Below are 67,049 nucleotides of genomic sequence, written 5' to 3'. Positions count from 1 at the left end.
GGTGCAGGGACCTCAAAGCTGAGAGCTATGCTTTTGTTGTATAATATAAAAGATTGAATTACCGGTGGTCGCCTCAGTGTTAAATTATTTACGTGATTACAAAAATGAAAGCCGAATCCATTTCATCAAAGTAGTATTTTATACTTGTAGGCTCTACTCGCTGTTCACAACTTGTACATCATGCTGTTTGGCTTGTCCTGTCCTAGTTCCATTGCTCATTCATAAACTAAAGCCTGACTAATGGGGTTTGGACAATACAAATTGATTCTGTGCCAGAAAGCCCTTTTGATCAGGGTTCTGGTATCCGAAAAGATCTTTGAAAAGGACACTGAATGTGTTTCCCCCCTTTTTTTTTTTTTTTTTTTTTTTTTTTTGGTGTGATTGTTTTTCAACGTAATTTCATGCACCTACAAATAGCAACAAAAATAAACAAAACAAAATGAAAAAGAAGAGTGGAGCGACTTGATTTTTTTTTTTTTAAGTTCAAACTTCTCAATATAGGCCCCTAGTTAAAGTGATGATTCTCAAAATCGACTAGAACCCCGGAAAATGTAGAAAGTACAAAAAAAAAAATAAAAAAAAGGAAAGAAAGAGAAAGAAATAATAATTAAGCAGAAAAGAGAGAGGGAGAGATGGGGAGAATATAATATGTCTGTTCATTCTTTAAATTCTGTAACAGTTGTTCACACTGACGGTTTAGAAACAACAATTAAAAACTGGCATACATGATGGTGTAATTTTTGTTCGAAATTTCATCCTCTGATTAGTCCTACGCCTACGGAATTCAGGGCAACAAAAAATAATACAATAAAATAAATCCGGTAATACATGCATAAACCATCGTACAAAGTACGACTCGGGAGCAACATAACAGGCAGGCAAAAACTCAATAAAAAATGATACATAAATGAATGAAAAAAGGCTTCATTTTGGCTTTCATTATTTGCCTTTGGCATAGATAAGCGTCCCTTCCGAGTGTAATGAGTGATACACTAGGTGTTGGTGGACACACGTGTAATGCGAGTGCTAGTGTAGTGGTACATACAGTCGGTGGCAGATGTGACGTGTCGCATGGAGCAGTCGAGCCCATAGTCGCGAAACGAAGCCGGTGTTACAGTATCTGTATTGACAGTGGAAGAAAAGCTGTAGGACCTGACCCGCTTACAACACAAATATGCCCCCTAAGCAAGACGATGTGGACGAATTGTTCGAAATTCGGAACTCATTTTACATTGGGAATTTCCAACAGTGTATCAATGAAGCACAGAAGCTAAAAGTAAGTCGGTTTGTTAGCGCAAGTAGGCCGTAGCCGTAGGCTTTGTTTATCGTTGTCCCATCTACTAGAATTGGTGTGAGTAAATAATTGGCCACGTCGGCGAGGCCTTCATTTGTTCCACAGTACATGTAGCAAAGCAAATACTTTCTGTCTGCCTTTATCACAATAGCCAGCTAATTTATTACTAACTTAATAGAGCTAAATGTAAGCCAAGTCGGTGACATGTCTGATCGTGAGTCTGAATGTACATGTCGTTATGACCCGCCTTGCCCTGCCCGGGCCTGGCCCTGAGGCTGAGGCTAAGCTGAGCGGCTGAGCCGAGGCCTGGGTAGACGCTAGGGTTCTATAACTTCTAGTAAATTTAGATTTAAAATATTGTAATGTCATGCATGAGCCAGGATCGAGTGAACAATGCGGTGTCAATGGTAAAACACAATTTTGACCTTCCCACATAGAATCCTCATTGCTGAATGAAGAAGAAAAGAAGAAGGAATAACTTAATAAGAGGAGGAGGAGGAGGAGGATGATAAAAAGAAGAAGATCGAAAAAGAACAGAAGAAGACATTACCACTGGCCATTTTACACACACATTACTAGTGACTGTACCAATGTCAATGATCTACCAATTTCAGTCCAATCATGTATTCTATTTCTATTTAAATTTCCTCTTTTTTTTAGGTCTAGTAGTCAACTTGATTCTCGTTTCTACAAAAATTTAATTACACTGCAACTAGAGGTCGTAATCATAGAGATAAGAAGAAGTAGAAGAACAAGAAGAAGAAGACTGCTCCACATCACGTATATCCAGCTAGGGATTAGCATGATTAGATAAGATAGTTCTTTTGATGTATAGTCTGTTCACCCACACGCATGTACACCAAGTTTTAGGTAGGATCATGTACAACCAGAAGGAACGACCGGAAGTCTCGACAGGACTACATGATGATGATGATGTGGTGTAATACTTTGTGATTTCTGTAATTTTACTAGTGGAGGGTATACGGCCCAACAGGAACTGTACGCTTGATAACAGTAATGACAGTATGAAAACCTGCACCAAGGTTCGACCTCCGATGTCAAAATTTGACTGTACGCAAAAGCATGCATAGGTTTCTACACATGTAGCCAGCGGTCAAACTTTGGAGTCCAGATGGTGTTATGGTCAACTTACAAACTAAGCTGTATGGGTTGCTGCTTACACTGTCAGTACAGTGTTGACACTTTTCTGTACACATTGTCATTGATAAACATGAAAAAGGAAAAGAAAAAGAAAATCACCTATTTGACTGGTATGTGTACCATGTCATTTTTGCATTAGTATCTGTATCAGTTTGATGTTGATATCTCCATAGTAACATTACTTTGCTCTACCTGTGAGAAGAAGTTTTATTGAAACGTCTAAAAATCTTAGTATTACTACATTGTACTAACTTCGCCCAAAATGTGTTGATATTGCTTTTGACAGCCATCAAACTCAGAGCTTGCTCTCACCAGAGATGTCTTCATGTACCGGGCCTATGCTGCAGGGGTAAGAGTAATCAGAGCCTTGCAATATTTAAGACTATATAATACTAGCACTGAGATATTGTGCATTTATACCAACACATTGTATGCCTCTTCTTTCAGAGTCTGGAAGTATATACAACATTGAAAGCATTGTTGTCTGCCATTTTACTGTGTTGATGGCAAGAAGTTTACAGAGATATATAACCATGCAGATTTTTTTTTCCTGTACTTCTATAGAACTCACAGCTGTTCAATGACAGATAAGTGCAAAACATTCAAAGGGAAGATTCTAAGATAATCGCTGGATAGGTATAGTGTACAATTGATTGAGCCAATCTAATAAGGACATTATGAGGAGTGAGAATTTTTCTTTTTAATTATTATTTTGTGTACATTGCTCATTTTCCAGTGTGGTACCAACTTCTGTAGAGTTATTCTTCACTTATTTATTTGTTCATTTATTTCTAGTTTCATTGTTTGTGTGCTTTTTTGTGTTGTGAAGGGTCGCTATGGAGTTGTGCTGGATGAGGTGTCAAACTCATCCTCCTCTGAGCTGAGTGCGGTTAGGATGTTTGCAGACTACCTCGCCAACCCAGACAAGAGGTACAGTAGAGACTGCCTTCCGATGACTTATGAATTTTGTAGGTTTCAGTCATGTAGACGTACAGTAGGAAACGATCCTCTCAAATCTTGTCAGGAAGAAGTTGAATCTGAGCAACAAAATCTTCTTACCAAAATCAATCCTGGAGATGTTTCAGTGATGTTGAATTGTAATTGTACCCTCAAAATATTGTCCGTCACTTTCATGGCAATTGTTCATAAAATCGTTTTTCTTTTTCAGGGAGGATGGGGGCATTGGTATTTACCTTGCATATCCTGTGTTGGAGATTTATGCAAGAAAATTACAGCCTTGTATGAAGCTGGAAATAAAAATCAATTATGATTAATTTATTATTGAAATCTGGTCGTAAGTTGTGCCCTTACTCAAGCTGTATGGAACCCTGATCATCATGATTGCATAATGATATTATCAGTCTCAGTCCCATACACATCAAGACTTGCAGTCTGATTTACAAGTGTGAGTGAGAAATGTATTACTAAGTTTTGGGATGTATGGCAAGGTCTGAAAGTGCATCTCTTGCATGGTAGCACTGGGATTCACATCACAATGATGTTATGGTATTTTAGAGGAGTAGCACTGAAAAGTATTGTTGTCTCCATTCTTCACACTCCTGTGTAGAGAGAAGCTTGTGGCTGAGCTTGACTCTAAGATGAGCAGCAGCGTCGACGCCAGCAACGACACATTCCTCCTCATGGCAGCCTCTATCTACTACCATGAACAGGTAAATTCGACGTGACATTTGCGTGTACACGTGCAGGTCGAGCACTGCAGAGAAAGTGTCTGTACTCTCAATGCATTTATGAATGGATGTTCGTTCCTTAAAAAAAAAAAAAGAAGAATAAAAAGAAGATGGGTCTATGGTAATGGTGAATGAGATAATCACGTCTTTAGTCAAGCTATCCACATGTATTGAGTAAATATTACTTAAATTGCATTTCAGAGTCAGGTTTTGATTTCTTGCTTTGGTCATTTGTTTGCAAGTGTATGTCTCATTGCCTTTTGCGAGTGTATGTGGTGGTGGTGCCAATTTTCAGTGTAATGTATGTCAGAGCTGATTTCTTCTTCCAATGAATGAATCTTGGGAGAAAAATGTGAAAAAACCCCCCAGTAATTTAGTAGTCACCTGAACCCCAAAGTGAAATGCAGAATTTCAAGTATTCAGCATGTCGCACAGTCATTCATCCATGATTATCCTCAAAGCAGATTTTTAATGCATGTACTCAAGGAGCACCAACTTTGAAACAGCTATTTCAAACAAAATGGATTCTGATGAGCATGAACATATCTTTGGCAAACATTACTTCAAGAAAGTCAATCAAATGTCTTTGATTTATATATGTAGACTCACAGCAAACTTTAACTTTGTATTGTATATTTCCACTCTCTCCTCAGAACTTTGATTCTGCTCTGAGGTGTTTACGGCAGTCAGAGTCATTAGAATGGTAAGTGGACGTGCGAATTTCGCAGGACGTCATGCCACTTGTTTCTCTTTGCTGTAATCATTCCAATTAACCTGATCAAATCTGTGTTAGATATTTTACTTACCTGTTACAAAGTGAGACGTTCTCATTAAAGTTACATTTCGTCTTCTTTTCTATTTGATTGCAAACAGCAGCATAAGAAGGTACTTTGCTTTACCTTCATTATGCAAGGAACATGTAAACTGTCAAACAGTAAGACTCATCATAGGTTGTAATAATACATATTGTGTAATTTGTTTGTAAGCTAGTCAGTACTACATTTATTAATGACTGGTATTCAATGTTTTCTTTTTTGTAGGCTGGTAGGTGCAGTAAAACCTCAAAACCAGATAGAGAATCCTGGAAATTTTGATGTTCTATCCCAGAACTAGTTGGCAGATTGATTAAAGATTTGACGCAAACTATGTTATTATCCCACCATCAACCGAATAAATCTTGCAGTTCGCAATTAGGATTATCAATGCATGCCAACTAGTATACCTACACTATGTACAATATCTTCATCAAGCATGGTCGGAGTCAGTTTGCATCACACCAGGCTTTTTTCTTTTGTTCACCTCTGTCTGAGATGCCTCACTTTGTGTTTTTAATCCGCAGTATCGCTATGTCTGTACAGTGCTATTTATCTCTGGACAAGGTGGATTTGGCAAAGTGAGTACCAGTACATGTATTTTGCCGTTGAGTGTATGCTATGTGCATCTGGTGGAATTAGCATTGTGGCATTAATGAGGGGCAGATTTGGCAAAGTAAGTGTGTATGTATTTTTAAATGTTTTTGTGCTGCATGTGTCTTGTACAACTGGAATTGAATATGGGATAGTGGTTGCCATATTCTGGTATAATTCACTCAGGTTGCTTATGGGAACATGTCTGCAGTGTCAATTGCTGTACATTGCATCAGTGAACAGTTACAGTATCTGGATAAATTGCTGATATACTGTATACGCCATATATTTCGCGAGTCTAAATTTTTGCAAATCGGGAATTCCTGACGATTTCGCGAGTGGTTAAATTCGCGATCGTGGAGTCCTGTACTGAACGGAGAAATGTACATGCGTACGTCACATTCACATTGGGATCAGAGTCAATATTTTCGCATGTCTTTAATTTTGCGAATAGCACCCATTTCGCGAAATTCGCAAAAATAAAAACCTTGCGAAATATTCAGCGTATACAGTAGATTTTATTTTTCTATACTCGGTTGTCACATGTTTCTCTTTCAAACTTTCTATATACCTATCTGTCTGTTTATCTTTCTGTCTGTTCACTTGTTTGTTTTCTGCATCAAGTTAAGTGAAAGTCAATTTCTCTCTCTCTATTTCTCTCTGTATTGATTAATCTTTCTATCTATTCATCTATCTATCTACAGTATATACCAAAAGAAACTTTGCGTTAAATTTACGTGTAATGCAAGCGCCGATCGGTACTGCGTTAATCTTTCTGCGTTACAAAATTAACGATCACCGTGCGTGAATGATCGTTACAGATCGTTACAGATCGTTACTGTGCGTTACAGATCGTTACTGTGCGTTAATTTTTAGATCTTGCGTTAGCGGACTTGTCATGTGGACTGGCAAGAAATCTCGGAAATTGCGAGACTCGGAGATGCCTCGGTTAAGTAACTGTCGTTCGTAATATTTACTACGGACAATTCCTGCCGGCGGAAGGCATTTAAATAGCGATATCAAATGCCGAAAAGATTTTGTAGTTGAGCAGAACTCCCCTGGCAATGTCGTGTTGTCATGGTCATCAAATTTGTACTCATGGGCGCAGTCAATGGAATCGGGCAAGCAAAAATTTCGAAGCCACATTTTCCCCCACAGCCAGCATATTCCATCGAACATTGAACCCATGAAATCACGCATACGCAAGCCTAAAACTAACGCCGACTGTCTAACGTTAGCGATGTCACGATTTCAACAACTGTCAGACACTTACTCAATTCAGGAAGGTGCAAAAGTCCATTTATATTCCAATACACAAAGTCACAACGTGTGTCTCGCCGAATAACTGGTGGTAGTGTGTGGTGACAAAGCCGAGTATTTCGGCAGTAAAAGTAGCTGCAGCAGAAGAAAATGTCTACCACTTTCTGCTCTCATTATTACACTGCCAGCAGGTGAGTCAAGTGGTGACTTGATAGGCACGCTTCACATGAAAGTTTACCCAGAAACATGAAAAATCCCACGATGCCAACAGTGGGGAATGGGGAGGGGTGGAGAGAGAGAGAGACCAATCAACAGAAGAAACCGCGCGTACTGGCGCATTCTCGGAGGTTTTAGGAAGAACTGGTATTGTTGTAATTGTGTGAGTGCTTGTTATTGTTTTGCTTAAATTGCAAGCGCAAGGGTCAATAACCAATTCCCCTATTTTTTTTTTATTGTTTACGAGACAACGAGGTTAAAGCAAACACATGTGAGACAGTTCAGTTTACATTTGCAATGGCCTTCTCAATTGAACGGACTTTATTTACAATCGATCAGGATCATACTTAATTGTATCGACACGCTGTCATGTATAGCGTTGTAGTGACAGACAAAAATCTTATATTATTCTGGCGTTCAGAATAATGCTTACAACTAGGTATAAATTGAACAGATGTACATTACCCCTCTTGACTTGTTCAAAATCAAGCTCAATAATGTGGATCCACAGATATTATCCGAATTAGGAAATTCCAAATATTGATATAAACATTCACCACCAATAATCTAACACGGTGTATCAGGGCGCGAAATCTCCAGTTTATGTTAAGTCCAGGAATGTTCCGCGAAAATCCACTGAATGGCGTGCGTCACTTCGCGAGGACGGCGTCGTCGAAGATGAGCGTGAAGGACGAAATCGGGGCGAAAAACTCGAACACGACGGGTCCAGAGCGAGATGAAACGGGAACGGGATGACGGTTGACTGGATGCTCGGCATGAATGAGGCAAGGAGCAAGGAGTCAGATTTGCCTGAAATGATGTAGATGCCGCATTGTGACAGTCATCGGCAGAGATTGAGCGGACATTATCCTCTTATACACGTGTATACAGAGTCAACAGTTTCTAATTGCCGGTTGTAATAGACTGACTGTGGGCTGCGGTGCTGTTCTCCTCCCGGGGAAAGATGCTTATTTCCAGGCTGTCGAGGCATAGGCTGAAAAGCAAGGGCTGCCAGGCGTAGCAAAGTCCTCTCAAAATCTCCAGCCAAGTATTTGTGGAGAAACAAGGACTGCCTGACGAAACAAAGTCCTCACACAGTTTTCAGCCAAAAGTCATGAAGTTGAGGAGAAAAATCAGCTAGACGAGCTGATCTCGGGCAGCATAATCAGCAGTCAATGGCAATTTCAAAGTCCCTTCTAATTCCGAGTTTTCAGGGTTTTTATATGGCTCGATCATGGCAGCGAAGTGGAGGTCGTGGTCAAACTCACTTCCTCTTCAGGGGTCAAAGATGCACACGAAGTCTCCGTCCAGTCTGAGGTCAAATTTTGTTTTTAGCTGCCTGGCATTAGGACGCGTCAATCAGACAGCAACTGGTATATTTCCCTGTCATCTTATTTATGCACACAATGAGATCTATTTGCCCTGAACTTGGAAGAAAAACGACCCCGGAAACACTAAAGAGTGAGGGGTCAGTGGTGGTGTTCTTCCCTAAGAGGTGGTGATTTGTTATGGTCAGTGATAATGAGGCTTCGGGCCAAGGGGTACTTTATCAAAAGGTCAGGCAGAGCGGTCAACTGTCAGCTGTGGTGCCTGTGCTGCAGTGTGACATTTTGCAGTGCCCACTTCTACTGCCTATATCATAATAAGAAACTGTACAAATACAATATCAGGCACCCGTCCTAGTTTTAAACAGACTTTCCTTCTCTTTTCCTAAATCAATGTAAATACAAGATGCAAGAGGGTTTTGCACATTTTTCACTTTCAGGACAGAGCAGTGCACTGTGGTCACCATGGTAACGCAGTACAGCGCTGCTACATTCAATCCCCCCCTAGTAAGGAAGTCCTTGCCAAAGCACTTGCTTACGACAAACAAGAAACGCACTATATACTATGTACAGATCTCTAGCAAACAATGCAAGTACAGAAATGTAGGTTAAACATAGATGGTTAGCCAGTATAAAGTTGAATACATGCACTATTTACATGAAATGCTCTATCAAAGCGACTGGAATAAAACTAAGCTTCCCAGGACTAAGACCACAACACTGGCAGTGTAAAATATTATATTTACATATTTTCAGCCTCAACAATACGTTCAAGACAATGGAGCATGTATTCCAATCAGGAGAGCTGTATGGAATGTGGCAAATTTCCATAATTGAACAAAAAATAATAAATACAATATCCATATTATTAGTTAGACGTCCCGGAAAACCTTGTCTTATTCTAACAAAATTTGATTTGGCCAACAGACATTTTGTCCTATCCTATAGTAAGTACTATAGTCGAATGGGTGGAGCAGACACAACAATACGCTCTACTGAGACGTGTGGTAAAAATCCTCAAAAAAAAAACAACTCTATTTACTGTATAGGATTAGAAGCGCATTACAACAACCATGAGTCAATTGACTTTTGATTCTACCAATAATAGTAAAGCCACTGCAGACTTTATCAACGTGTTCGACAGAGCATTCACTCCACTATCGACACTAAATCCAGTTCAAGGAATAAACCTTGCCAAGAAAGAGATAGAAAGATACAGAGAAGAGAGAGGAAGAGAGAGATACATAACATAAAAGCATGCACAAATGCTCAACAGTCAGAATCTTAAACGTAAACTGTACACAACATTATTTACAATGTATGAAAAGGCTCCCATGCGGGAGCATTCACTCTTACATAACCTCGACTTTTGTGGTTCATCTTATCCATATAGTGAAGCGACGTGTAAACGCACGCTCGGACAGCACAAATTCAAACGACTGGATTTCTGCTGTCAGAAAAATCATTTTGAAACATAATTACAATGTCTTCACAGTATATGATGATTGGTAAAGGGTATTGGAATCTTTGAAGAAGAGCTTAAACTTCATAATCCAACAAATGTTTTGGCCATTTGACGTGACGCCCAGATTTGGTTTGCCTAGTTGCGGGTTGCGTCGGAGTGGCGGGAGAGTTAACTTCATTCGCCTTTTTTGCATTAGGTGGGGAAAGTTGTGATTCGTCGTCATGACCGTGCTGCAGGTCGTCCTGCACACTGCTCGGTTCGATATAAGCAACTTTAAGTCGATCGATACTAACTTGTTCTCGTTTGCCGTTGATGTCGAGGGTGTAATATTTGTCAGTGCGTTTTAGCACTTTGTAAGGGCCGGAGTAAGGCTGTTCTAGCGGTTTACGTACCCTATCTACGCGCACGAACACATGTGAACATGTACATAAATCCTTCGGCAGGTGGGTCGTTGTGCTCTGAGCACGGGGAGATGTGGGATGGATTTGACTCATGTGGTCGCGCAATCGGGAGACATAGTCGCTAGGGTCAACATCCGCACGCTTGGGGTCAACGAACTGTGCCGGTAATCGCAGCGTAGTCCCGAAGACTAACTCCACTGGGGAACATGAAAGGTCATCTTTAACAGTTGAGCGAATGCCCAACAAGATGACGGGGAGGTGTTCACACCAGCGTGTAGGGTCTGGTTTAGTTTTCATCGCCGCTTTCATCTGGTGATGAAAACGCTCTATCATGCCATTTGCCGCCGGATGCTAGGCTGTAGTGCGAATTCGCGAAGTGCCGAGCATGCGTGTTAAGTTGGTAAACAGCTGGGACTCGAACTGAGTTCCTCGGTCAGTAGTTACTGTTTCGGGCGCTCCGTAAACAGCAACCCAACGTTCAATGAATGCTCTAGCAACCGTCTCCGCTGTTATATCAGGCAGAGGAATAGCCTCTGGCCAGCGAGAGTAACGATCAATGCATGTCAACAAATATGTATATCCTCGGGATGGAGGAAGAGGACCTACTATATCTATGTGAACATGTGCGAATCGCGCATCTGGGATTGCGAATGTCCCAAGGGGTGATTTGACATGCCGATGCACTTTGGCTTTCTGACATGCAATGCATTGGCGTGCCCATGTGCGAACATCTTTATTTACTGAGGGCCACACAAATCGAGATGATACAGCTATCTGACTGGCTTTAATGCCTGGATGTGATAGGCCATGTATAGCATCAAATATCGCTTTTCTGTGCGACTGGGGGACAAATGGGCGTGGTTTGCCGGTGGACATGTCACAGACTAGAGCACTGTTGGTGTCGATAAGGGGCACGCGCTCTAACCGCAAGCTAGTTTGGGGGTTACGCAATTCTGCTTGTAGCTCGGCATCTAGTGCCTGGGCTTGCGCCATGACCTCATAATTGACAGTCTCGCCTGCCTGAATCAGGCTGACCTGGGTACGCGAAAGTAGGTCGGCCACGACGTTGTCCGTCCCTCGAATGTGTCGTATGTCTGTTGTGAATTGGGAGATGTAATCCAAATGTCTAATCTCGCGCGGGCTGTGGCGATCTGGCTTTGCATTGAAAGCATGGATGATGGGCTTGTGATCGGTGAAAACGCAGAAGTCTCGACCATCTAGCATGTATCTGAAGTGTTTGATCGCGAGATATATAGCTAGGAGCTCCCGCCCAAAGGTGCTATAGCGTGTCTCTGCTTGGTTGAGCTTACGCGAAAAGAAAGCAATAGGCTGCCACTGTTCGTTAGTAAGCTGCTGCACTACACCTCCTACCGCCCTGTCGGATGCATCAACGGCGACGCTTAGGGGGAACTGGGAATTAGGGTAAGACAGCAGCGTGACTTCGGAGATTTTCGCTTTAATCTCGCTGAATGCCGCTTCGCACGCTGGTGACCACGGCAGTGGTTTGCGTGAGCGAGGTGGACGATTGCGGAGTAGGTCTGTCAGAGGTAGCAGAGTCTCGGCACAATTCGGCAGAAATCGACGGTAGAAGTTCACGAGGCCGAGGAAAGCGCGAAGTTGTTTGGCTGAGGTGGGCGTGGCGCACCGGCGTATCGCATCAACTTTGTCGGGCAAGGGGCACACGCCTTCGCAGTTAATGCGATGACCCAAGAAGTCGATCGTGTCCCGCCCAAATTCGCACTTGTTAGGATTGACGACAACGCCGAATTCTTGTAGCCTAGTGAACAACAAACGAAGATGGTGTTCGTGCTCCTCTTCGTTGTCACTGGCTACAAGCAAGTCGTCAATGTAAGCGTACACAAATGGTAACCCACGAAGCACGCGATCGATGAAACGCTGAAAAGTTTGCGCGGCGTTACGCAAGCCGAAGGGCATACGCAAAAATTCAAACAAACCAAAGGGCGTGCATATCGCCGTCTTACACACGTCTTCAGGTGCCACCGGAATTTGATGGTAAGCACGTACTAGGTCTATTTTAGAAAAGACCTGCTTACCATGCAAATTCGATGCAAAATCCTGAATGTGAGGTATTGGGTACCTATCTGGTATGGTGGATCTGTTGAGCCCACGATAGTCTCCGCACGGGCGCCAGTCCCCCTCAGTCTTCTTTGGCACCATGTGTAATGGTGACGACCATTGACTGTTGGAGGGCTGGATAATGCCGAGATCCATCATGTGCTCAAATTCGGCGCGGGCGATCTTAAGCCGGTCAGGAGCTAGTCGACGTGGTCTTGCATGCACCGATTGACCACGGGTCTCGATGTGGTGCAAAACATCGTGCTTGATATCTTGCGGCCGATACACCGGTTTGGTTATTTCGACAAATTCTTCGCAAAGCATCCTAGTATACCGATTGTCAGCTGCGATATTGTCAATCACTGGGCTGATAGCCTGACAATTAGCAGGTTGGCCGGTAATGGTAATGCTTGTTAGCGGGTCGATGAGGCGGTGCTTATTTACGTCAACCAAGAAATTGAAATGATACAGAAAATCGGCACCTATAATAGGCATTGACACATCGGCAATGACGAAGACCCAACGGCATACACGGCGTAAACCGAAATCAAGGGTGAGCGAGCGCTGGCCAAATGTTTTAATCCTAGTTTCATTCGCTGCACGCAGAAACATTGCACTTGGCTTACAGCAATCTTGTTTCGTCCTAGGAAAAACTGACACAGCGGCGCCAGTGTCGATGAGAAACTGTCTATTAGAGTTTCGATCCGTGACGTAAAATAAGCGACTGGGGTTGGCTTGACTGCCAGAGTGGTGTGTCGCGGCTACCCTCCGGCTCGCTAGTTTCCCGCTGGGAAATGCTTGCATCCCGCCTTGCATCGCTCTGCTTTGTCACCATATTTGTGATGGTACCAACACAAATCGGCTGGCTGTTGCTCCGTTTCAGCTGGTGCATTGCCTGCGTTGGCCTCCTCTTTCTTTCGGGCGCGACCACGGCTACGGCTGCGACTACGACTTCGATTTTCGGCTGCCTTCGCGCCTATTTCTAGCCGCTTGAGTCGGGTTTCAATGCCTTGGAGCAGACTTACGAGCTTGTCAAGCTGTGCGGTAGAGGGTGCCACCGCTGCGCTCGCGACGACGGGAGGGTCTACCATGTTCACAGTCGGAATATGTGCGTCGAGGATTCTGTCTGCGAGTTCGGCGAGCTCGGTCAGTGGCAGGGTTTCTTTAGTGGACGCCAAGATTAGACGCACGCTATTCGGCAGTCGTTGTAAAAACAACTGTCGCATTATGCCTTTCTCTAGCTGCTGCTCGCCGACCAGCTGATTCATTCGACGAAGCAGCTGGGAGGGCTTGCGGTCGCCGAGCTCCTCCTCCGTCAATAATTTCTGAACTCTGCGTTGTTCAGACTCTGACGTGCGCTCTGTCAATTGCCGCTTTAAGACGGTATATGGGGTGTCTTTTGGAGTGTTAATGATAATATCGCGCACCTCCATAGCAACATCCGGCGTTAGCGTAGCTATCACGTGGGAGTACTTGGTTTCCTCCCTCGTGATACCCTTGGTCGTGAACTGCGCCTCTGCCTGTGCAAACCAAACCTGTGGGTCAGCCCTCCAAAATCGAGGTAATTTGATGGTTCCCGCGGCATTGACTGCCGGGCTAGAGCTAGCACCTGAATCTGAACTAGGTGAACCACGAGTAGTCTCGACGTTAGACTCAGTCTCAACATTAGGCTCAGCCATAATTATCTGAGAAGTTACAGAACTAGGATATAAGACTCACAAAATTGAACACTAAAACCTTGACTCAGTTGTCTAATTAATGCGTCTATGCATACACTCCACTCATCCGACAAGTTAACCATTAGATAACTGAAAAACTGATCGATTTACAACTCATCAGAAGACATTATACTTTGAGAAACATATCAACATTTGCCGCAATTTGGTGTCAACAGTTATCAACTTAAGCAAGATGTGTATACTCGAACATCGCTGTCTCGGATCACTTCAAATCACGTCGATTTCGATCACGTCGGGGTCACCACTTTAGGAAGAACTGGTATTGTTGTAATTGTGTGAGTGCTTGTTATTGTTTTGCTTAAATTGCAAGCGCAAGGGTCAATAACCAATTCCCCTATTTTTTTTTTTATTGTTTACGAGACAACGAGGTTAAAGCAAACACATGTGAGACAGTTCAGTTTACATTTGCAATGGCCTTCTCAATTGAACGGACTTTATTTACAATCGATCAGGATCATACTTAATTGTATCGACACGCTGTCATGTATAGCGTTGTAGTGACAGACAAAAATCTTATATTATTCTGGCGTTCAGAATAATGCTTACAACTAGGTATAAATTGAACAGATGTACATTACCCCTCTTGACTTGTTCAAAATCAAGCTCAATAATGTGGATCCACAGATATTATCCGAATTAGGAAATTCCAAATATTGATATAAACATTCACCACCAATAATCTAACACGGTGTATCAGGGCGCGAAATCTCCAGTTTATGTTAAGTCCAGGAATGTTCCGCGAAAATCCACTGAATGGCGTGCGTCACTTCGCGAGGACGGCGTCGTCGAAGATGAGCGTGAAGGACGAAATCGGGGCGAAAAACTCGAACACGACGGGTCCAGAGCGAGATGAAACGGGAACGGGATGACGGTTGACTGGATGCTCGGCATGAATGAGGCAAGGAGCAAGGAGTCAGATTTGCCTGAAATGATGTAGATGCCGCATTGTGACAGTCATCGGCAGAGATTGAGCGGACATTATCCTCTTATACATGTGTATACAGAGTCAACAGTTTCTAATTGCCGGTTGTAATAGACTGACTGTGGGCTGCGGTGCTGTTCTCCTCCCGGGGAAAGATGCTTATTTCCAGGCTGTCGAGGCATAGGCTGAAAAGCAAGGGCTGCCAGGCGTAGCAAAGTCCTCTCAAAATCTCCAGCCAAGTATTTGTGGAGAAACAAGGACTGCCTGACGAAACAAAGTCCTCACACAGTTTTCAGCCAAAAGTCATGAAGTTGAGGAGAAAAATCAGCTAGACGAGCTGATCTCGGGCAGCATAATCAGCAGTCAATGGCAATTTCAAAGTCCCTTCTAATTCCGAGTTTTCAGGGTTTTTATATGGCTCGATCATGGCAGCGAAGTGGAGGTCATGGTCAAACTCACTTCCTCTTCAGGGGTCAAAGATGCACACGAAGTCTCCGTCCAGTCTGAGGTCAAATTTTGTTTTTAGCTGCCTGGCATTAGGACGCGTCAATCAGACAGCAACTGGTATATTTCCCTGTCATCTTATTTATGCACACAATGAGATCTATTTGCCCTGAACTTGGAAGAAAAACGACCCCGGAAACACTAAAGAGTGAGGGGTCAGTGACGGTGTTCTTCCCTAAGAGGTGGTGATTTGTTATGGTCAGTGATAATGAGGCTTCGGGCCAAGGGGTACTTTATCAAAAGGTCAGGCAGAGCGGTCAACTGTCAGCTGTGGTGCCTGTGCTGCAGTGTGACATTTTGCAGTGCCCACTTCTACTGCCTATATCATAATAAGAAACTGTACAAATACAATATCAGGCACCCGTCCTAGTTTTAAACAGACTTTCCTTCTCTTTTCCTAAATCAATGTAAATACAAGATGCAAGAGGGTTTTGCACATTTTTCACTTTCAGGACAGAGCAGTGCACTGTGGTCACCATGGTAACGCAGTACAGCGCTGCTACAAGGTCATGAACAGTCTGGGCTCTTGGAGATGAACAGAGAAGGAATGTTTAATTAAAGATAGCTCAAGTCGAAGACCCAGGATTACAAACGTTGATTCTTTTTTTCCCCTTTCATGAAACATGCCTTCACGTTTAGAAATGGTTGCACTCCTTTAAAAAAAAATCTCCTGCGATTTTTGTTAACTTAATATAGCCGTTTAAAACGTCAAACTTACCATGAAAGTGTTACTACTTGTAATACAATAGTTAATACTATACCTATTGCTTTAATCATATCTGTATAACACAAATTTGACTACCAATGACAATAAAAAATACTTGTATTTGTTTTGTGCGGAGATTTTTTTTTTTTTTTTTGGTCTTTATCCCGACTAGTTCCTATGAAATTTCTAATGTTTTTACGGCAGCATCAACAGCCTAAAATAAATTACTGACAGATTTATAGATTACGAAATTTTTGGCAACCATCCATTTGAACGTCAGGCATGAAAAGCTCCTGATATTCAGCAAAAACAACTCAACAGATCAGAGACAAAGTTCCTTCAAATTTTGAGAAATAGCACGCAGATTTGCTGGGCGTGGTAGGGTCCATGCTTTGAGATCGTCACAATCGTGTTGTCACCAGGGAGGTGGAGTGTCTCTCTTCCACCTCCCTGTTGTCACGGAGTATCGGGAAGTTCTCACAAACTCCAGGATCACCCCTCCCTGCCAACTCCATGTTGCTCCCAGGGAGGCGGGAAGAGTCTCTTCCCACCTCTCTGTTGCTCCCCAACGTGCATCGTGAATGCGTGGCGTTTCTTGTCACCGTCAGTACCCGAGGCTGCTTTGTATTTGTCTTGGAATATTGATTCTTCTTGTCAAGACTTGAGTGTAGTAATCGTTTTGCATGGCTATGTAAAAAATTGTGATACAACGTGTACTCAACTCGTCTTTGTGATTTTTTCTTCAGTCCAAAAGGAAGACAAAATAGTATCATGACGTTTGCAATTGTTCAAAAGGTCTGCTTTTGATAACTCAGACTACCATGGTACTCAGTAATCACCCTTGTTTTCCCGCTCCCAGGCCCTCCAATTTTATTGAGCAATCCACACGCGCGCGCAAATTCCTTTGCCATGTGGTTTTGCCAGCCAGCTGTCGGAATGTGCTTTGAAGTTACATTTTAGCCTGGCCTGGCTGGCATGAATGGGTGTCGAGTTTCAATCAATACCTACTGTTGTTTTATTCTTGTATTTGAACATGTCGTTTCACCTGACAACACACGGAGATCGGGAAGGTGTAGGGCTAGGGAAGAGGTTTTTGTTGTGTGTTGCAACCTAATCCGGGCAATTAACCCCAGAGGGCAATTACCCCCTCCCCCGAATACTGGTTAATGGTAAGGTTAGAGTAAAGATTAGGGTTAGGTTTAGGGTGAGGAGTTTGGGTTATGGTTAGGATTAGGGCCAGGGGAAGGGTCCGGGGTAATTGCCCAGGAAGAAAAGAGGGACGCGCTTTTGTTCTTGGTCAAATCAATTTTCCTAGGTGATGCTGTGGAGCTAGAAAGGAACAAAAAAGGCAATTATGATGTCTGGCGTACTTCCGGGACGTCTTATTTTTCTTGCACTCTAAAATTTCCTATTGTTTGGCGTTATCAATTTCATTAATTGTTGTTTAGTTACCCTCTTTCGCATTATAAACTTAAAGTCCATAGAACATTCATTCGCATTAAGATCACACTCGAAAAGCTATACTGGTGTATAGTTTGAACACAGCAAAATGAAATAACGAATATCCTGCAGATTTTCCAAAATTATGCGTCATGTGGGTCAATTCATTTTCTTTTCTTTCTTTTTTTTTCATTTGTCTTCTTGTCGATGTGGGGGGTAGATTCAGGATATATTACTTTTCCTTTTCCCCTTTCGGCCCGATGCGATTACTCCTGGTGCTGACATTCTTTCTGCTCGTCTTCCAATTACAAGTTATACTGTTGTTGTAAATAAATGCGCATGGAGCCCCAGCTGTATCGAAAAAAAAAAAAAAAAAGCTATCTAAAGTTGACCTTCAAATACAAGTAAAATCAGAATCAATTTAATGGTACGGGTTCGCGGTTTCAATCCCCTCGAAGCCCGCGATATTTGCCTTTCAGCAAGACACTTTATCCACAAAAGGCCAGGGCTCCACACTAACTTTTATTTCGGTGGCCCGATCGGGCCACCAAAATGATTGATTTTTATTTTGTGGTGGCCCGAAAAGAAAAACAAACAAGCAAAACTACCGGTCCTAAACATAGAAAAATAAATATCAAGTATTACTGAAGTGAGTGAAATGAGAAAGTGGGAGCATTTGCAGACATTGTAAACATCCGACATTTGTTTTAGCATCGTAAAGAGGGAAAAGTTACCGTTATTTATTTCTGATGGAAATTCAAGCAATCATCCAACATTTACAAGTATTTTAACACCTTCCGGACGTGAAAGCAAACATCCGCTCTTTATTTTATCATCTATGAGCCGATTGATACCGTTAATCATTTCCAAACGTACAAACAACAATCTGTTACTTATTTTAGCATCGTACGGAGCAGAATATTACCGTTATTCATCTCCAAATTCAAAAGCAAACACCCGACATTCATTTTATGATCGAAGGAGCCGAATGTCACTGCTGTCCACTTTCGAAAGTGAAATGAATCATCTGACATATTTCAGCATCGCACGGAGCCGAATGTTATACTGTTTTTCACATTCAAACGTCAAGGCAGACATCCGACATTTACTTTAACATCAAACGCAACTGAATGTTATTGTTATTCATTTCGAAATGTTAAATAGCAAATGTCTGATATTTATTTTAGCATCTTAATTATGGAGCAGAATGTCGATACTGTTTTTCACTTCCGAACGTTCAAGCAATCATCTGACATTTATTTTGGCATCTTCCGAAGCCGAATGTTATTGAGCACTATTTACTTTCGAACGTAAAAGCGAACATTCGGCATTTCATCGTCGTATATATACGGAGCTGAATATCATTGTTATTCATTTCCGAACGTCAAAGGGATCATTCGACATATATTTTAGTATCTTCCGGAGCTGAATATTATTGCCATTTACTTTCGAACGTAAAAGCGAACATCCAGCAATTATTTCATCATCGTACTGAGTTGAATACTATTGTTATTCATTTCCGAACGCCAAAGCAAACATTCAACATTTATTTTAGCATCTTCCGGAGCTGATCGTTATTGCTATTTACTTTCGAACATAAAAGCAAACATCCGACAGTTATTTAGCATCGTATGGAGCAAAATATTACTGTTATTCACTTCCGAGCGTAAAAACAATTATCTGACAATTATTTCAGCATCTTCTGGAGCCGAATGTTGTTGCTATTCACTTCCGAAAGTAAAAGCAAATATCCAACATTTATCTCATCGTTGTACGAAGTTGATTATTATTGTTATTCATTTCCGAACGCCAAAGGGATAATTCGACATTTACTTTAGCATCTTCCGGAGCTGAATATTATTGTTATTTCCTTTCGAACGTAAAGGTAAATTTCCGGCATTTATTCTATCATCGTACGTAGTTGAATATCATTATCATTTATATTCGACCGTCAAAGCAAACATTCGACATTTATTTCAGCATCTTCCGGAGCCGTATTTTATCCTTATTCATTTCCGAACGTAAAGGTAAATTTCCGGCATTTATTCTATCATCGTACGTAGTTGAATATCATTATCATTTATATTCGACCGTCAAAGCAAACATTCGACATTTATTTCAGCATCTTCCGGAGCCGTATTTTATTCTTATTCATTTCCGAACGCAAAATCAAATATCTGACATTAATTTCAGCACCGTACGGAGCTGAATCTTACCATTATTCATTTCCAAAAGTATAAGCAAACATCCGACATTTATTTTTGTATAATACGGAGTCGAATATTACCGTTATTCATTTCCAAAATTAAGAGCAAACATCTGACATTTATTCTAGCAGCTTACGGAGCCGATAGTTACCGCTGTTCATTTTCAAAACTAAAGGCAAACATCCGGCTTTTTTGGTGGCCCGGCGTGCGTTTTTGGTGACGCCGGTCGCAAATTAACAATGCGCGAAATCGTGATTCGATTCGCGAAAAGACTACGCTAAATCGCTACACTCGGCAGGGGCTACGTCGTCCTTTCACCAGGTCTCGTTACAAAACCAAAATCTCGCGTGAGTTCTTGCGTTACCTATCGTTAATTTTAACGAAACATCGTTAATTTGCGATACGGATCGTTACTCATCGTTACTACAAACGTTAATTTTCCCGATCGTTACTTTGCGTTACTAACGATTCAGGTGAAAGCGCTTGCGTTAATGAAACGTTAATGTTGATTAACGCAAAGTTTATTTTGGTATATACTGTATCTACCTACCTATTTAAATATCTATTCACATATGGCTTGTATACACCAATCATTTCATTCTCTTGCATAGTTTTTGTATTTGTTTTTGCATAATTTGTATTTGTGTTTTCTCTTGTTACCATGTCTGCAAGTTTGTTTTTTTTTTTTTTTAAAGATAGATAGATGAATAAATGTTAAATAAATGGCAAATGAATACATATCTATCTGCTTAATACCTATCTGTGTTTTCACTTGTTTGTTTTTCTGTACCCAGGAAAGAGGTAAAGAAGATGCAAGAGAAGGATGATGATGCCACCCTCACTCAGCTGGCTCAGGCTTGGTTCAACCTAGCTGTGGTGAGTGCTCAAAAATGCATCCTGTGCACCACTGGTCATCAGCCGAAGCTTTCTCACAGCTTCACACTTCGTGAACAAAATGTTTGAAAGGAAGATAGCTGCCTCCTTTGTGAAGTTGTTTTTTCTTTCTTGTTTCTGTGGGTTTTGTTTGTTGAACAATTACATTAAAATTACATAGGTGACAGGTGGCACATGAGTTAAATGTAGAATTATCTGTTCAGTTTGTTGTTTTTGTCTTGTTTGTTTTGTTTTTTGACAGGGATCTAGCTTGTCATAGATTTGCTACATGAGAATTTCAGGGTAAATGCTTGGCTCGGGAGAGGGTACTCTGGCAAGAACTGGATGGTGTGTTCTGAAGGTTGTGTTTTTAAAGAGAAATTGAGTGAGGACTCTTACCTTTATCCATACAAGACCCAGCATCAAAAAGGCATTTCATGACTGTTGGGATGTGAGAGGTTACAGTAGCCTAGAGGACCTTGTCCTAGCCCTGCTGTAAAGTAGGTGCTTTGGGCCAGACCTAGATCATAATGTACTGGAGCACATTAAATATTTGCTGGGTTGGAAGTCACACACTTTTGGGTCTTTCCTAAAAACATGCAAGTAAGTCAATTAATGTAAACTTGTTAAGCCAGTAGTATCCTCTTCTCAAAATGTTCATATTTCATTGCCCTTGATGGTGTAATGTCGCCCTCTCTTGTTGGCAGGGTGGAGAGAAGCTCCAGGATGCCTTCTACATCTTCCAGGAGTTGGCGGACAAGAACTCCTCCACCTCGCTCCTCCTCAACGGCCAGGCCTCGGCCTACATGCAGCAGAACAAGATGGAGGATGCAGAGGATGTACTGCAGGAGGCCATGAATAAGGTTCGTCCAGACTCTTGTACAGTAGAAAGTGTTTAAGCTCTTAAAGGACATATATTCCTTTTGCAGACGTCACAAAATTTTGCATTGTGGGAGAATGTCTCCCAATGTCATGTATGAAATCTTTTGGTAATACTCCTCAGAGCTTAAAAAAAAAAATGAAAAACTAATTCCATACCACCTGAGAATATGCACCCCTTTTGTACCAAGAATACATGTAACAGATTTTCTCACAGTCTGAATGAATTATAACTGGGAATTTGGAGTATTATTCCCCCGTCCATCATAAAGAAGTTTCTAGTTTTATCATTCTGAGTAAAGGTCTGACTTTCCTACATCTACAGTATACCAGCCTATGAAAGGAATCTAATCATCAGGGTTGCAAAAGGGACACAAAAAATTTAGAAGCGGGATCTTCCAATCCATGTTTATGGTGCTATTCCATGCCATGTTCAAATTGTCTGTAGACGAAAAGAGTAAAACCTGTAAAAATAAAATGATACAGTAGTTTCAATAAAATCAACAGCCATATTGGTTGCAACATCGTGTTGAAATTAGCTCAGCTGATGTTGTCATCACCTCACAGCACTCCCACTGGTTTGCACTCAAAATCATAATGAAAATCATGTTTGTGGTTGATAATTATCAACTGTAGCCCTTTCCTCGATGAAAGTCATAATTTCCAGGTTGTTGCAACATCAACAACAAACTGATGCAAGGAGTACAAGGTCATCCTTTCAATTTCATGTGAATGACAGAAATTTTTGAAGAGTTATTTAATAATAGGAATGATAATGTTAGTAAGTGATAAAAGTCCTGATGATCATAATTCAGTCACTGCACACAAATTCTTCTCGCCCGACCCTAAGACTAATTCCACGCAAGTGCTGCTAATGAAGTAATTATTATAATAGCTACGTTCGTGGTACTAATATGACATCATTATGTCAGCATGTGATCATTCTTTCAAACTTATTTTAGTGGATGCTTGGACATTATTATGTCCATACTGTTCATTTACCACTAGATTTCCTGTTTTTATTCAGTTGTATTAACCATTTTGCAAATAAAAAAATGAAACCAGTCAGTAAATACTGAGCAAGTTATAAAAGTCTACTCCATGATAATATTTACCTAAAAAGATAAAGACTGACATAACTCTGGAGTCAAACCAAGATTGCTTGCAATTTTTTCTCCATACAGGACAGCAATAACCCCGAGACTCTCATCAACATGATTGTCCTTTCACAACACCTCGGCAAGGCACCAGAGGTACGTATTCAGCCTAGTTTGAAAGCTGCTGCAGTGGGGGCTTACAACTTTTGAAAGCTGGTGAATTCTGTAATCAAAGATGTTAGAAATGTGTGACTGTTGATTGATTGTTGGCAGTCTCTGAAAATTGAAAATGCACCATTTTGTGTGTTTGTTGTTGTTTTTTTTTTTATATTGCAACAAACATGTGAGCATGTTATATACTTTAACATCCATTTTTTTTTTTCTCTAATGTAGATGCCATGATGGAAAAAAAAAATCACAATTGAATGTACCTACACATGATATACAAGGTTGTTGAGGTAGAAATTTTCATCGATATTCATGCTGTGATACCAGTGGATACATTTTGTGCTAAAACTCTGCCTCTCTATGTTGAGAAAAATAATTCTCTTCGTGTAATGGCACACGATATGTGTACCAGTACAAGTTGCTGTTCTTTTCCTTTTGTGCAATTCAGGTGACCAACAGGTACATCTCACAATTGAGGGACTCTCACGCAAGACATCCATTCATGAAAGACTACTCAGACAAGGTGAGAAACTTATAATTCTGGCAAATTCTCCCCAAATGTAATATGCTATGAAACCAGAAAATGTTCACATGCATGAAGCCAAGATTCACAAAAAACACAAATGCACACAAAAGTGTTTGTCTCTACAATGCATTGAATGGCAGTGGTATTTCACTATAGTTTCATGCCGCAAATGTTTTTGATTTTACAGTATACTGGACTTCACTGGACAAAACTGTTGATTTTGTGCACTGTATTAAGTTTGGCATTCATATTTTTGGTAAGATCTATCCTTGAGTAACACTCTGAAATGACCTGCGTTTCACTAGAAAGCTTTCAAAGTAGGCAAAAAGAGTGAAGTCTATGTACAAGATGATTATTTGTGTAGGTTTCTATAATCTACAGAGGACTTTGCATTGCATACTTTCACCATATAATGTGAAATCATTTGATTCTTAATAAAACCATATTACAAACAAGGGAGACTAAAATTTCATTGTAAATGTTTATCTCTCTGTTGTGCAGGAAGCCGAGTTTGAACGTCTAGCAACACAATACGTGTCCAGCTAGGATTCACCAATCAAAAGGACTCATTCCCGATGTGAAAAGTTAGAGATAGACAATTTCCTGTAAATACACATTGTAGTTTTACATCTGTTATAGCCTTTTATTTGTATCTCAGCAAAGAGAGTTATCTATGTTTAATCCATAGACATTGCGTCATGGGTCTACATACTATTTAACACGGGGAACCCCATGGCATAATGGCCTAATGTAGAAAACAGGCAAGTTGTGTATGCATCGCAATTAGCTTTGTGATTATTTGCCTTTTATCATGCAAGATTGTCATTACGTGGTTGAACTTAAGACAACGGTCTGCATCAAAGAAAAGAGCACAGTCTTTGATGAAAATGTGATCCCACTGTGATCATGAACCTGCAGAGCAGTGTCTGCGAAGCTCGAAAGTCGAAGAAATGTTTGGAATTATGATGGATTACAGTTCCAGATTTGCTGAGAAGTCTGTAATATAATCAAAGCAGATTGCTGGAAAATTTTGCATTTGTACAATGCACAAAGAAGACATAAGGAAATAGTGGTGCAAGTTTTTAATTCATTTGCGAATAGGCAAAAATCTCTCAATGTTGCAGCCTCTTTCATCTCAGCAGCAAATACCTTTGGAATATGGCAGACCAAATGTTAGCATTGTTCTGTTTCTGTGATTTGTGACAAGGATTGTATATGAACTCCATGAATAAGTCCTGTAGACTCACAATATAATAAACTCTTTAAAATTAAGAAATTTGTTATCACAAGAATTTATCATAGCAGGGTGGCAAGAACAGTGAAATGCATTGTACATTGTACTAAGAAATTTCAAATTTGGGACCAATGAACTTACAATATACCTTGTTAAAGCAGGATTTTTTTTTCTTTTCAAACTGTGTTCTTTACAACAAGAGTCTACTGTGCTAAAGACATGTGATCATTTGCAGCTCCGTTCAGAAACAAGCACTTTTGAAACAAGTATTTATGAACAACAAACAAGTATGTTTAGAATATCAATCCCTTAGGCGGGTCACTGCATTTGTTCCAAGAGTGTAAGCTGGATTCCATTGTTCCCGATGTATCTTGGATTCAAACTATTGTGAAAACTTCCAATTTTTCTGATCAAGTACTTAAAATCAGAAGGGGGAGGGGGCAGTGTCTTCATGCAATTGTTTTACATGTGTTAACTCAAGAAATAGTTGTGATATCTAATCACTCAAACTTTATTTCAAAGCTGTTGGGGTTTCTCTTTGGGCAGTTGTTCATTACCATATGTACAAGAACTGGCCATCGTGTAGACCTCATGTACTCATTTTTTTCACTCTAGATCTTCACACACACTCAAGACTTTTGTGTTAGCCCCTGTATAAAAGATTTAGGTTTAAATGACTTTCTAGGGTCAATGAAAGGGCTAGAGGACTTCATTTGGTATCTCTGTATGAATGCTTTCACATTTTTCTTTTGGAATAAATACCTAACTATGAAAGTTCTATAGTTGCGTATATACATGAAGGTTTAGAAAAGCAGAAAAGGTTTATCTGTGTGTCACGTGGAAACCTGAAGTGTATAACATGATTAATTTTCAGTGAATAAATTCTGTTATTTCATTAAAAAAAAAGAAGAAAACTTGTTTCAAGTTGATATTATGTCTGTTTCACCGTGGTGCACAGTACACATACGTACAAGGGACTGTGGAACTTTTTTTTTTTTGTTGTTGTTGAGGGGTAGGGTAGCTCCTACTAGGGTCAGAAAGCATATCGTTGGTGGTGTGACAAGACCTTGTATCACAAATTTTGGAGAAAATCATTTGTTTTAATTGTCAGATAATTGGTTAAGTGATGTCCTGACCAAATCCAAGCTGTCTTACCCCAAAATGAAGCCACCACAGCATGTCAAAGGAAAGGTGATCCCATTTGTTGTGGTTTGGCTGCCATGTTATTTCATTCTCCTGAACATGTGGCATTTTTTAGATACAGGGTTTTGTCGACCCAACAGCGATATCATGTATAAGGGCAGGCTATAAAGGTAGCTAGTAATGTAAGCTAGTTGTACACAGATTCATCTAATATGAAAAACACACCTGTATTGATAGAAATAACCTCCACAACACATCAAAATGGAAACACTACATGCTATATGCATTTTAATCAGTATTCAACTGATATACTGTATCTATTTATTTCAGAAAAGGGTACATGCCAGTGGCAAGTTCAACTACACAAGTAACACAAAAATAAATTACCAAGTATAGTGCTAATCTTATGCTCTAGTAAAGGTGTTGACTGCTACATAATGATGATCAATGCGATACCAACATGTAGATTAACATAACTGCAATTTGCATAACAAAAGTATAAAAAGTTAAGACAGCATGTCCCGCTTGCGAGTAAATGAAAGCACTCTTAAAAAGAACAAGAACTTTTTAAAACTTCTTGAAAGTGTAGAAACACTTCACACTTCTCCAGAAGACTGAAACCCATTGCTTGATTCCTGAAACCTGAGTAAGGATCTGAGAAGGAACAGAGCCCATTTGAGAAGCACTACACTGTAAAAGCTCCCAGCATACCATATTTCACACATCGAAGACTTGTTCATGACTGTTTTGAGAATGGTACATACTATTACAAGCTGCACACACATTCTGTACCATGTACTTAAAAATCTAGCAAAGCTTTGTGGATACTGTGAAATACAGTTTACTCATAGTAGTACTTTGAAGTGCAGCTACCCAGAGACTCCAACCCCAAGCACCTTCTGATCTGGAGATTCTCCCGCTTGAGACCTCTAGGAAACGGGAGACTCCAGGCGCGAAGCGCACATCACGGGGTCCAGGGCACTGGAAGCTCTTACGGTTCTCGGTGCTCTCTCGTGCTATCTAAGGCCTATTTTTAAACATACGATGGCAATAAGTAAGAATGGCAATAAGTAAGAAATCATTTCAAGCGGGAGACACAGAGCCAGGGCGGGAGAAATTAAATCTCAAGCGGGAGAATGGGAGATTTTGCAAAAATGGGCTTTCAGCGGGAGATCTCCCATCAAAAGTGGGAGAGTTGGAGTCTCTGGCTACCTTACACTGATTTGTACAGTGTCAGTTTGTTTCTTTGTTTGTTTGTTTGTTTTTCTGAGATACATGTACATCAGATCCTAAATGGTTTGACATTCAGCAATGTTGCTTTTCCCGAAATCAACAGGATATCTGCTAGCATGCTAAGAATTATCATGCTAATTTGAAATATGATGCCCCAAATTGCATAAAAAATTACACAAGTTGTTTTGCAATCCAAGTCTTTCAACTCAAATTCACTGAACAAGTTTTTTTTTTTTTTTTTTTAGTTTTCCAATTTGAGTGCATGACTCTGGCAGCTGACAGTTGGCGTATACACTTATGTAGCTTTTCTATCCTGTATGAGGAACAAATTAGCACAGGAGGGGGAAATATCTTTGAATGACATCTCTAGGATAAGAACAGACACACATACACTTTGTGCAATATAATACTTCCATGCAGCACAACATATAGTTTATATTCTTTCAAAAACTTCTTGCCCCCAGTGTAATAGTGCAACATACTTATCCTGCATCAAAATGTGTGATGGTGTAATTCTCATACTTTATCCAGACAAGTGAATATAGTACTACACAGTGAATGTCCCTTTACCCTTTGGATGCAGAGGCAATGTGCTTTACTTGCCTAGCTTTGTCATCAGCCATCAGTAATCCATCCAAACTTGACCTAGTTGAAGGTTAACAAGCCCACTCGGATGTAGTAATGTGTCCCAGTGCAACAGGGGTTACAGCTCGTTATTCCCAAGGTTCGTTATTCCGAAGGCTCTTTAGTCCAAAGATTTGTTATTCCGAAGGTTCGTTATTCCGAATTTCATTTTCGGATTAACGAATCTCCAGAATAGCGAACCTTCGGAATAACGCCACAAATGTTTGGATTAATGAACCCTTATTCATTTTCGGATTAACGAACCTCTAGATATAGGGAATTTGCGTGTTTCGGATTAACGAACCTTCGGAATAACGAACCTTCGGAATAGTGAACCTTCGGAATAACGAACAGCACCCGCAACAGGAAGGTCATGGTGACACAGTACAAAGGATTAGAGGGATTAGCTAATCTCTATTCATGAACAATAAATCTCCAGACATTGCACCAATCAGTAAGAAGGCACTCCAGTGCAATCGTCAACTGATGAACAAAGCACTGTAAGGATTCTCGGAATACAACGTAGCATATGGGGAAACATCACAATATTCAACACGATTGCTTTAGAAGTGGTAAAACGAACTTCTGTGTTTTCCAACATACATTAACTGCATTCAAACTTGGGTAAACATACACTTACTACACTTTGTAACAGGAACCATACATTACTTGGCATACCGGTAAGAAGCTACCAGGTAACAATAGCTGTTCTGGTGCATAAAAGGACTTGTGATTTTCTTCTCCAAAGGGCAGACAGGTAGAAAGACTTGGAGAGAAATAGAGAGATACAAATATATACTTATACATTATGCAACTGAAAGTTAAATATGAAATACCACCCTCAGAATTGGTCTATATTTGTTCAAATTCTATACATCAAAGACAGTTTAAGGATTAGCATACTGATATGACATACAATGCATTCCTCAAAAATTTGGCACTGATTAAAACATGTACATTGTATGACAGAAACCAATTTTGTTCATTTATACATCCTTTTCAACTGACATGGAAGACCAGTATTTGAGAAAAATAAATCAGTAATGAGTACATGATTGCACTAGTGTATCACACATAAAATTACTAGTAAACATCACGAGGCAAACATCCCATGTAGTCCCACACATTCTTAACAATGTTCCTTTTTCAAAGGTATAATCTGGAAGAACAACACAACTTTTGTAAGTGATACACTAAAATCAAGATGATATCAAATCATGCACTAAAAGTGTCTTACACAACGCACATCTAAAGACACACAATATCAAATACAGAAATGACAGGCAAATGTGTACGAGTCACTTAACATCTCTTACTTATGTCTGAAAGTAATGCAACATGCAGCAAATGACAGAAAATTTTTTAACATCTTGATGATTTCATTGTGTCCCATCAGTTCATTCACATTTCACACAGGCTCAACATCCGGGCTCAACACTAACTCTTTTTCACTGGTGGCCCCAAGCTGGGTGGCCCACTTGGACCACTAAATCTTTGAATTTGAAATCTTGCTGATCTGAAAAAGAAACACAGAAGCCTGAAGTAGAAGGAAATATATATAGGAGCCTACAGTGGAATCCCATTATAATGAAGTCCTTGGGACCTGCAGTTTTCTTTCGTTATATCAAAATTTTGTTATAACCGAACAGATAAACAATAAAAATACATAGAGCGAATAATGTTTCGGCCAAAATTTTTACTTCGTTGTAACCGGAATTTCGTTATAGCCGTGTTCGTTATAAAGGGAGCGTACTGTACACATTCATTTTGATTTTAGCTGCATGATCGGGCCACCAAAAGATAGCTTTTTTGGAAATTTGTGACCAGATATAATTTTTTAGTGGCCAAGGGCCACCAGGCCACCGCTAGTGCTGAGCCCCGTATATGATAAATAAATATGTATATAGTAGAATACAAATGGGTAATTCCATGAAGTTGGGGCAGTGTCCATGTAGCATCGTGATATTTGAAAAATACATTTCAGCATAACTCAATATTAATGATGTTATACATTTATTGTTTGTAGACTTTACATCTGCATTGAGGCCACACATTTTCCTGGAAATTGTGTGCCATTCAGACCCAATTTTGATGAAGTTATTAAACAATACGTAACGGTGTCCTGTAGCATCGGGATGTGTCCATGTAGCATCGTGATATTTTAAAATTTGGTCCTAAGAGACAAATTATGGCAATTAGCTTGACCAAAATTTGATGCAATATGCATATTTACTAGATTAGTCAGATAGCTAAATATCTCAAATTTCCTGTACACAGTTTTAATTTTAAAAGAAAATTACAAAATGTATCACGATGCTACGCGGTGTCCTTTTTTGTTACATTTGGTGGACACTGCGTAGCATAGTGACACATTGTGTAATTTTCTTGTAAAAGTAAAACTGTGGAAAGGAAAGTTAAGATATTTAGCTATCTGACTAATCTAGTAATTATGCATATTATATCAAATTTTGGTGAAGCTAATTGCATTAATTTGTCTTTTAGGACCAGATTTTAACTATCACGATGCTACATGGACACGTCACGATGCTACAGGACACCGTTACATTTTTTAAAGATAACGTCATCAAAATTGAGTCTGAATGGCACAAAATTTCCAGGAAAATGTATGGTCTCAATACAAATGTAAAGCCTATAAACAATATATGTATAGCATAATTAGTATTGAGTTATGCTAAAATGTAACACTTTGTGCCCCAACTTCACGGAATTACCCAAATGCATATTTCGATTACCAATTGCTACAAAAAGAAATGTATATAAAGGTGGCTGGAGATAATGAAGCAGCAAATGGAAAGTAAAAAACAGAGAGCATGAACCAACAATTCTCCATTACCAGAGATTTATAATGCAGCTTTAAATTGTAATAATTACATTTGAACGGCTTGCAATATTTTGGAGTCACTTGCTTACCTGCGGGGTAATACTGCTAGATCTGTTATCTTATGACACTGCCTTCACAATGAACCTTGTCAATCTCGGAAATTTATTTTAAGCTTTCTTACAGCTGTGCATTACTTCTTCAGAGAAGAACTTCATGGGGGAAATACTCAGACTTGAAAATTTTCAAAAGCCATAATATCTACAGGAAAGAGCAACTCTTGATCCACTTGATACACTTTGATAATCCTTTATGATCAGCAGTGTCATTAATATCATCAGCATACTCACACTAGCATCGTAAGTATATGACTGGCATTATCATCATCACCATCACCATCATCATCACTATCACCATCATCATCACCATCACCATCATCACCATCACCACCATCATCATCATCATCACCATCATCATGACCATGACCATGACCATGACCATCATAATTATAATCATCACCACCACATCGTCATCACCATCATCACCAGCATCATGGTCATCATGGTAATCATCATCATCATCATCATCAGCTTCATAGGTAGCGATGTTTTGTACACCTTTGTTGCCATTATGACATTTCATAATTTCATTCCCACCAAATGTTGTTGTCATCATCCTCAGCAGCACAAGTGGCATATTTCATCATCATCAACTACAAATTTTATCAGAATGCAATGACAAACAGCGCAATGATGATGAGGCAGGTCGTGTCGTAACCGATGTTGACGAGGTATGCCGGCAGCCCCACCCCATGAAAGGGGGCATGCGTCGCCTCTAGCAGGGCCAAGATGATTGACAGATTCACGCTGGCATAAAACGCCTCCTCCAAGGTAACCACGCCCATCCCAGATCTAGGAAGAAGGGGGAATGAACACTCAATTTACATCTGATGTGGGTTACAGTGTCAGCCTGGCTAAAAAATTCTCTTGGGGCTTGAGTGAGTACAATAAGAATGCAGGTTTGGATCCTGTGACCAGTAAAATGGTATGTTGCAAAGCCAATTCAACACCGTGACATGAGAAGTGTTACAATAATTACTGATATTTTCATTTTTATTATTACGCTTACTGTTATCATTTTCATTACTACACTTACAGTACTTTTATCATTAGTATTCAAAATTATCTTTATCATTGCTGTTGTTCTTATAATAAATTGTATGTACCCCGGAGAGTTATGAATTTTTACTAAACTTGGAAAACACAAGCACATATAAGTGGGTGTATACAAAATCAAAATGTGACAAACCGTCAACAGTAGGTGGTAATAGTTGCAGGGCTTTATCAACTTTGTTCATAGCAAAAGTTTTCTTTCTAACTTTTTTTTTTTTTTGCATATCATAGCACTCAAAATTTGGAGAATCAATTGTATCTTGCAAAATTTTAGTTCTGATCAGCTTCTCTGAAGCTGAAGCCTTTTGTAAAAGTATTCTGGACATATTCATGAAAAAAAAAAAAAAAAAAAACAAAAAAAACTTCGAAAAAAGTGACACACAGCAGTGAAGAGATCTTCAAACTTATTACAACAACAGAAAAAAAAAGCAGTGGGGAAAAAAAAAAAAAAACTTCATTCAAGAGATGAATGAGGTGCACACAATTCGAACAAGTAAGATGAAGACGAGCAATGCACAGTACAAACGATATTTCACAACAACCAAGTAAAAGAGCAATGGGCTAAAAATCATTTTTGTTCTTTTGAAGCAGCAGCAGGGAGAAGAGACTCAGCACAAACCACACTTTAAAGGGGTGATTTAGTTTTGGTTGAAATGGGGCTTCAGGTTTCCAACTTTTTTTTCTTTTTTCTTTTTTGTGAAGTACTAAACCTCTTCCAAAACATGAAAGAGCATACAATTCTAAGAGAATTCAAAGTTTATTTGATAAAAATTGATATTGATATGGCTGAAATATAAAAAAAATCACCTTTTATTAGGATTGCTTTGTTTTACTCTGTTTTTGGATATCTCAGCCATTTCTAAACCAATTTTCATCAAGTAATTTATCATTCCTCTTTATAGAATAGTATGCTCTTTGATATTTCTTAAGTGGTTTCTAATTATCTCACAAAAACTTAAAAGCCATATCCTCATCTCAACCAAAACGATACCATCCCTTTAACCTTTTTCGACACGTACCTGAGGAAGCCATTCAAGAAGAAGGCGGTGGCGGCTTTAGAGAAGATGGCCACCAGGTAGGGCAGGTTTCCGGTCTTCTTGAGGTCCTCCAGCCGTATGCCGCAGGAGTGCAGCCACATCCGACCAATCGGATTTGGGCCATACCAGAGGAAGCCAAGAACCTTGGATGTACACACAAAGTGGAGTAGGATATTGGATATATGTGAAAGCATCTCATTAACATTGATAGAAATATTGAAGCATTACAGCACTCCTATCTTTTAATCCTATAAATGTATTCTTTCATTATATTAGTATGATCTGTTACTAGTATTTCTCTCCTTGGTATTCATAGTTTCATCCATCAAAACTTGCAATTGATATTTAAACCATTTTCCCATCTCTCTCCTTTTCCCAATCTTTAGTGACTGTCTTTTTTTTCTGTATCTGTGAAAAAACTAGAAATGTCGCTACAGCGACTGGTTATACCCCACGCCAAACAACATTTCATAAGCTTTGGTCAAAACAACATTTCATAAGCTTTGGTCAAAAAACTGAGGAAGTAGTTAAATCCGCAAGATCTTTCCTTGATCTTCTGCCATTAATATGCCGTTACCATGGCAACGTACTTTCGGGTACTGTCGAAAAATGCGTCTTGCACATCTACAACCAAAGGCACACATCTGTACCAAGTTTCATGGAAATTGGGCAAAAACTGAGGAAGTAGTTTGCAACACAAAATTTTCCATCATTTTGGCTCATAATATGTGAGCTGTTACCATGGCAACATACTTTTTGTCACTGTCAAGAAATGTGTCATGCTGATCTATATCCTAAGACAAACATTCAATATGAATTCCATGAGAATTGGAAAAACACTGATGAAGCAGTTTTGCAATGAAGCATTTTGCCCTATATTTTACCAATAACATGCCGTTACCATGGCAACGCACTTTTTGCCACTGCGGAAATATGTGTCTTGCACATTAACATATTCAGATGAACATCTGTACCTAATTTCATAAAAATTCATCAAAAACTGTGGGAGGAGTTCGCGACGCAAGATTTGTACCCATTTTTGCCCATAATATGCCGTTACCATGGCAACGTACTTTTGGGTACTGTCAAAAAATACGTCTTGCACATCTACAACCCAAGGCACACATCTGTGCCAAGTTTTATGGGAATCAGTTGAAAACTGAGGAAGTAGTTCGCGACGCAAGATTTGCAACGGACCGACCGCCCGACCGACCGACCGCCCGACCGACCGCCCGACCGACCACCCGACCGCCCGACCGCCCGACCGCCCGACCGTCCGCTGATTCCTATATACCCCCTTCAAACTTCGTTTGGCGGGGGTATAATAACTGAAAATTGAAACCTACATGCAGTATACAGAGAATGCAAAGATATGCAATACACTATTAAAGTCACATTCATGCATCCCAACATAGTACCTCTGTAACCAAGAAGTAGGCAACCAACTTAATATTCATCACATGATATCTGTAATGGATGCCACATGCATGTTTCTACCACATGAGTAAATCCAAAAGATATTGCTAATGGTCTCATCTTGTAGGTACATAACTTTGACAAATGATTTTGACAAATAGATAGGCAAATAAAAGAAAAGAAAATAATGTTAGGCAAGATGCAGAAATTCTAGTGAAAAAAAAGAGTAGTGAAAGGAGGATGGTGAAAAATAGAACTCACCAGGAGTTTGTCATCACCATGCACACTTTGGTTTCACCCTCATCATTTTGGGTACTTGGGTCCCATCCTAGTGCCCCCCCCCCCCCCCCCACCAAAATTTCTACAAACTATAAGCCCCTCCCCCAATTTAAGATTTCTGCCCAATTTGGTCAAAATCCAGCCAACTGTTTATATAAAGAAGATGAAAATGTACAAAACTACCTAAGGTGGCATATTTGGGAACTACAGTATCTGAGGCCCCAATTGAGACACCAGGTTCCCTCCCTCCACTGATGATCCCTAGCAAGTTTGGTCAAAGTCAAAGTTCACCCATCGGTTTTCAAGAAGAAGATGAAAATGTGAAATAACTTTTTCTACAATGCAGGGCGGATACTCCTCAGTGATTGATTGCAATAGCTCACTTGAGCCATCCAGGTCAAGAGAGCTAAAGATAGGGTAAAACTGCTGGACTTTGCATTGCGCCATATTCTAATATTCAGCTTGAATTACTCATATTGTCATTGATAAAATACTTCCTGTAATACAGATAAACTCTGTTTGCAAAGCACCAGAAATATCCACAGAACAAATCAACACAAAAATCTGATTGGTTGAATGGTGAATTTGAACAATGAAGATCAGCGTTGACACTTTTGATAACGCTAGGGGCATTAGAGTATCTATGCAACTTTACAACCTTTAGTAATATTCCAAGTGGTGTACAGGGCCATGCATTTCAAGTCATATTCCATATATGAACAGCTACAATCTTGAATGCTATAATATCATCAGTTTATTGCCCTATGTCTACTTTGATCCTCATGTTCACAAGTCATTGTAGGGTAATTGTGAAAATGCTTTCTCACAAGCTGTGCCAAGTTGGATTGAATTCAGAAATACATGTACTGTAATACACAAAGCTATGGTACAACTTGTACTAATTGGTATTAAGTTATGACTGAAATACATTGTAATGTTACCATGGCAAAATCTGAAATGAACCCTGACCTTCACTCGTTCCATCATAAATGAAGCAAGTGAATTAGCCTTGTTAATGTCTCATCTTAACCCATTGAGGACGGTTTGATTTTGCTTCAACATGCATTTCCCATCATAGACACCTGCCCGAGTATACTTGGGGACTCGTCCTCAACGGGTTAATACAAAGTTTGATAATTTCCCATCAAATACTTCTTGGTATTATTGAACAAAGTGTGGAATTTGGCAATCTGTCCTATACATTGTATATAAGAACCTTGAATCACTGAAACCTCCTTTTCCTTCAAAAGTTGAAGGTTTATTTAACTTACAGATATATATGAACTTCCATGGTGCTGTAAAACTAGGAATGTTTGCGTGCATTTTAATTTCGCGAATTTCGCGAGAGCCAAGATTCACGAAATTCAAATGCATGTGAAAGTTCTTGTCTACACTACAAAATTGTATATGTATTAAGTGTCAGAGGCAACTCGCAAAAATTTCATGTTGTGGGAAAGGCTGTCGGCTCAAATTTGCAAAAATTTAATGCCGCAAAAAAATATTGTTTTACAGTGGTTTGAGAAGTTGTCGAGTTATGGCAGGATAGCAAAGCTATTTACATATAGACAGGGGGCATCCAGAATACAAACATGAAAACATTATTAGGCACTTGGCAGACACATAAATGCTGTGAACCAGAAACATGAGTACTTTTAATACACAAGAAAACAGGTCATTCTCAAACTTTCATACCTGGCATAGCATAGTGGACACAATGATTCCCATGACACCCATGCTTCTTGTTCAATGAGTCTCCTCTGTATCACAATATGGTGGTTGAAGTCCTGTAAAGGGAAGAATAAAGAGAGACTCAATCAGAAGAAAAATCTTTCAGAATGTTTGGAAAATTAAAAAGTAGAAATAGCATAGAACCTACAGAAAAAAAAAAATTAGAAACAATACATACAAACCAAAGCCAATACATTCAATTTGTCAATAGATATATAGTGCTACAAAAATTCAATTGTATAAACTACTACATTGTATGAAACTAAAAAAAGGAAAAGGAGCAAATATGTTACTCTTCTTAGTAAATGAAAAACAGCAACAACAGCACAGCATCACAACTCTGCAGGTTACCTGCATATCATGATGATAGCAAAAGATATGAATATGAATCTCTCATATGATTTTTATTAGAACAGAGACCACATTTTACTAAAAACCCATGATTCGAGATAAAAGCGAGCATTTATACATGTAAGTATATTGTACATTGTAGGCAAGGTATTCTCTCTACTCACGCGCCTGTTCAACAGCAAAGCTCCAGTACTGTGTGGGATACACCACTACAAACAGTGACCTATAATACAGTTGTAGTACCTTGAATTTTTTTCCTTATTATTTGTTTGAGGTCATATCTCGACAGGTGCATCTTTTGAATTTTGCCTGGTCGGTCAATATTTGAAGAGTACATGTCAACATCTTGTGAATGATCTAGCTGGGCCATCTAGGGTACTGATTCTGGCTCTCCCTTTATTCATGGTAATCAATCAACAATTTGCCACATACTCCTATGTTTATGTATGACTGAATTAAAGTGCATTTGGTGATCAGTCTGTTGCACGAATAACTAGAAAAGCACTCTGAGAGCGCAGACCTCCGCCTAGTCTAGCGGGCGACGTATTTTTAGCCTACTGTAAATCAGTGATTGGCAGTCAATAGAGGGCGCGACGATGTGGAAGTCGAGTTGACTAAAAATACGTCTAGCAAGAAACCTCCGAATAGAGGCGTGGAACCGGGTGTGGCAAGGCAGTTGTCAGTCGTCAACTCTCGAAGTTTTATTGGCTGAGCATCGGATGTCAATCAAAACACGTCGCAGAGCCCGAAGAAATGCTAGTCTACTCTCCTAGGTATACTAAAGATAATCTTTCAATAAATATACAGTTTGCCTCTCTCTTTCAGCTTACTACAGTATTTTTTCACTCTTCTCCATTCTTTTTGAGGTGTATTACATCTTACCTTACTTCAAATAGAAAAGAATGATGGCAATCAGTGCAACTGACTTCAGTTGTAAATCTATGAGGGTTTTTCACGTGGAAACTACGCCCAAATTACTGCCGAGTGCGAACCTTCAATATCATTGGAGTAAAGTCTACTTGATATTTACTTCAATTGTACGTTTCGGAAATGTATTTGATATCGACACTCCCCTTTGTATTTTTTAACCTTGAGTTACCATATATTTTGTATCAAACTTTGTATGATATGTGTTTAGCATGAATAAAGCTACCATAAAGACGTCAATCTCTATATCGGAGCACCATAGACTTTAAACAGGCATTTTCTGTGGTGTTCACTTGTGATCACACTGTCACGGAAGAACCCGTCCGCGGTAACATGGGCGTCCAAGGGGAAAACAAAGAGGAGCTGTGACACAAAAAGATTCCTGCAAAGCCAAAAGCCCAGGGGAAATATGGTGCATTCTTTGCAATCATGAAATTACGAGATGCCATCTATGTGGTCCTGGCAACAAGTAATAATAAACCGATTCAATCTGATTCACATTTCATTACAAATGCATATATGAGGACATCTTTGTGACCATTCTGTTTGCATGTACAATTTAGTCCATGGGCCAGGCCAGATAATGGTACCACCTGAGGTGGCAATACCTTTTTGGTGTCATTTTGTTTATCAAGCTATGATAGCATTTCCAAATGAGTAGCTTAGTCATAAATGAATTTTAAACCAATTTGGTCTCGTTGTTATATGCCTATACTTCTGAATCGAGACCAACCGCTATACAAAGAAGAGCACTGTCTTCTGTATGTTCACAGGTGTTTTGTTGTAAACGCGGTGCGCTTAGTCTTTATCCAAGGCAGCGAAGGGAATATCCAAGGGTTATGATGTCCACAGCGCTTAGTCTAATATTCAAGACGGCGAAGGGAATATCCAAAGCTTATAATACAATGCATATCCCTTTATCTAAAAACAACAACAACAGAGCAATTCCTCGTGAATTTTATCGTATTTTCTAATTATTTATCATTTTCCGGTGAAAACGCTACAGCTGGTGAAAACGCTACAGTGAAAACGCTAATACCACGCCAATGTCGCTTTATTTCCAGCCAACAATGAAAGATAATGCAAAAACAATGTACCGGTACACTACGATACATTATAATAAATAATGTTGTAAATGAACAGAATGATTTTTGTTTAAAACTGATGTATTTGTTGAGAGGGTGGTATAAAAACAATATTGATAATCCCTTTTGTTAGGAAGTTTAGATATGATAACGGTACATTGGTGTAGATAAAGACTAAGCGCACCGCGTGACAGCTGTGGACATCATAACCATTTGGATATTCCCTTCGCTGCCTTGAATAAAGACTAAGCGCACCGCGTTTGCAACAGAACACCTGTGGACATACAAAAGGCAGTGCTCTTCTTTGTATAGCGGTTTAGTTTCGATTCAGAAGTACAGGGATATAAAAACGAGACCAAATTGGTTAAAAATTCATTTATTATGACTAAGCTACTCATTTGGAAATGCTATCATAGCTTGATAAGCACATCTATGTCCGACAAACAAAATGACACCAAAAAGGTCTTGCCACCTCAGGTAGTACCAAAAACCCATTTTTCGGGTCTTGGCCCATGAACTAATATGGCTAAATTGAGTATCATCAACAAGCGAACAACTGTGGTAAAATACACGTACAAACACGCACGCACATACACACCAACACACACACACACACACACACACACACACACAAGACGTATTACGCAACTGAGGCACAACACGCAAGAGTTGTGTCCATGTCCAAATCGCTAGAAGTTACACGTGTACATGGCTCTGCTAAATAGTCTTGTGCCATTTTCGCCTGGAACATCTCATTTAGAGGTTAGGCGTGGTTGTTGAAATAACATTCACTTGATTCGACCTTTCAGAAGAAATGATTATACTCGTATTTTCTGACAAGATTTCAGAAATGATTGATATGTTCCTTCATGTCCTTTCTGGGATTCATCATTCCAAGGATCGTTAATCTGATAATGAAATCAGGTTCGTTATTCCGAAAACGAAATATTCTTCTTTTAGTTACAAAATACGTTGATGTGACAGCAATAATAAAAAGGTTAAATATTATGCAGTAAAAATTGAATGAAAACAAGCACACGTATTCATGCCTACACACGTGCACACACAAGCATTGACACACACAAGGACAAGTATAATGACAAACATACACAAACTAAAAACGTCAAAAATAAAGCATTCGTGTATGTGCTGATATTCCCCTTTGAAGTACGGCCCAAATCATAGATCAGCCCCTTCCAACTCTCATAACTCAAATGCATCAGACAGGCAGTTGTAAACCATGGATGACAGCATGTTTTACAGTAGGGCCTACTAGTAGTCGTTGAAATAATGGTTTAGTTTTCGGCCTATTTGCACACATGTAGAACGCAAGGTTTCACTTCATATCCTATTATTCGATATTATTCGATAAGTTATTACTCTATTGAGGCACTTCCATCATGACTGGCGATGTATGTGTCGCTAGACAGAATCTATAGCTTTATAGAGGATCACATTTCCATGTTTCGCCATTCGAACAAAGTCACTTTCTTTGTCAGCTCAATTGGACATTGTGAAAAGTGTCTTTTTTTTCAGGCAAACGTCTATCAAAGCAATGAAAATTCTGGCTTTCGTGCGCTAGCCACTAACGCAAGTTATTTATACAGATATTTGGTTGAATAGATGCAGAAAATCATGATGGATAAAGCTTGAAAAGAAAAGTATTACAGTGTGCTGATAAAAGAGAACAGGGTCTTTCGCGAAGCGTAATAAGCGGTATCGTGTTTAACATCTTCTATGGAGTGAGAATGGTGAATCTCCACATGCAAGCGAAGCTTCTATCTGAAATCGTTCGTCACTGCATTCAGAGCAACAATTTTGAAAATTTCAATTCAGATGTCCTCATGCTCACTTGAGGTGCATCCATATTTAAAGAGTATGTTTTACCCATTTACGCCTATACTTCCTAGTCATATTTCACACTTTCAACAAAAATATATAAAAAAAAAATACTGCTGGCGCTCGCGCATTTCCAAACATTTACCTAATGTCTATACTTTGTGATGCCACGTTGACCTGCTGTACACCTGGGCCCTGTTTTATCAAAAGATAAAATCGATTTTAAATTTCCTTACCACACAGGCTGCCATAGACTTACAGTTGAAATCAACTATATAATCAATTTTAACTCTTCATAAAACAGGGCCCTGGAAGTATAACTTTAACTTTTCAACCAATGTATAACGTCCCTGAGCCTCGAAGCACTTTCTGAGATATGAAAACCAGGAAAGTAATATATAGGAATTACCATGAGCTACCAACTATATGTGACAGTGCACCTCAAAACAAACAAAAAGTCGCCAGATATGAATTTTTAGTTAAGACCATATTCTGAAAGACCAGACTTTAAGCTTTAAAATGATGTATAACTCAAATCAAATGGACTCTCCTAACCTATCTAAATATTGGAAAGAAAGCACAAACTCAGGAAAAGTGTGAACTGAGAAAAGAGGCTCTGAAGTACAGTGTCTATTCAAGCGCTTAATCTTTACCAAACCGAGCTGGCTGTACGATGAATGGGACAAAAAACAGGAAGTTAACCACCAGAGTAACAACAATGAAGGGATTATCAGATTAAACTGAAATTAAGCATGCCTCATTAACACATTCTGTCCATAATTAATGCCAACTTTTAAAGCAGTGGCACTATTTGTTCAAAAGTTATTAGAGTTGAAAGTGAAGAGTGTGGACAAGGTTTTTCAGAAATGAAAAAGGGATTCGAAAGACGCACCTAATCACAATATTCTGCCAAAAATGTTCGAGATAAACTGCTAAAAAAACACACTTTCCTGCCCGTTTTATGATACCAAATTTTAGCATAATGTAAAGGAAGACCCGCTCTTTCAGAAAATATGAAAAAGTCAAGTTCGGCTAGGTTGACCCATTTCACTTATTTTCAGTCCTCACGCAAAATCAGTGTGTGCGACTTTATGTTCGTTTTGAGGTGCACGGTCACATATAAGCATGTACACAAATTATTCGTGGATGTTTGATTTGACAACGGTGAAATTGGATAAAAAATGATCATCACTTGTCTTTTCCGGCGCTTTGGCCATGGTCACATATTGTGCGTGTTATGCTTCAGTTTCGTAAGTAGGTCGTGCTTTTTTTTTTCTTCCTTTGCGTGTGTGTGTATGCATAAGCCTCATTGGTTAGCTTAATTTTCTGCATTGGCATGCATTCGGAATGGTGAGAAAGATGTCCTCATTTGCATTTGTAAAGAAATGTGAATCAGATTGAATCGGTTTATCATTACTTGTTGCCAGGATCACATAGATGGCATCTCGTAATTTCATGATTGCAAAGAATGCACCATATTTCACCGGTGCCTTTGGCTTTGCAGGAATCTTTTTGTGTCGCAGCTCCTCTTTGTTTTCCCCTTGGACGCCCATGTTACTGCGGACGGGTTCTTCCGTGACAGTGTGATCACGCGGAACACGATAGAAAATGCCTGTTTAAAGTCTACGGTGCTCCGATATAGAGATTGATGTCTTGACGGCAGCTTTATTGATGTTAAGCAAATATCATGCAAAGTTTAACACAAAATATATAGTAACTCATGGTTAAAAATGATAAAGGGGAGTAATGATATCAAATACATTTCCGAAACGTACAATTAAAGTAAATATCAAATAGACTTTACTCCAATAATTGAACGTTTGCATTCGGCAGTAATTTTGGCGTAGTTTCCACGTGCAAAACCCTCATAGATGTACAACTGAAGTCAGTTGCACTGATTGCCATCATTCTTTTCTATTTGAATTAAGGTAAGATGTAATACACCTCAAAAAGAATGGAGAAGAGTGAAAAAATACTGTAGTAAGCTGAAAGAGAGAGGCAAACTGTATTTTTATTGAAAGATTATCTGTAGTATACCTAGGAGAGTAGACTAGCATTTCTTCGGGCTCTGCGACGTGTTTTGATTGACATCCGATGCTCAGCCAATAAAACTTCGAGAGTTGGCGACTGACAACTGTCTTGCCACACCCGGTTCCACGCCTCTATTCGGAGGTTTCTTACTAGACGTATTTTTAGTCAACTTGACTTCCACATCGTCGCGCCCTCTATTGACTGCCAATCACTGATTTAGGCTAAAAATACGTCGCCCGCTAGACTAACCTCCGCCAAGCATGCAGCTCATTTCCACTACTGATCTTGTTATTCCATAGAGATATCAGTGATTTCCACCCATATAGATACATACATATGTAGCATTGTGTGCTGAAAGTCGCCCGATTTCCTAAGGCTGCGTTCACATAGAAGTATTCGGTATTCGGTATTCGCTATTCGGGCCCCGAATACACCATCACCCGCACCGTCAACTCACCATCACATGCAGTGAGGATTTCTTCCTCCTACATCCTAGCAAATCTTATTAACAATTTCTAAACTGCATCAGAATGTCAGTCTACATGCTTATTTTTGCTAAAGGGCAAATCCAGACCAAAATTGTCATTATTTCAGAAACGAGAGACGGTATACGCTGCAAGAAAATCGAAAAAGTTCGATTCCCACTTTGCTATACTTTTCGCAGCTATTCGGTACTTTCGAATAGTGCCCTCCTATGTGAACCGGTGTGAGGAAATCCTATCGTTCGATTCAAGCTATTCGCGTGCCCTCGAAAAACGAGCTCGAATACCCGAATAGTATACTTCTATGTGAACGCAGCCTAATATAGAAGCCTTTGTTACGTCACAAACCCTCAGCTGCACGGCGCGCCTCGCCGTAGCAGAAACTAGAGCACACACTTTAGCGTGTGCATTCAAACCTCAAATACGCGCAGCCTGAACTCCCAAGTTCATTGACCCTACTTGCCAAAATATCAAAAATCCTTCATAAATTCCCCCAAAATTCTCGGATCACTGCCAAAAGTTAATTGTTTGTTACTGTGTCATTCTCAACCTTTCCTGCAAGTGTCATCCCAATCCGTTCACTACTTTTTGAGTTATTTTGCACACGGACAAACGAACTAACAAACTAACTAACGAACAAACCAACGGTAACGAAAACATAACCTCCTCCCTTGGCGGAGGTAATAATTTCACATCAACTGCACTGAATATCATGCCCATTTCAACAAGGGTGAAACGGGTCAACCTAGTCAATCTTGAGTTTTTCAGATATTCTGAAAGAGCCATTCTTTTTCTACATTATTCTGAAGTTTGGGATCATTAGAATAAATATGAAAGTGTGTTTTTTTTTGCAGTTTTTCTAGAGCACTTTTTTGTAGAATGGTGTGATTAGGTATGTTGTGCAGGCCCCTTTTCATTTCTTAAAAATCCTTTACATGCTCTTCACTCTCAACTGACAACCCCTTCATTGCTGTTGCCATGGTGGTTTACATCCTGTTTTTTTTTAATAGACCTTATACACTTTGGAGCCTCTTTCCTCTGCTCACACTTTTCCAGAGTGTGTGCTTTCTTTCCAATATTTAGGTAGGTTAGGAGAGTCCATTTGAATTATGTTATTACATATTTTAAAGCTTTTAAAAGTCTGCTCTTTCAGAATGTGCCCCTAACTAACTAAAAAAAGACTAGAATTATCACTGAAGGTGATTAATACCCCTGCCCCTAGTGTTGCTTTATACATTGTAGTATGTGATGTCATGAGGGCAATGACGTTAATATCAAGTTTGTGCATTTGTCGAATTGGAAACAGAATAATTTTAGTTTACTGTACAATTACAGAGTTGACACTGAGTATAAAACTTACAGGAAATGGAAACATGCTTTCCCCCAGCATCACTACGCTTAAAGACCATCATGCACACCAAATTTGACCTTCAGAGCTTGAATGGTTTATTTTGTTACAAAAATGAGTGGTTACCATGGCAACACATTTTCCTTAAAAAAAAACATTGGTGTCTTGCAAAACTACACTTCTAGATCATGATATACTAAATTTGACTTTAATTGCTTGAATGATATAAAAGTTATTCGATCTGCAAGGTTTGGTAAAATTGTGGTTACCATGGCAACGGTTTGTGTGACAAACACAACTAGAAATGTCGCTAAGGCGACTGGTATGCCTCTGCCATAATGCATGATTCTCCTAATAGGTCTATAGTACATGTGGACAATGTGTGATTACATTTTCACAAAACTGGCAAAATATTAAAATGACAAGTTTATCACAAATGTGTTGAATGGTCACCTTCCTTGACCTAGGTTTAATTGGATGAATAGGAGGAGGGCATGTATTTGGGGATTTAAGGACTTTAACTTGACTTTGACCCATTCATAAGTTTAGGATAATCACTGTCAGGCAGAACATTCATAAATATGTAGTAAGTTTCAAGATAACTTGAGCCACTTCCCAGATATGGAGGAAAAAGTTAGTTTAGCACTTTCCCTTGATCTTTGACCTTTTGACCTTTGAGGCAAACAAAAAAAAAAAAGAAAAAAAAAAGAGAGAAAGTTTCTAGAGAATCTCCATAAGGTGATACATGCATACACCAAGTGTTTAAAAAAAAATCCTGCTAGCATTGCATGAGGGAAATAGTACAATTTTGAAGTGTTGCCCTTGACCTTTGACCCCTGACCTTTGACCCCATGAACCCTAAATTCTCTAGATAATCACTGCCAGTCAGTACATGAATATACCTTGAACAATTTCCAAGGTATGGAGAAAAAAATAAAGTTTTAATATTTTTACTTGACCTTTTAACCTTTGACCTCATGACCCCAAACTTTCACCAGAGAATCTCAATTGGGTAATACATGTATACTGTAGGTTTCATGAAAATATCTTCAGGCATTGCATAGATATGGTGGAAATAGTGAAATTTTACATATTTGACCTTGAGCATGTGCACCCAAAAGTTGATAGGCACAACTTCATCCCCTAATACACATACATGCCAAGTTTCATTAGGATACCTCAAAAGGTTTTTCAGTTACGCTGTCCACAAAATTCATTACGGACGGACGGACGGACGGAAGGACGGATGGACGGACGGACGGACGGAAGGACGGTCGGACAACCCGAAAACATAATGCCTCCGGCACCACTTCGTGGTGGAGGCATAAAAATTATGTGTTCCACATCTATACCTCGGGCCATACGGGCCATAATGCCTACCAAATTTGGTTTCAATTGCTTGAGAACTGTGGAAGAAGTTCACTCCACAGGATTAAAAAACAACAACACGCGGTTACCATGGCAACGCATTGTCCGATACAAATACAAAGGACATTTTGCAAAACTACACTTAAAGAGCATCATACACACCAAATTTCACCTTCATAGATTAAATGGTTCAATTTGGTACAAAAATGAGTGGTTACCATGGCAACACATTTTTCTTACATTATCACATTGGTGTCTTGCATAACTACACCTCCTGATCATCATACATACTAAATTTGACCTTAATTGCTTGAATGATGTGGAAGTTATTCAATCCACAAGGTTTTGGTGAAATTATGGTTACCATGGCAACGCTTTGTCCGACAAACACAAAAATTATGCGTTCCACATCTATGCCTCAAGGCCATAATGCCTACCAAATTTGATTTCAATTGCTTCAAAACTGTGGAAGTTGTTCACTCCACATGATTTCAAAGAAAACATGCGGTTACCATGGCAATGCTTTGTCAAGTACAAATACAAAGAGTGTCTTGCATAGCTACACCTTTCCTGCAATTTTCATCCAAATTCGTTACCTACTTTTTGAGTTATTTTGCACACAGACAAACTAACTAACTAACTAACAAACAAACAAACCAATGGTCACGAAAACATAACCTTCCCCCTTGGCGGAGGTAATAACACAGTAACAGCAGATTTGTGACAGAAAAAATCTACTTTGTCTGCAGATTATCCAATCATTGTTTTGATAGCAGAAATTCTAAAGAATTTGATAGGGTTGGGGTTTTAGGTGGTATGGAATTGTTAAATGGTATTGTTAAATTCAAGTATCAGAATGGCTAATCACTTTCGACATCCAGCCGAATCCCTGCTTGGCAAACTGCTTGGCACACTCTCTTATTGCCACAAACTAGCATTATACTAACATGAAAACATATGAGTGGGACTGCAAGGACAGCAGCAATTCTGCTTAACCCACCACCTACAGTGTAGGCTTCAGTTTCTGTACCCATTCACATGGGTGAACCAACATTTAAGAATTTTTAGCTGGCAGAAATGTATCAATACATTGCTTTGAAAGTGATTGCTATACAGAATCAGAGCGTATGTGAGTTTTGTCCTGGCAGATCATATTACAGGATATAACAGTACAGTAAGAGTACCGGTTTTCGACACTTTAGCACATTTCCTTGTTTACCATCAATACTGCACCGTTTTACCTCGGAATTTCGATATGAAGTTGAGCTACAAAGGCCAATAATAATATGCCTTAAACGAATTCCCATTTGAATGCACTCGCGTTCAATTTTTAAACGATTTCCGTCACGTCGTCGCTGGCATCAGATTTCGACACCCAGCATCATTTTTCGACACAATCACAGCGCGCATCACACAGAAATCACATGGCGCGTACAGTACGCGTACACTGCATTGTGGACGCAAACTAGCAATCATACCGGCGCAAGAACTTGTTGTTTCCTCTATAACGTGTCTTGATATGGGAATGTCGAAATCTGGTGCAACATTCCCAAAGCCAACTCTTTCTACAAGTTTGCTCATTTATCACGAATTCAGCCATGAAATTGCTAAAGACGATTATGAAATCAAACATCAAGATTTGGCAAACAAACTGATACTAAAGCAAGATAACCGGCACGGGTGAATTTAATTTTACGGCGATGTATACAAAATGCGTCATATTGTTTTGAACCCCTAAAAATGGCTGACATTAACATTTCTGCTGACACTGTGTTGCTTTTCTCCTAAATATTCTACCGTCGGATTATGATGACAAGTGACAAACGGTGTTTATATAAGACTAGAAATGTGATTAATAACTTGGTTGATTGCTGAAGTCAGACGTTTGTATTGAGTATAAAATTTTATAAGAATTATCTGCTGGGTGTCGAAATCTGGGTCCTGTTGAAAACTGGTGCACTAACGGTAGTTGTTGAATTCATGTTCATGGAATACAGCAGTGAACACAGAAATGTACACATGCACGTTACATGATCAGGAGTTGATATTTTCACATGTTGTTAGATTTGCGAATAGTACCCAGATCGCAGAATTCCCACGAATAACCCCAGGAAAACAGGTATGGTATGAAGTCTCATTAATAAAGATTGTCTTTGATGCGTTTGAGGTGACAAAAAATGATGTCAAGTATCAAAACTAAATGCAATCGTAAAATTTGCTTTGTGTTTGCTCTGTGTTGTGGGCTGTTCAGGTACAGCCCTGTCGCGATTTATAAAGCGACTGGGCTGTGTATAGTTATAGTGTACAGTGCATTTACATAATATGTGTATGCACAGGCCTGTCACATCATTATCACAGCAAGTCATGACTGTGTATAGTTAGTGTACAGTGTATTCAGGGAGGTGGAAGAAAGATGGAGATGGCACTCTGAGAGCTTCCCTCAGAGAAAAAATCAAGTGGTCTTACACCGATTAACGTCTTGAAATCCAACCCTCATTCTGTGATAAATATGTCAAAATCTGGCCTTATCGGTCCACCCATCACCCTCCGGCGCACTAGAGTGACGCAACATGATCTCCTTTCCAGGCCTTCCATAAACACACGCTCGTAAAAATCGGGCTTTGAAGCGATGCGTGGCACCGACAATATGACGTCATATTCAAAATTTTGGCAGTCTATTACATTCAGTGAAAGACGTCCCCCTTCGAAAGCTACAACTTATGGCTCAAGAATTGGGTAGCGTGGTATGTCTATACCTTTCGCTGGTTCAGCAGACTGTGCTGAGGAGATTGCCGTTTGAACCAGCGAAATCGGTACACAAACAACGGAGTTACTGAGCAGTAAGTTTTGTGCGCTAGAGATGTCATCATATTGTTTCTGTATCGATTATGAGAAATCCCGCACATTTCCGCAATTTTTTTATAGTTAGAGAGGTAGGCCTGACCTTGATCTTCAAAATGATATAAGTTACATGAGCGTGTTCGGGCGTGTTTTCAAACAGTTCGAGTGTAAAAGTAGTGCTTCATAGAGACCGAGGCGGGTTTTTTTTTCGTCTGCACCCGAGCGAGCTGGGGCTTTTCAGCGTACTCGTCGGGTTGTTGTAGGGCCGCCGCGTAGGCGTCGGGACAGCGTTCGTTGCCGTTGTTTCGGTGAATTTGAGTTACTAGTAAATACATATTGGAATGGAAAGTTGAGTGTTAAAAAGTGTAAATTAGACATATCAGCCTTGATTATAATAATTTTCCGTAGAGAATTAAAGATGATATCTATAAAAGCCTAGATGTATGATGCTGTAAGTATATTTTAGGGGGAAAAACAGAGCTTAGTATACAGTGTTTCGCCTCACTCCCTCGATCATTCATCGGTAAATACCGATAATCGGCTTGACTCTACCCCATGCTAACGTTACAAAAAATTGAATTAAAATAGTAGAGTACACCTCTGGAGCTAGTAGAATCTAACGTTTAACAGTGGTTAGATTCTAGTTTGTGAAATACTAGAGTCTACTAGCTAGGACTAACGTTAGGTATGCTTTTGCTAGGCAGCGTACCTGAGGTGACGCTGCGCTATTAAACAGTGTCCTGAGCCTTGCCCTTGCCTTGGCCTCCAATTTCCAAGCCAAGGCCCAACCAACTTTCTGAGTTTCAGTTTCAATTGCAAATCAAATTTCATTAAGTTGCTGTGTCAATGTGATTTTGAATTTGCTAAAAGCAATTCCTCCTCAACAAACTCGTCTCCGTCAAAATCACGATCGCCAGAACCACTACCACTGCTTACACCACTGCTTTACAGAATTGCCTTACAGAATACAATCTGTACACTCTATGAGTTCTGTGCTTACACCGTAGGACGCCAATTTATTCCCCGACCACAATGCATTTCGCGTCGTGATTTCCGCCACAAGATTTACGACTTGCAGTGCGCCGAGCGTGAGTAATGGGATTACGGGAGGGGGAAAAAAACGCTGTCGGGGCCACGCATGACTTCAAAGGAGACTCAGAAGAGCACACTCCATCTTTCTTCCACCTCCCTGGTGTATTTACATAATATGCACAGCCCTGTACAGTGTATTTACATAATATGTGTATGCACAGGCCTGTCACATCATTATCACAGCAAGTCATGACTGGTACTCTTAGTGGTCTCAGTCTGGTGGCCCCTGGCTGGGCCCCCTGCCTTGGGCCAGCACTTAGGCTCCTGGCCTCGGCCTGGCCTTGGGCCCCGTGAGCCCCTGGGCCACCGGAGCCCCTGGGCCACCGGGGCCCCCTGGGCCATTGGGCCTGGGCCCACTTGGGCTATGGGCCCCTGGTTCTGGGCTAAGGCCCGTGGCCTTGGGTCCGGCCTTAGGCCCCGCCTTTGGCCCGGCTGTACTTTGTACATGGTCTATGTGAAATCAGGCTTGTCTGTAACTGTATAATTACAAATAATTACAAATAATCACAAATGATCAACAGGTCCATACTACATATAGGACTATATGAATATATGATTATATGAATATATGTGAATACATATATTACTGTATATGAATATATAAAATGTGATCAGCCATTCTGTTACAGTGTCAGATCTGCAGTCATTCATATATAGCAAATTTTATGCATGTAGAACATGGCATACATTCATGTGTACAGTATGCTACTTGATTGAACCAGCCAATAGACCTTATGCGTTGACGTCATCACTCGCTTGACAACCTCTCGCGACGCCATCTTAGAGGGCAAGCGAGTCCTTGACATCGCAGAGGCGTGCAGCTAGTTATGTGCTTTTCCTATGCGCGCTAGCGGCGATCGCTCTACTCGCCGCCAGTCCCCAGGCTAGTGGCAGGTTTTTTTTACCATCAAACAAGTTTGACATGACATGACACATTATGCAGCAATATTTGGGTAATTTTCTCACATTGTGCAATCGAAATACTCACAGTAACTACAGAATTCCTAGGTTATATCGCAGAAATTTGTATCCATAGCACAACATCGCCGTTCGCTGAATGCATGTCGCCATTTTTAATTTCATTAGCCAATCACATGCGAGGTACGTGTTTTAGTAAAAAACACGTAGAAATCTACCTCACATGTGATTGGCTAGCGGATTCGTAGGTTGATGAGCTGTTACGACCGCTGGTAGTTGCATCTTTTTTCATGAAAATTGTGCCAAAATGTTGGATATATCATTAACCTGGTGAGTGCAATGCATACATCAAATGTCGATTTTGCTATACAAGCTTGAATTTCCCGATCTAGGGCTGTAGATTACATGCAATAGAAAAGACAGTAAAAGAAACACCGATGTTGTGTGTAAATGCCCATTGCCTCGCGTGTAAAAGCACGCTCTAGCAACGCATCGCTTGCCCTCTGAGGGAGGGCGCCCTTCAGTTAGTAAGGCCGTGTGACGTCATATGCATAAGGTCTATGGAGAAAGATCACACCATTGAACAATACTTGAAAGACATGTACAGTTCAATGACTCAATGCTTGTTGTTATGAACTCTGTAGAGGTATGCAGCCCTCTTCACATGGAAAACATACAGTTGGCTATCAAACAGAGCTTGCAAAACCATCAACAATTTATTGGGTTGGATTTGTGTGTGTGTGTGTGATCAGAAGCGGATCTAGAGGGGGGGGTGGGGGGGGGGGTTGCAACCCCCCCCCCAAAAAAAAAAAAATAAAAAAAAAAATAATAATAATCGCCCTGGTTCAGCCTCCCCAACGCAAGGGTCGCTTGCCACTTTACTCCCGTAACTCTTTGGTTGATCTCCAAGAGAAATTCGATGAACTAGAACAACAGGGTGTCTTTGCTCGCCCAGAAGATGTGGGCATCTCTGTTGAGTACCTGAATCCATCCTTCCTTGTGAAGAAGGCCAACGGCGGCTTCCGCCTTGTTACAGCTTTTGCCGATGTAGGCCGTTATGCCAAGCCTCAGCCCTCCCTTATGCCTGATGTTGATTCCACCCTCAGAAAAATTGGTCAATGGAAACATCTCATTGCCACAGATCTCACCAATGCTTTTTATCAAATTCCCCTGTCCAAGGCCTCGATGAAGTATTGTGGTGTTGCAACCCCCTATCGTGGAGTCCGTGTGTATACACGCTGTGCCATGGGCATGCCAGGCTCAGAAACTGCTCTTGAAGAGCTGATGTGTCGCGTGCTTGGGGATCTACTTGTGGAAGGTATTGTTGCGAAACTTGCAGACGACTTGTTCATTGGTGGTGATACCCCCGAGGAGCTCCTCCAGAATTGGTCACGTGTCCTGCATGCCCTCCGAAAGTCAGGCCTTCATCTTTCAGCCCGTAAGACTGTGATTTGCCCAAAGTCTACCACGGTCCTGGGCTGGATCTGGTCCCAATCACCCCGCTTATGTCTCAGTGATTTGCCCCTTTGTGCTGTGTATAACATATGATGCTTATATCCTTAGTGGGTGCATACGCCTTCTTGTTTCTGAGTGTATGTAATACCAGGTTTATTATCACATACCCTTATCGTCTTAATATTTCCCAGTTACCTTTATATATTTACTTCTCTGGTGTCTGTTTGGTGCCTGTCCCTAATTGCACCTTTACTCGTACATATCAATGTTTTCTGCTACGTGCATATGTAATTCTATTTTCATATACATTGTAGATATGTGTATTTCCTGTGTCCCCACATGAACATTTTGTACATCATTTCATATTTTTGTTTATACTGTGTAAGTCTATGCCTTTATAGGAGCTACTTATTTCATGCCATCCTAGCTTGCCCCATCAGGTCGTACATGATTGTCAAATTTGTTGTTTTTGCTGAACGGTATGTTTCATGTCAATCAGGACTGTATGACTCAGTGTCAGCACGTCTGAGAGAGGTATTGGTATGATGTGATGGTTATATACTTGTAACAATTCATGATTGTTTTTGTTTTCTTTAACGCTGACGAGAAGAATTGATGGTAGAATGCGTATCTGGTGTTATTGTTAAACGTACGGTACCCAATAAGTTTTTGTGATTACGCTCTTGGTGTCTAAGTCAGGTGTTAGTGTAATTGTTATTTTCAGGTGTTAGCTTAGTGTTTTTATAAGCCAGCTTGCCTATTATAGTTCATGGCAGTTTACTCTTGAAAGTATCATAGGTCATGAACAGTGCAACTACTTGTATGTTATAATAGTTTACACCCTTATTCATTTTAAAGGTAATGGTTTGTTAAGCTCAAGTAGAGCTTTTATATTTTCTTTATCATTCAGGTGAAAAATGAAAGAGTAAAAAAGAAAGGCAATCACGCCAGTGTTGTTAATGATTATCAATGTTACAAGTCAAGCTTGTTATATAGCGCCACCTCTCGGTGACTGTAGGGTTACTGTCTGCTACACACTGCTGGGTATCTGGTCTGAAGCTGGGTTCCATTAAATGCCTTCAAGGTGACTGTTTACTCGGAAACTCGATTTGTGTCTGCTTCTCATTTACGAATAATAATTATCCGGGGACCATTTTTTAAAAATCTTATATTTTTTTAAACTTGTAATTTTATTTTTTCTATTTATGGCAATGACCTCTATACCAAAAATAGTGGTGTTTTAGATGCAAGAAAATGCCATTTTCACACACAGATTTTCAAAAATTCTCCCTACTGTGGGAGGGGGGACACCCCCCTCCCACACCCTCCCCCCCCCCCTCGCTCGCTCCGCTCACTCGGGCTCAGTCGATACGTTCCCTCGCATACCGCCCCCAACCCCCTCCTTTATAAAAAGCTAGATCCGCCCCTGGTGATAGAGCTATTTGGCTTGTTTCCTTTGCATGCATCATCACAAATTCCCGAAGTCTGAATAAAGTGAAACCAAGACCTTCATATAGATGTGCTGCATTGTAAGGTGCTGGATCAGATGCCTCCGAGGCATAAAAATGAATACAAAAGAGCAGTTCAATCTTCACCCAATGTTATTCATGTTGTAACATTCTATCTTGTTTATCTAACAAAAGTCATACTTTCAGGGAAAACATCAGAGGTGTAAAGATCTGGCATGATTCTACAGTTCATAAGAGATCACCTGGTCAAAATCCTCACATTGAATTTAACATATTACTGTGGAAAACACCCATCACCACTGATCCAGAAAAACCACCACAAACATCATTATGTGAAAGTTGAAAAAAAAATTTGGTTGGTTTTATACAACTTGTAGACATGTTGATTACTGGCAACTTTCCCACAATGATAATATCAAAAAAAATCTTAAACACAGACATTGCAGAAAATCAGGCGCAAACACAAACACAGACACAGACACAGACACTGACAGAGACACAGACACAAATGCACACACACATTGCCATCAAACACTTTCCTTACATACACTTCAAAGTAGCCTGATATTCAGCTGAATTGCCACTTCCTCAACTAATGTGCATCTTCAGTAATACATTAATTCGTGGTACATGAGGCTAGACTTAGCCTTAACCTAAGGCTACATTCTAACCCCAATTATAACACTGCTTCCCACCATGAAAACCTCAATACAGTTGCTGAAAATTGATACATACAGGTTTTGATATCATTAGATCTGCCAGACTCCATGGAAACCATCCAATGATACATAATTTGTCACAACACATTGGGATCAAAATCTGCCACGAAAATGATACCTAAGCTAACAAACATATAAACACAATTTCCAGAAAATTAGCTTTGAGGTTTACATACATTGTACAATCAAACATGCAGGATATTGAGTAATTGAATGTAATAGGCCAATGTAAGTCACCATGATAACATGCTTCTTTAAAAAAAAATGCAAGTGTTGATTTCAACATATTCTTGGACTTGACATTCAGGACAGTAGCATTTAACATAATTATAAAACTTATTTGATTTTTGAATGGATATGAGATTAGTTTTATTGTCATCCAGACCACCTTCATTTGCCTTTTCTGGGGTTTAATGTCTCTATACCTTTATCAAGACATAGTCACACTTGAAATCAAAGACTAAGTGTGCAACTAGAAATGTCGCTATGGCGACTGGTATGCCTGGTATGCCTGGTATGCCTCCTGGCCTTTGACCCTAAAATTCATAAGCTAATCACTGTCATTTTCATTTTTTTTTCATTCATTTATTTTTCATTTCCAACAAAAACATAAATATATTACACAAATTGAATACAGTATGTGTACTTACATAAATTTCATTATACAAAATAAAGGATAAGTTTACATAAAACTTGTAAGTATACAAAAATGTTGGAAATGGGGAGGAATGCTAAAAAGCAGAAGCAGGCAGAAGATGCATAAAGCAGGCAGGCAGAAGATGCATAAATATGTAGTACGTTTCAAGATAACTTGAGCCACTTCCTAGATATGGAGGAAAAACTTAGTTCAGCACTTTCACTTGATCTTTGACCTTTTGACCTTTGAGGCAAAAACAAAAGAAAAAAAAAAACTTCCCAGAGAATCTCTATTAGGTTAAACATGCATACACCTAGTGTAAAAAAAAAAATAATAATCCTGCTGGTATTGCATAAACATTCATGAGGGAAATATTCAGTAGTGTTTTTTTGAAGTGTTGAAGTTTTGAAGTGTTGCCCTTGACCTTTGACCCCTGACCTTTGACACCATGAGCCATAAATTCTCTAGATAATCACTGCCAGTCAGTACATGTATGTTCCATGAAGAGACCTTGAACAATTTCCAAGGTACAGAGAAAAAAGGTGAAGTTTAAATATTTTTACTTGACCTTTTGACCTTTGACCTTTGACCTCATGACTCAAACTTTCACCAGAGAATCTTAATTGAGTAATACATGTATACACTAAGTTTCAAGAAAATATCTTCAGGCATTGCATAGATATGATGGAAATAGTAAAATCGTATGTATTTGACCTTTGACCTTGAGCATGTGCACCCAAAAGTTGATAGGCACAACTTCACCCCCTAATACACATACATGCCAAGTTTCATTAGGATACCTTAAAAGGTTTTGATAGTTACCTTGTCCACAAAATTCATTACGGACGGAAGGACGGACGGACGGACAACCCGAAAACATAATGCCTCCGGCACCACTTCGTGGCTGAGGCATAAAAAGACCTGTCACATATGTACATTTTTTCCAGTAAGTACTTGAACATTTTGTATGCAATCACAACTAGTTTAGTGGAAAAATGAGTAAAGAAAGTGGGATTCCATCAGGATTCAAACCCGAGACCTCTGGATTGTTAGCCCAGTGCTCTTGCCAACTGAGCTATAGAAATCCCTAGTACAGTACCGGTATTCATCCCCAAAACCCTTAAAGGACATGTTCACCTTCATTAACATAAGGATTAAGAGAATGCAGCAATATTAGTAGAGCACATCAGTGAAAGTTTGAGGAAAATTGGACAATCGATGAAAAAGTTATGAATTTTTAAAACTTTTGTGTTGGAACCGTTGGATGAGGAGACTACTAAGGCTCGTGATGTCATATGAGTACAACAGTAATAAAGAAAATGTAAAGAAAATTCAACATATTTTCACTTTTTTCGCATAATAAAAGAGCTCTTGACTTGCCTCTTTCTAAAGGCAATGGGAATAATTATTACCCATAACATATGTCAGTAATGAGTCAAGGGAATGTGTACTTTTTTTCAAAAGATGAAATTTTGTGAAATTCTCTTTATATTTTCCTTATATTATTGTACGCATGTGACATCGTACACTGCAGTAGTCTTCTCATCCAGCGGTGACTGCCAAAAAACTTCAAAAATTCATAACTTTTGAACGGATTGTCCAATTTTCCTCAAACTTTCAATGATGTGTTCTACTAATATTGCTGCATTCTCTCAATCCTTATGTTAATGAAGGTGAACTTGTCCTTTAATTCTCAATACTCGAATGGTCAGAAGCTATACCAGTGTGATTGTGTGTGACACACACACACACACACACACACTTTAATAAGCCCCTAAACGTGACATGAACCCAAAGGATAATTCAACTTGGGGATAAATGCGAAGGATCACCAAAGTGATGCAGCTTTTTGAGTATGTAACAAATGTAAACAGAAGAAAACTGACCAGAAATGTAATTTTGTGGAAAAACTATGTACAACATTGTATACCGTACCTCTTGTTTGTGTAGGGATTTATTTTGAACCATTTATTACCAGTGTATCCCCCCTTCTGTTATTACATGTACCACCCCTTTACACACCAATACACCAACCCACATCACATACATATTCACATCCACATGCATCCACCTATCACAAACACTCCACACATCACATGACAGTTTCCCACTCTTTCACTTCTCACCCACTGGTCCCTATAATACTGAAAACATGCCTAACTCACCCAAGCCTACACATTCATTTACATATTATGAATATTTAGTTTTAACCATTGTTCAAACATTTGCATGTTTTGTTATGTTGACTTTGTATATTTATGTTCCAACTCAAATTTACATGTAAACCCAATCCAAATTATGTGAAGAATAAACTGGCTACAAGGCAGTTTATAGCCAGGAGACTCCTTCCAAGTAACACCTGTGCTGCTGTGTCTGCTGTTGGCGTGTTGTAAAAGAGAGTTAAAGCGAACCTGAGCCCTACATATGTATAGACATAGTTGTTGCACAGCGATCAACCTAGAAATACTTTAACCAAACAAAAAGAAAATGTCATCAGTTGTTAAATACCAGTCCCATAAATTTGGTGGTGGCAATCTTTAATTTTCAGAAAAATGTCTAAACTTGCCCAAATCTGGGATTTTGGCTAGCTGATGAAGTCCAAATATGTACAAAACCTGAGGCCATTTGCTATTCTCACTAATAGAGCTCTCACTTGACTGCGACCAGCTCGCACGTGAAGTGGATAAAAAGTGGAAATTTTTTGGGTGTTGAAATTTTCGCGCATTTCTGCAACCAGAAGCTAGGGCAAAAATAAAAGCATGCGAATGTTTTTGCGTGCCATATGTTCCAGTAAGTTATGTCTTGATTCCGTAGAATTAAAAACATGTGAAACACTGCTTTAATACCCAGCCAATCGCGAAAAATCAGTAACGCGGAAATATCCACTTTTACAGTAACTGTGTACAAGGAGCGCCCAAGGGTTATCATTATAGTAGCTATTTATAAATTTTGCTCTGCTAGTGCTAGCATGACCTGGAAGGTAATCAGAAATCTTGAAAGGTCATGTCAAAGGATGGTGTACAATTTGTAGACGCGTGTACAAGAGACATATTGCAAACTCGCAAATTTTTTTGCATTTTAGAGTTGAGCTTCAATGTGATATAGACTACTTTGGTTTTGTAAATAGCTACCATTTTGAAGATGTGCATACGCTTGACTTTACCACAAGAAATAACAAATAATTCCGCATATAAAACCACACTATGGTACCGTAGTAATCAGTCAAATAATAGGCATTTATATGGAGGAGTCAATCTTCATATAACAAAGTACAACGCACATTATATTATGAATTTGGTATTTGAATAAGGGCCAGAATATAGGCACTCTGTCCTTGTACAATTGAATACTATTACCTGTACTAGTCGTCAAAGGGTACGTATCCTTGCTACGAAGGTACAAGCCGTCAGATGCTGTGAAGCATGCGCATGATGGGGCCTGGTCAGTCTTTCATTTCCAATTTTACCAGTAGCAGTACGTACTGTAGATCTACCCTACCATTTGCATTACAATTAAAGGGATGGTATAGTTTTGGTTGAGATGGGGATTCAGTTTTTAACCTGTTGAGGACAAGTCCCGAGTATACTCTGGCAGGTGTCTATATGGGAAATGTGTGTTGTAGCAAAATCAGTCCATCCTCAATGCCAGTGGGTTAACTTTTTGTGAGAATGAGACAGCACTGGAAAGAGATATATCCAAAAACAAAGAGGTCCACATGTACAGCGATGTATATAGGCATTATATTAAAAGGTGGGACCCCCCTCCCATTATTAGGACCGCTTTGTTTTACTTTGGTTTTTTTTTTTTTTATATCTCATCCATTTCAAGACCAATTTTATTTTCCATCATATAAACTTTAGATTCCTCTTAGTCTTACTAGATGGCCGTAAACTGGAACAATTACTCTAACTTTTGTTAGTCTTATAGTCTTAAAATCGTATGCAAGAGGTTTCTATTAAAATTGAAGCCCGGCCCATCTAAACCATCTCAACCAAAACTGAGTGTAATTTTTACCATCCATTTAGACAATCTAATGTAGAACCCTAGACTACACTATTGACTACCGGTACCGTATTATGTTTAATGTTATTTTAACCTATCATTCCATTATTACCACTGATTACCAGGGCAGTATCAAATATTTTTATTTTATTTTCATACGCTTGCCACGGCCATGGCCATCACAGTCCATAAGAATCTAATCGACATCATTATTCGGTGTAGATCTAAGTTCGGCACTGTCATAGCATGAACATACACTGTATTGTACAAACTTGGGCTATCCTGGGTTTTAGGGGTCTAAATTATTTTCCCAAAATAATTTAGACCCCTAAAACCCAGGGTAGCCCAAACTTGTCTAGGGCGAGGGTTCAATTTCAAAGAATATACTAGTACCGGTTAATGTTAGATCCCATAATAATATGGCATGGCCACCGGCCATATGGGATGGCATCACAAGCTGCCAGGCAAGCAGCGGCACCACGTTGGGCGTCCCCGGAGCTTGGGCGCGCCGCCGCAGACGGATGACCCCCTTGATGGCGACTGCCAGCTGCTATCAGCTATCGAATGAATTGTGTCACAGACGATTAATACATAACTACAGGTACTACGAATCATTTCTGTCGTGACGGACGCTAAGTGACAACTTATCACATCAAACAACCACCGCATGTATTAAAACAAATAGAAAAATCATGCTTACCAATTATTTCTCAGCTTGCTGAAATAGAGAAACTTCAAGCGCCAGTCACTCAAAACATATCCCACAATGCACGCGGACGCGCACGCATGAAGGCAAGGGAAAAGGCGCCCCCTTTGACGTCACCAGTAGACAGTGTAAATGTATGGGGTTTGTGTGAAGTTTGCTGCTGACCTGTACATGTGACTGCCTCCATACACTATTGTGTACAAAATACTTCCTCACTACTACTGAGTTAGTTAGATGGGCTTGTAGGTGAGTAAAATGAGCTAATATAACCCTGCTATGCTGTTCTAACCCAGGCTTGAGTGTTGTTATTATACTGTCAATTGGTGTGTTTGATGATTGCGTATGAAGTTTGATGATGCGAAATGATTTGTTCATCATGTGTTCATACTGTCTTCATGTTCATTATTTCTAGACTCCCCATCCCTCATTAGAGTCAGATAATTGAAATTTCAGTTTGCTGGGTCCCGTTGCATAAAACTTTTTTAGCAACCTTAAAAAATTCAGGTTGGGATTTGCCCAACCTGAATTTTTTAAGGTTGCTAACCTAAGAATGTAAAATCCGTTGCTAGGAGATTGGTGTGTGTGCTGGCGGTTCTTCTTCCAGAACCCAGAACAGAAGAATCACCATACTGTCACTGACCGTAGCTATTTTTTGTGGCTTTTATAAATGAAATCAGATGAACTAGACGATTTGAAGCAGGCCGCCTTGAATTTGACCATAAGTATACCGTACGAGCTGAAATTTTTGCGGTGGTTTTATTTTCACGAATTTGGCGAATCGCCTTTGAACCGCGAAAATAACAACGTGCGAATAACTAAGTTCAGTTTAGACCCTCGCAACCGCGAAATTAACAACACGCGAAAATGTCCAAGTAGCAATTCGCAAAAATATCTGTACGCGAAAATTTCAGCTCGTGCAGTAAATATAAAACGCCATCCAAAATGTGGCCGCCTGTTATATTACATGAAAAACTTTGTGGGGTGCTTTTTTATTTGAATGCATGTCTTCGAATTCTGGCACAGGAGGTTGAACATTGAGTGCATATCTTGAACTCGGGGAATGAGCAGCATTACCAACTACAGTATGCAACTAGACGAATATATATATCATCACATTATTATCTACATCAAATGTACAATAAATTGCATACTTTTCCCCGCTTGATTTTCAATGTGCATTGTTAGATGAGAGCATAGGCCTATAAGGCATGTTACCGGTATGGAATGAGTACCGGTACTGGGCGGTAGCAAAAATCCTGCAGTAGACCCTGTACAACATGTCTACCGGTATGTTGATTTTCTACTGGCTGCATGCATGCTGCCTTACAGAGGTAAAATGCACAAGCTTGTAGCAAGAGTGCGCGCACTTGTAGCAAACCAAATTCGCACACTAATATAAGCTGCAATTGCAAGCGTTCGCGCATTCAGTATGAGATGCCTATTGGCTAAAAAACCATGCATCCAATTTGCCATGCATTGAGTACCAGTAATTACCTTACTGGACGCATGATTTTTCGCCTTTTGTCTATGGCTAGCCAAAAGGAAACGCATCCAGTAAATTTGCCATCATGTAACATGATAAAAAAATTGATTTTTGGCAAGAAAATTGTCCCCATCCTCTAACACAGATGACACATGTGTCTTTTTGTTTGTTTGCATCAGTAGGACTAGTGTGCATGCGCAGTAACTATGGAATTTAGCCTCGCTCAGCTTTGCCTCATAGGTTAAGCATTCCAGATAGTTGCCTTATGCACACAATTCTGACTGACGCACTCAAACCTGTGCATTATGTGGTACCAGTAGGACCTTGGGACCTGTTAGATGTCTATAGGCCAAACTATTACCCATAGACTAACTTGTTAGTGGCTGTGTAATATTATATACACCATAAAATTCTGTCTTTGAAATTGTCTGTTGTGCGAATACTTACTTAGTGTGCAAATGCTTGTTGCAATTCGCAAGTATGCAAACAGAACTACACGCAAGTGCAAGTGACCGGCGAGTCACTCCTTTTCAGTGCATATCGAGTAACTTCAAGATCTAGTACAAATATGTCATTTTTTACAGTTTATTATGCCTTCTCTAAGTAAACAATGATCAGAGATAATTATTTATTATATTTGATGCCTTTAAATCCTGGAAAACCAGTGAATATTACCTGAATTACCATCTATAGCTCAATTTGCACTCATCCAGATCTGCAATTCATGTAATACCATATTGGCCCTAACTTGTGCAATATATTCCCTAGTGTATCACGTTCATTGCCATCCAATAAATAATTATTTTCACACAGTATAGAAGCAGTGTGGCCAGCGTAAATGGGATTATGCTTGAGGCTGCTCAAAATTATTATAAATTGCCATGAAATATGGTCATTTTTTGTTGTTCCTAATGTTTTAGGTTTTATAATCATTTTCAGGGGACAAAAATGATAATTTTCATGCACCAAATTGACTGACAAGCAAAAAAGAGAGAAAGAAAAAAAAAAAAACCAAGGATCCTCAACATTTTTTTTTTTTTGGGGGGGGGGGGGGGGCGGGTTCTCAATTCTGTTGCCAAATTAGCTGACAAGCAAAAAACAAAACAAAACAAAACAAAAAAAGGTCCTCATATTTTTGCCTAATGAGTTTCCCAAAATCGGGTGACAATCCAAAAATAACACATTTTTAATGCAAATTCTATTCATGAATCACCCGAAAAACAAAGAAACAATCACAAAAAATATATCACAGTACTCATATCGCATGTAGTGTCCTTTCTGTGACAATTATGCTAGAATTATGCAAAAAAAAAAAAGAGGGCATAAAAAAGTGTACTTATAATGCGTAGCATAATGCTAGATGCTGAAGCATAATTACATGTATGCCCACTCTGGCAATGTTGTATGGAGGCCAACAAATCTTGGTCTTGTGTAGGTCCTATGTACAATTTTCCTATTTTGAACCATTGTTAAAAACTGCCGTTATATTTGCAGAAGTTGTCAGCCCTACTATAGTTATTGTCTTTATTGAATGGTTTTCTATATAATGCCTACCCGGTATGTTTTTTACAGTGAACATATCTCGGAGAAGACACCCCACTCTTTGGAGGCCTAGTCCGACATGGCGGAAATAGTCCAGGAGCAGATGGGGGACATTCTTGCCGCCTACGGCATCCCCGAGTTGGCCGATCACATTGTTCCAATTCCTGTGGAGTGTCCCATGGAAGAAGAAAACCAGGCTGAGGAGGTGAAGGAGGAGGAAGAGGAGGAGGAGAAAGAGAAACGACCAGATGAGAAGGATGCTGAGGTTGCTGAGAACAAAATGAAGAATGATGATGAAGATACCAAACGCAGTGACAGTGCCAACGAAGCTGGTGGTAGAAATGGTAAGTGATGCATCTCTTCAGGGAGATACTGCTTTGAGAAAGGTGTGTCGCTGTACATGTGTGAGACAAAATATCCACATTTGACTAAATATGGGCTGTGAAATAAAGACTGGTCATGATATAAAACATAACAAAATAGGGAGAAAATAAAAATGAAATCCTTCTCGAAGGGCAAATTTACTTCCACTTAACTTGTTTGTTAGTTCGCGCATGGGGGTATGTTTTCTGGATTTTTACCTTCTCGCTAGTATGGTACAGCAAAGGACACCTTCATGGGAATTTCCACACACTGCAAAACATTCCATGTTTGTATTATAGCATACTGTAAAGTGAGGAATGTTCATGTGCATTTTAATTTCACAAATTTTATGAGAGCCAAGATTCTTGAAATTTAAAGGCACATGAAAATTCTTGTCTACACTATATGCATTAAAATGTTAAAGGCAATTTGTGAAAATTTCCTCTTGTGAAAAAGGTCATTGGCTCCAATTTATGAAAATATTGTGTTTTACAGTACAGTACTTGTTGGTTCTAGTATACTGTATGGAAGCATCCATTTGTTTGATTCCGTCAAAGATTGGTGATCAGTAGAACTTGTGGTTGGTCTTGGTTGATTATTATTTTCAGTATTATCTCTGGCTTTGTTTCAAATTTGTATGAGAGAGGACTTCATTACTGTTTTTTTTGTTGTTGTTGTTGTTGTTGTGGCTATTACTGACTGACTTTTCTCTGGCTTATGAAAGACATTTCATAAGGAAGATTTTGAATAATACAAATTTCAGCAGAGAGATGTTGCATTGTAAATAAAACCAAGCTAACAAAGCAAATGGATTCAGTCGTGGTTGTAAATGATATTACATCAAATGATGTATTGTGTTATATGTCTCAGACATCTATGCCAGCAAGCAGAATCTGAGATGTTACCTGAGTATTTGTAACTCTTTGTTTCTGTGTACAAATACAGATAAGAAGACTGAAGAGCAAGTGGACATTGGAGACACCAGTAGCAGTGCCAGCTCCATGTCAGAAGACAGGATTAAGCAGGACACCTCACCGAGCACAGACAGTGAAGGTGCACTGAACCAGGAGAATGCATCGCAAGGGAAGCCTTCGCCAAAAGTGTTTCCAGATCTGGGTTTGGTGCAGAGTGCTGTTTCCCTTCTTGGTGATCAAGATCTCCAGAGGTCGGGCAAGGTGCTGACATGTGCATCACAACCTGTCATGACACCAACAGCCAAAGACTGGCCAATGACCCCCACGGCGAGTGCTGCTTCACCAGTTGAAGATGCAGAAAGTGGTACCCTGTCGGTGAGCCACCTGTCCACTTTGAACTCCATGGAGGAATTCCACTCTTTCTTTGACCGTGTCAAGGAAGCGAGGGAGCTGGTGCAGATAAAGAGGAAGATGCTCGCCAGAGACAATTGTGTGCCCCCGCACAAATGCCCCAGGCTGTCGGTCGAGCAGTGCACGGTGCTTGGTGTGGGCAAGGAGGTGTTCGAGTGCCCCGCCTGCAGTGACACATTCCTTTTCAAGGCAAGTCTGGATGCACATACAGAGCGCAAAACTGCCCTGATCTCGGTTCATTGCAGGTGGTGTAAGGGGAGACAGAATCTTGTCTTCTTTAATAAGTGCACTTTCCTGGCCCACTTCCAAAAGCACGGGATTACAAAGAGAGACATGCAGGTCACCACAGTCCAGGCCAGCATTTCTCCAGCTAGATCTGTTGATGCCTATAAGATCTTCACCCGTCTGAATGCACCAGCGCGAGAAGAAAGTGTCCCAGCCAAGACCTCTTATTCAGCGAACAGTTTGCCTCATCACTCAACCAATCTCCAGCAGCCAAAATATTCGGCCGCGGATACTGTTGTGTCTTCATCATTCCAAAAGACAGCTGACAAATCAATTCCAAAGAAGCCTTCAGTAGATGTATTAAATAAGACTACGCCTAATGACCCTGCAAAGACCACAAGCAACTCTCCCACCTCAAACCGAACCACAATTGTCATTACTACACCGAGTAATGAGACACAATCTTGGAGCAAAGCAGAAAGTACCAACGGTATGCACTGTATGTCATGTGGCAAGAAATTCCTGTCAAAGGAGGCCATGAAAGATCATTTGCAGATGATACTGATAAAAGCACCGCTTTGTCAGTGCAATGTTTGCAATATGGTTCTCGGCAATTCTTGTAAGCTGCGAATGCACACTATAATTCACAGACAGAGCATGCAGCAGAATCCATGTCCAGAGTGTGGGTTGGTCTTCCCAAACCTGAAAGCGCTGTTGGAGCACCAAAATGATGGATGCCACCACTGGGTCAGGAGGCCGTTGTTCAAATGTGGCTTTTGCCTCAAGTACGCCACATCATACCAGGGCCTGAAGCGTCACTTGGAGTCCAACCATGTGGATATCTTTTTCAAGTGCACTCTGTGTCAGTTGGCCTTCCGCAACAATGAAGCAGCGACAGAGCACTCGCTCCAAGTCCACAGACTGAAGCTGAAGAAGTATGGTCTGCTCTACAAGTGCCCCTTCTGCAAGAGTGTGTATTCAGCTCGTACCATGCTGGAGCAGCACTTTGAATCTCATTTCAAGGATGGAGCCATCAAGATTGAGAAGTATGTGTACTGTTGCGTCCATTGCAACAAGCCTTTTGATCATGTTGAATCTTTGAAGACTCACATGGCCGCGAACCACAAGACCATAATGAAGAAGCTGTACAACTGTGACCTCTGCCTCCTGAATTTCACAGACATCGATCAGGTGTTTGTCCATCGCGTGAAGTGTTCCCGTCGATCCCATGTGACCAGGCCAGAGAATGCCAAGGCAGGCGAGGATACAGGAAAGAAGTCCCCAGTCAGAAACACCCAGTCACCACCCCAGGGCACTTCCAAAGTATCCAAGGTATATGTGTGTGCCCAGTGTGACGAGAGGTTCCCTGAATACAACATTACTGCGCTCCGTGCTCACATGCTGCAAAAGCATTCAACTCATTTAAAAAATCCTACTGTGAATTTAGCAGCCAAAAATGCTCTCTTCCAGTCTTCCACAAAGTCAGCACCCGGGGTTCTCATGGTAAACTCCCTCCGACCCAATATGAAGCATGAAACTCAACCAAGAAATCCTTCTTTTAATTCAACAGCCACAACTTCTGTCCTCGGCCAGTCTTCCTTCAAGTCACCAGCCAGGGTCATGGCAGTGATGTATCCTCCAAAGATGCAGGTGCAGGACACACGTCAGATTCCTGGAATCCCTGCAAAACCCATCGAGATTGTTGTGAAGCGCTTCACTGACCTGCAGTGTGCAAAGTGCGAGTGCAAGAGCAATGATCGTGTGGAGTTCGAAAAGCACATCGCGTCCCACAAGACGGATGACCACCTGAGTCAGTGCCACCAATGCGGACTCTGCTTCCGTGTGCAGGACGCCCTCCGCAGGCACATGTTCATCAAGCACAAGATCAAGGATATAGTTGCCTTTGAGAAGCGTCGTCTGGAAGTCCTGAGGAAGGCTGAGGAGGACCTCAAACAGAAGAAGCAAGAGGAGACAGAGAAGGAGGGAGAGGGAAAGGGTCCATCTACAGCAGACAACTCGCCTCCAGGCGGAGAGGTGGACAACAAAGTGGAAAAAAAGGAGCCAAAGAAGGATGATGATGTGGTCAAAGAAGATCCGTGCAAATTTAAGTGCGAAGTGTGTAAGGCAGAGTTTGACAATGACAAAACATTTGCCGTTCACAAACGTAGCCATGGCCTTGCCTTTATAACCAAGAAATAGTTGTTCATTATGGTGCCTAGCGAAAGGTGCTTCTATCGGTTCATCTCAAATTTTGGACAAGAGCCAATGTGTGTATATGGAGGAAGACCCTCTCATAGCGAGGTTGACTGGACTGCTTTCTTTATTCCTCAATTTGATGAGTATCATGGTACAAACAATCACATATAGCTCTTATGGTGCTGAATGAATACCTGTGGATGAAGCCACAGTATGCAGTCTGCATGTAACGTGCTGGTTTACTCCACTCTAATATCTCTGTTGATGACAAAATTTATTTTGTGGAAATTGTGACAGTGATACTTGTTTTCTTCAGACCAACATTACCTGAAAGGAGTTGATGAAAATATTTAAAAAAGCATAAACCCTTGCTCTGCTGCTGCAGTACAGTCCACCTCACCTACGTCAACTCGAACAAGTGGAAAAATTGGCTTTAAAGTTGAAGAAAATTTTTACCCTGGATGGGTATAAAATTTGATAATGCCAATGTGTGTGAGTCCAAACTCGCGTACCGTATTCGCTGGCATTAAGGCTGCAACGGCGGATAAGCCGCATCCCAACTTTGGTGATGAAAAACAGAAAAAAAC

The 67,049-nt window shown here is 40.0% G+C and overlaps 3 protein-coding genes across 3 annotated transcripts; 2 read left to right on the top strand and 1 right to left on the bottom strand.

The window, feature by feature from the left end:
- The first annotated feature begins 1,101 nt into the window (after positions 1–1,101).
- On the top strand, positions 1,102–25,490 carry LOC140230613 (coatomer subunit epsilon-like). The gene is made up of 11 exons (XM_072310753.1): positions 1,102–1,276; positions 2,742–2,804; positions 3,285–3,385; positions 4,023–4,125; positions 4,797–4,846; positions 5,483–5,536; positions 20,605–20,686; positions 21,391–21,546; positions 22,747–22,815; positions 23,276–23,350; positions 23,855–25,490. The coding sequence occupies exons 1-11, from the start codon at positions 1,175–1,177 to the stop codon at positions 23,897–23,899; spliced, it is 900 nt and encodes a 299-aa protein (XP_072166854.1). The 5' UTR covers positions 1,102–1,174; the 3' UTR covers positions 23,900–25,490.
- Positions 25,491–31,082: 5,592 nt separating this feature from the next.
- LOC140231041 (uncharacterized) lies at positions 31,083–32,757 on the bottom strand. Its single transcript, XM_072311196.1, has 2 exons — positions 32,618–32,757; positions 31,083–31,337 (listed from the first exon to the last, which is right to left on the bottom strand). The coding sequence occupies exons 1-2, from the start codon at positions 32,734–32,736 to the stop codon at positions 31,151–31,153; spliced, it is 306 nt and encodes a 101-aa protein (XP_072167297.1). The 5' UTR covers positions 32,737–32,757; the 3' UTR covers positions 31,083–31,150.
- A 26,759-nt stretch (positions 32,758–59,516) lies between these two features.
- LOC140230602 (zinc finger protein 532-like) lies at positions 59,517–66,632 on the top strand. Its single transcript, XM_072310743.1, has 3 exons — positions 59,517–59,574; positions 62,384–62,697; positions 63,662–66,632. Exons 2-3 carry the CDS (start codon positions 62,433–62,435, stop codon positions 66,463–66,465), a joined length of 3,069 nt encoding a protein of 1,022 aa, XP_072166844.1. The 5' UTR covers positions 59,517–59,574; positions 62,384–62,432; the 3' UTR covers positions 66,466–66,632.
- The last annotated feature ends 417 nt before the right edge of the window (positions 66,633–67,049 follow it).

The sequence above is a fragment of the Diadema setosum genome, chromosome 7 (genome assembly GCF_964275005.1).
Source record: "Diadema setosum chromosome 7, eeDiaSeto1, whole genome shotgun sequence".
NCBI classification, from domain to species: domain Eukaryota; kingdom Metazoa; phylum Echinodermata; class Echinoidea; order Diadematoida; family Diadematidae; genus Diadema; species Diadema setosum.
The sequence above is the reverse complement of the archived record's forward strand: the minus strand, read 5'-3'. Positions and strand labels throughout refer to the sequence as shown.

Coding starts and splice junctions, on each gene's coding strand:
- LOC140230613 (XM_072310753.1), top strand. CDS start 1,175: ATGCCCCCTAAGCAAGACGATGTGGACGAATTGTTCGAAATTCGGAAC. Junction 2,805..3,284: donor ACCGGGCCTATGCTGCAGGG/GTAAGAGTAATC, acceptor TGTGTTGTGAAG/GGTCGCTATGGAGTTGTGCT. Junction 20,687..21,390: donor CTTGGTTCAACCTAGCTGTG/GTGAGTGCTCAA, acceptor TCTTGTTGGCAG/GGTGGAGAGAAGCTCCAGGA.
- LOC140231041 (XM_072311196.1), bottom strand. CDS start 32,736: ATGTGGCTGCACTCCTGCGGCATACGGCTGGAGGACCTCAAGAAGACC. Junction 31,338..32,617: donor TTCTTGAATGGCTTCCTCAG/GTACGTGTCGAA, acceptor CCTTCTTCCTAG/ATCTGGGATGGGCGTGGTTA.
- LOC140230602 (XM_072310743.1), top strand. CDS start 62,433: ATGGCGGAAATAGTCCAGGAGCAGATGGGGGACATTCTTGCCGCCTAC. Junction 62,698..63,661: donor CGAAGCTGGTGGTAGAAATG/GTAAGTGATGCA, acceptor GTACAAATACAG/ATAAGAAGACTGAAGAGCAA.